At 44.7% G+C, this 68325-nt stretch overlaps 1 protein-coding gene across 1 annotated transcript; it reads left to right on the forward strand.

Moving 5' to 3' along the window:
- Window positions 1–45814: 45814 nt before the first annotated feature.
- Window positions 45815–52762, forward strand: LOC122921656 (acyl-coenzyme A thioesterase 1-like). Its single transcript, XM_044271810.1, has 3 exons — window positions 45815–46414; window positions 50492–50694; window positions 51449–52762. The coding sequence occupies exons 1-3, from the start codon at window positions 45904–45906 to the stop codon at window positions 52046–52048; spliced, it is 1314 nt and encodes a 437-aa protein (XP_044127745.1). The 5' UTR covers window positions 45815–45903; the 3' UTR covers window positions 52049–52762.
- The last annotated feature ends 15563 nt before the right edge of the window (window positions 52763–68325 follow it).

Below are 68325 nucleotides of genomic sequence, written 5' to 3' on the forward strand. Positions count from 1 at the left end.
AGTAGTCATTGCTATTAAGGACTCCCTCTCTTTTCATCTGATCCAGAGCATAAATGATAGTGAAGGAAGATATGTTATAGTGGTATGCAACTTTAATAATACCCTATATACACTAGTCTCCTTATATGCACCGAACACAAACCAACTTGCATTTATCAAGGAAGTAATAACGACTGCCTTATCCATTAAACAAGGTTCCCAGGTCATATGTGGGGATTTCAATTTACCGCCATCATCAATAATAGATGAATCAAACCACACCACTTCTCAACCCTCCTCCCAATTGGCACAATACCTATTGTCAGAAGATCTATATGATGCCTGGAGAGTTTTACACGCATCAGAGCGTGATTATACCTTTTATTCTCACCCTCACAAACTATACTCGAGAATTGACTTGATATTAGTGGACAAATGGACCTTACAAAAAGTCACATCCTCTAATATAGGATCCATAACATGGTCTGATCATGCACCGGTATCTTGTCAAATCTCAGAACGTTTCAATCAACCCATGTATACTCCTTGGAGGACCAACAATTATCAGCAGTCTCTTCCTTCTACTCAATCCCAAATCAAAGAAGCACTCGTGGAATATTTTAAGCATAATTCCATCCCAGACGTCCAACCCACTACAATCTGGTGCGCCCATAAGGCTTTTGTAAGAGGTCCCCTCGTACGTATCTCCTCCTATCTAAAAAAGCAAAACCGTATACGTACAGAACAGCTATGCGCAGCAATAACCAACTTAGAATCGAAAGACAAAACAAACCCTTCACAAACTGTTATAAATCAACTCGGAGACCTAAGATACGAACTTTACCAACTCCACCAAAATAGGTTTGAACAGAATTTAAGAAGATCAAAAGCGAGATTTTATGCGCAAGGCAACAGAGCAAGCGAGATATTGGCCAACAAAGTTAAATCCTCAATAAATAGAAAAAAATTACAATATATTTATAACTCCAATAAGGAAAAGATAATTAACCCCCAAGAAATAGCTAATGCCTTTGCCAATAATTATTTTAATCTATACAACCTTAAAGACAATAAATCAGTACCACAACCAAATCCAGACCTGATCAATACATTCCTATCTGGTATCTCGCTGCCCACTCTTTCCCCAGAATAGTTAGAACAAATCAACAAACCAATTGAAGTCACAAATTGTGCACATTATCAAATCAAACAAAAATAATAAATCCCCAGGCCCTGATGGATTAACAAATGAATATTTCAAAACATTTGGAAATATTTTATCTCCTTCCGTCTTATCGACGTTTTCCCATGAAATGCTCCAAGCTACCATAGTAGCTATACCCAAGCCAGGCAAACCTCTTGATCTTCCAGAAAATTTTCATCCGATCTCTCTTTTGAACGCTGACCTAAAAATATACTCAAAGCTACTAGCTAATAGACTATCTTTATATGTCCCCCATCTTATTCACCATGATCAAGTAGGTTTTGTTAAATCAAGACAAACCCTAGATAGCACTAGACGCATAATCAACCTCATTTATTTTTCCAGGGCAAGACGAGTGCCTTCTATGCTTCTGTCCCTAAACGCGGAGAAGGCATTCAATCAAGTACATTGGGGGTATTTGAAGGCAGTACTAGCCAAATTTGGACTACGGGGACAAATTACCCAAGCGATAAGTGCATTATACTCCAAACCTTCAGCTAATGTCCTTATAAACAGAATGCTATCCAACCAACTACAAATCAATAATGGAACAAGACAGGGGTGCCCCCTGTCACCTATTATCTTTGCATTGGTGATTGAACCCCTGGCAGAAAGCATAAGGGCCCACACACTAATTTCAGGTATAAAAATTGGGGAAACAAACCACAAAATCGGTTTATTTGCCGAAAATATTATCCTGGCACTAACCAACCCAACAATATCCCTACCCACCGTTATGCAAATATTAAAGTCATTCAGCTCTATCTCATACTATAGCTAAAACCCAAGTCCTTAACCTAGGTCTAAAAGATTCAGATCTCATCTTGTTGAAATCTAAGTACCCCTTTAAGTAGAATTCTGAACACATCACTTACCTTGGAATTAAGTTAACCCCATCGCTCTCTAATCTGCTAACAGTAAACCATAACAACTTAAAGGAAAAAAATAAAAAAACAAACTAAATAGGATGAGAAATTGTGAAATATCATGGACGGGAAGAATATCAGCCATTAAAATATTAATTTTACCACAAATTCTATACCTGTTTCGAAACCTCCCAATCTCTATACCCATAATTTTTTTTTAAAGAAATTCAAAAAATGCTTATTAAGTATACTTGGCAAGATAGAAAATCAAGAATCCAAGCAGATGTAATGTGCCTACCCATTCCCAAAGGGGGATTAGGATTCCCCTCCATAATTAAATACTACAGGGCGTGCATTTTAGAACAAATGAGATATGCATGGTTAAACCGGACCGACAAACATTGGATTACAATCAAAAACTATATAATGGGTGTAGATAACCCCCAAATATTCTTCATCTCAATAAAATGAAATAAAATTAGTCACTAGGTTTCAACGGTACTTGCGCTGCTGGTCTCCCGAAATGAAGTGGGTTCTTCACAAATGCAAAGTGTTAATGTAGTGGGACCGCGCTGCTCCTTGTTCACACAAGGCGTTTTTCCAGGAATGCAGGTAATCACTTTCTCTGGCTCAAGACAGACACCCTTTAGTTGGATAGTGGTGTGCTTCAACCCAGATTGAAGCTCAGCAAATCTTTGCTGGATCGTTAAAGGCTTTTCTGCAAGATGTCATAAATCACACAATAGCTGAGTACCTCCGGCACAGTAAAAACTTTGTTTTATTATACTCACAGAAGTAAAAAGGTTATTCAGCATATCAATATGATAGTATTCTTTCCGCACAGCCCGACCCGGGTTTCACATAAAGCTTCGTCAGGGGCGAGAATCTACCATGCCTAGGGTAGGCGGCTATTTAACCCCCTTCCCCCCACATGGCACACCTGATGATTGCATTACTAATCTAATTGCTCCAGGGATTTCTCCAAAGTGCTCATTTCCCAAATAAAATACATAAAGAATAAATAAATAGGATGCAAATAAAATATACTCCATCAAACGTTAAACTTTCACTCAAAAAAACAAAAAGCAAAGAAAAAAACAAAAACAATTTTTTTTAAAATATTTTTTTTTTTTTTTTCCTCTTCTCCTCCCCTTCCCTTCCTTCCTTCCTCCTTTCCCTTCTTTTCTTCTCTTTCCTTCCCTTTCTCTTCCCTTCCTTCTTTCCTTTCCTTCTTCCCTTTTTCTTTTTCTTCCTTTTTTCTAGATCAACCAATGACTGACTACAAAAGTGCTCCATTCATGAATTCACTGGTCCAAGTGAGTGCCCTCCCCTTCTGGACAATTCCTTATTCCACTACTCCGGCGCAATGCAATGTCAATACCATAAATATACCTAAACCAGGCACGGCTTGAGATCAAGTTCTATATTCATCCCTTTAGGTTGAAGTGTGCCTAATCTGTATATCCATTCGATCTCTCTTCTATTTATTCGCATAACTGGGTCACCACCCCTCCAATGGGGTTTCACTAATTCTACTCCCATGAACTTCAAACCTCTAGGGTTCTTCTCATGGTGCTCCTTAAAATGCATAGAGACACTATGGGTGGTTAGACCTTTTTTGATATTACGGATGTGTTCCTGTATTCTAACTTCCAGTTTTCTGAGGGTTCTTCCCACGTACTGGAGGCCACAAGGGCACTCCAGTACGTATATCACCCCTTCATTTTTACAGGACAGGCCCCCTTTCACTTTAAACTCTTGTCCATTTACTGTGGATTTTACTACCCCCACATGCTGCATTCTCTCTCTCAGGGTTCTATTCTTGCAGGCTATACAAAAACCGCACCATGTGAATTTCTGCGTGTCTTTCTTTTTGGGGACAGTCCAAATCACGCTATGTACTAAGCGTGTATTCAGATACTGTACAAAAGTAGAAGACTATAGGAAACAGAGTAAAGTGATTAAAGGAAGGTTTGTGGAAAAAGGATATGAGGAGGAGGAGTTGGAAGAGTGCCGTAAAAATTCGGAGGTCTACACAACAGAGAATGACTGTGGAAAAAGCTATAAGAAGGAAAGGGATTTCCGCTTCATGTTCATGACGCAATATAATGTCAATACAGGGTTTTTGAAAAATACAATTAAAAGAAACTGGGCAATATTGAAGAATGACCCCATTTTGGGGAAAGAGATACCAAGGAGGCCAGAAATAATATATAAGAAGGCCCCTAATCTGAATACACGCTTAGTACATAGCGTGATTTCGACTGTCCCCAAAAAGAAAGACACGCAGAAATTCACATGGTGCGGCTTTTGTATAGCCTGCAAGAATAGAACCCTGAGAGAGAGAATGCAGCATGTGGGGGTAGTAAAGTCCACAGTAAATGGACAAGAGTTTAAAGTGAAAGGGGGCCTGTCCTGTAAGAATGAAGGGGTGATATACGTACTGGAGTGCCCTTGTGGCCTCCAGTACGTGGGAAGAACCCTCAGAAAACTGGAAGTTAGAATACAGGAACACATCCGTAATATCAAAAAAGGTCTAACCACCCATAGTGTCTCTATGCATTTTAAGGAGCACCATGAGAAGAACCCTAGAGGTTTGAAGTTCATGGGAGTAGAATTAGTGAAACCCCATTGGCGGGGTGGTGACCCAGTTATGCGAATAAATAGAAGAGAGATCGAATGGATATACAGATTAGGCACACTTCAACCTAAAGGGATGAATATAGAACTTGATCTCAAGCTGTGCCTGGTTTAGGTATATTTATGGTATTGACATTGCATTGCGCCGGAGTAGTGGAATAAGGAATTGTCCAGAAGGGGAGGGCACTCACTTGGACCAGTGAATTCATGAATGGAGCACTTTTGTAGTCAGTCATTGGTTGATCTAGAAAAAAGGAAGAAAAAGGAAAGAAGGAAGAGAAAGGGAAGGAAAGAAAAGAAAGGGAAAGGAGGAAGGAAGGAAGGGAAGGGGAGGAGAAGAGGGAAAAAAAAAAAAAAAAAAAAAAAAAAAAATTTAAAATGTTTTTTTTTGTTTTTTTTTCTTTGCTTTTTGTTTTTTTGAGTGAAAGTTTAACGTTTGATGGAGTATATTTTATTTGCATCCTATTTATTTATTCTTTATGTATTTTATTTGGGAAATTAGCACTTTGGAGAAATCCCTGGAGCAATTAGATTAGTAATGCAATCATCAGGTGTGCCATGTGGGGGGAAGGGGGTTAAATAGCCGCCTACCCTAGGCATGGTAGATTCTCGCCCCTGACGAAGCTTTATGTGAAACCCGGGTCGGGCTGTGCGGAAAGAATACTATCATATTGATATGCTGAATAACCTTTTTACTTCTGTGAGTATAATAAAACAGAAAGTTTTTACTGTGCCGGAGGTACTCTCACTATTGTGTGATTTATGACATCTTGCAGAAAAGCCTTTAACGATCCAGCAAAGATTTGCTGAGCTTCAATCTGGGTTGAAGCACACCACTATCCAACTAAAGGGTGTCTGTCTTGAGCCAGAGAAAGTGATTACCTGCATTCCTGGAAAAACGCCTTGTGTGAACAAGGAGCAGCGCGGTCCCACTACATTAACACATTCTTCATCTCAAACTCGCTAATGAAATCCTCCCGCTCTCCAGAGATGCCACCCACAATCCAAGCTGCACTTGAAGTTTGGAATCTATTGACGACCAAATTGAACCTTGTTAACATTTCACAGACATTCCCCTAGAGGTCGTGGAGAAATGTATCCCAAATCTAAAGATCCATAATTGGATTTACTCAGGAATCACGAACCTGAGCCAACTTTACACCAATAATATTTTAAGCTCTTTCACAGACTTAAAGGGGTTGTCCGGGACCAAATGTTTTTAAAAAAAACACGTTTACTCACAATGTACAGCTAAGTAAAGACCTCCATACATTTTCAGCTACTTTTGCCACTTCTATGTGGCTCCAACGGTCCCCCACTTATTGTTTATATATCTGTTTATCTTTACCTGACTTCCGGCTGCACTGCCCTGTGGGTCCTGGGGCAGCGCAGCATCAGGTAGTTACAGCTGTCTCTCTGCTCCGCTGTAACTCCGCCCCCTCATCAATATTCACCTCAATTCATTATGCAGCTCGCCGCACTGGAGGGGCGGAGCTGAGCTGGTTAAGGGGCGGGGCTTAGCGGGATGTCGGCCAGCCGCTGTAACTCCGCCCCCTCATCAATATTCGCCTCAATTCATTCTGAAGCTCACCACTGGAGGGGCGGGGCTGAGTGGGTTGTCAAGGAGCTGAGCTGGTGGTTAAGGGGCGGGGCTTAGCGGGATTAAGATTCAAAATTCCCCATAGGGACTTCTACAAATACTTACAAGTCAGACATTTTTTATCTGGGGCGAATTTCACCACGACCTCTGACACCTCTGATATAATGAAAATGTTACGAAACCCATTAACTATTCTCAAAGCCTATCTCTCGGTTATCATCTTATGACGGAGAGATCGGACTCACCACTGACCCCCCTATTGAGGAAATGGGAATCTACATTAAACTTGAATATTTCTTTAGAACAATGGGACACTGCTTTCTCGATTATAAGTGCCTCTTCTAAATGTGTAAATCACCTTGAAAATTCTAGGAAAATACTTTATAGATGGTACTTTACACCCTATAAACTATCTAAGATGTACCCCCTATCATCCCAAGTCTGTTGGAGATGTTCTGCTGAAAAGGCTGATATGGAACATATTTGGTGGGAATGCAGTAAGATTAAGCAGATTTGGAGCTCGGTCAATGCTATTCTTACACAAATATGTAATATCCCAATTTCACTATCCATGGCTCAAGCCCTACTCTCCGTTGATCTAGATTTATTTCCCCCAACTATCAGGACAGTTATCACCCATGTGATTGTGGCTACAGGAGTAAAAATTGCCTACTACTGGAAAAACCCAAACCCTCCTCCACTGATGGAAATTGTAAACGCTGTCAATAACAACTGTTTATATGAAATGATTTATTATTATTATTTATTATTATAGAGAAATCAATGTCTCTATATCTAACAAACGAGCCAATTTTAAAACTATATGGCACTACTGGCTTCATTCCAAATTTAACAAAGTCCTAATAGATAAGTAAAGTACAGATGTATTTATCACTCCTTGTCACACACCTCCTCTTCCCTTCTTTTCGTCCCCCTTTCCTTACTTTCCCAATGTTACCTTTATAGTAATGTTCATAAATTTTGCCCTGGTATCCCTATGTTGGGGATGACGAGGACAAACATCTCATGTAGTATTGTTAAATATTGTTTATTTACACTGTATAATGAGACATGCAACTTATAGAATGTATGTAACATTCCTTTTTGAAAACAATAAAACATGTAAAAAAAAAAAAAAAAAAAAAAACAGGAATGTGAACTTTCTATTTTAAGATGATCTCAGAGCAAATAGACATTCCACACTAAAGTTATGGCGCAAAACTTCCAAGAATTCCCTCAATGTAAGGTCCTGCATGGATTTCCAGTGCCTGTTAATAACTAATCTAGCAGGAGCAAGTATATGGGAAAATAGAATCTTGTACGGAGACCATATGTGTCCTATATTCAGGATCAGGCTGTAGGACTGAATGTAAAAGTGGGAGGCAAACTGAAAAACTCTCTTCCAAATTATTCTATGTTGGGGGCATGACCACCACATGTAAAAAAAAATACAGCCTTTTCCCCTGCAATTCCTCCAACATCCATCTGAATAGGTAGGATCCAATCTTTGTATAATAGCAGTGGTCAAGTACTACAGTAGGGTCAATTTTTTTAAATTTATTTTTTAGCATTTTTCCAAATTTCCACACCCTTGGCGGATCATTTAGGCTAAATGATGGCTTCTTGCCACTTAGAAACAGGAAGGTTTGAAACCAGTCCTCCCATTTTTCAATGTTAATGGACTTCTGAAATGGCGACAAAAAAGCTGTGGTATCGAAAAACAAGGAAATGCTCCTGATTTCCCCCATCTGGGAGGAGAAGAACAAAGCACAATCTGTTGCAAGGCAGCAAACTATGTATGTGCCTGACCCTCAGATATTAGAAAAAGTAAAATTCTTGATTAGGGAGTAAAAATCGAGCATGCAGGTAGTCAAAGAAAGCTAGAAATCCGTCACGAAGCATCTCTAATTTACACAGTTCCACTCTGGCACCAGTCACCTGACCGGTTAAAAAAAATAATTTGCAGTCAGCAGATTGTGGTGTCTAATCACAATCTACTGCTGGCAAACAATGATTAAGTATAGGGAAGAGAGATGGCATATCCTCCCTGTACTGCGGAGGAGATCGGTGCATGTAATTGCAACGGTCTCCTCCGCTAGTGAAGAGGCGATTGCCAGGAAGGAAGGTTTCCTTCCCGACAATGACCTGTTAAATCGGGCTGTCTAATAAAGAGTTAAGGTACCACCGTCGGCCATTCATGATAGTTATACAGAGAGCTCATAGAGGAAGTAAGATGAATTCCCAAGTACTTCACAGGAGTAACCTCCATTAAGAAAGGGTATTGGGCTGAAAGTCTGACCTTAAGTTCAGTAGGCATTCCCACACTCAAAATACAAGATTTACCTTCATTTACTTTGTAATAGAAAACCTGCCCAAATTTTGTAAAGGAAGTCATTGCCGCAGGAAAGGAGGAGTTGGGGACTGTAAGAGCAAGAATGACGTTGGTGTACAAGGCTTGTTACCCCCAAATATTAAGGGATCCTGTCTGATGGACACCACCAGGGGTACAAACAATGCAAAGATAGTGGGTGAAAGCGGACACTCCTGACAGGTGCCATTACGAATCGGGAAGGGTCTCAACAGACAACCAGAGAAAAAGGCCCTGGCCAATGGTGGAGTACAAGGCCATGATAGCCGACTTGGCACACCCCAAATTTATGTTTCTTTTTAATTATCATTTCCTCTTCCTTTTGTTTTTAATTCACATTCTTATAGAGTTTGAGATCTTGATCATTTCCGGATGCAATAATTGAAGAATAGTGAAAAATAAAAATAGGATTGGAGAACTAAGGGAGGGTCCAGACCTGTACAAAATTTGAGGATAATATCACATGTAATACAAAAGGAGTGATCTATTTTATAAAATGTCCATGTTAAAAAATATATATAATGTAGGTTGAACTAAAAGGGCTCTTAAAACAAGAGTTGGAGAACACATAAAAAAAACATACAGGGACTTCCGGTTCCGGCGCCGCCATGTGAGGACGCAGTGCACGGAGCTCCTGCTTACCGCCGACCACCGCTTTCATTTTGCAGCGCAGGGCACTGATCTTCGGCCCTAGGAGACGTCCGACTGGCACCGCTTGCGTGGACCGAGGAACTGATGGACAGATATCTTCTCCGGAGCGGGCAGAAGTTTACAGGTGCGCAGATGGCAGCCTCACAGAGCGCGGCAAAAATGGCGGACTCTCAGCCACTGATTTTTCGGGAGGAGGGCTCCCAGAGTTCTCAGGGTGAGGGGTCCCCCCTGGGTGGCTCGGTCCCTTTAGACTATAAACAGCTAGCCATTGAAGTGGCAATGCGGATCATGCCGGATATCCAGAAAACGCTGGAAACGACAATAATGGCCTCTTTTAACTCCTTGAGGGAGGAGGTCAATCAAACCAGCGTGCAAGTGGGGGCCCTGGAGAAAGAGCTGCGTTCTTTACAGCAGCAAGCAGGGGACGCTGAATCCATGTTAAAAGCCCAACAGCAGTCCCTGGATTATTTGAGATTTAAAGTGGATGACCTGGAAAATAGGTCCCGCCGCAACAATCTGAGGTTGGTGGGGCTGCCTGAGTCCGTAACGCAACCAGACCTTTTGGATATATGTGAAAAGGACTTGCCGGAGGCCCTGGGCTTAAAGTTTTTCTGTCGGGTGGAGCGGGCCCACAGGATTGGCCCGGATAGGGGCGCTACTAAGCTCTCTAATAAGGAATCTCCACGAGGGGGGGATGGACGGCCTCGTCAAGTAATTTTTAAATTGCTGGACTTCAATGACAAGGTGGCCCTACTTCGCAGTTTTCGCAGGAGAAGGCACCAGATAACTATCAGAGGTCACAGAATCTTATTATTTGAGGACTTTTCGGCTGAGGTGGCGAAGAAGCGCAAGGCCTTCAGCCCAGTCTGTACTGCACTTTACCAAAGGGACATCAGGTTTCAACTTCTTTTCCCTGCGGTTCTAAAGATCCACAGAGCGCGCGGCGAAACTATTACCTTTAGATCCCCTTCTGAAGCAGAGGAGGCCTTGGATGCAATTGTGGATTCCGAGCTGCGAGATGTCCCCTTATCTCCTCAGCGGCCTAATCTGAAGGACTCATTGGGACCAGCTGTTCGCCGAGGGAATGACCGCTCGCAATCTGACCTGGATAGGCCCTCCAGAAGGGGGCGCTGATACTCCTCAAGTTGCTTTTTGTTCGGGACTTATTCCTGAGGGGTGGTATCTGTTAATGCTGCTCATTTTTCCTAGCTCATGGATATGTGTTTTCTGCTCCATGCGTCATGTTGGGGCTTTCTTTTGGTCAGTCGTACAGTTTGCCATTGTTTAGGCTAGGTATGCAGGGGCTCTGCCATGGTGGAAAAAAGGAAAGTCTATAACTAGATTAAGTGACGACTGATACCATCTAGTTGTAACCTGCTTAGCAGGATATTATTTGCTGCCACACACCTAGGCAGGGTTATTGTTGTATTTCTATTGGTTTTGCTTTTTGTTTTTCCTCTCTCCCTCCCTCCTCTCTCCTTCCCTCTTCCCTTCTCCCTTGGCTTTCTCTGTCCGGGGATCCGGGCACACCAGAGCTGAAATGAAAATCATCTCCTGGAATGTCAAGGGGTTACGCTCCCCACAGAAACGGTCCAAAATTTTGCGCCACCTGAAGCGTCTTCGGCCTGACGTGGTTCTCCTGCAAGAGACGCACCTGGAGGACAAAGATTTTTTTCGTATGAAAAAGTTCTGGGTAGGTTCGGTATATGGATCCTCGGCCAGAGAACGCAAAGCTGGAGTACTCACATTATTGCATAGAAATTTCTCAGGGAAAATGCTTTCAGAATCTCATGATAGTGAGGGCAGGTGGCATAGGCTTTTAGTTGAGATTGGAGGGATATCTTATAGTATTCATAATGTTTATGCCCCAAATGACAATAACGCCCCCTTTTACGCTCTTCTGGAAAACAGATTGCTGGTAGATGGAACTCACAATAAAATTGTGGGTGGTGATTTTAATTCAGTCGCATCTGTTGTGGAAGACCGGAAGAGGGATGGGGGGCCGGGTGGAGTGCAAAGGCTCTCTGACAAGGTTATACCTCCCCTTCTAACCTCTACAGGGTTGTATGATACTTGGCGCTCTCTGCATCCTGATGACAGGGAATACACACATTTTTCGCATGCCCACAATGCATGGTCTCGTATTGACTACCTCTTCCTTCCCTTGCATATGTCATCTAGGGTGGTATCTGCCGAAATTCATGACCTGCTTATTTCTGATCACTCACCTGTCTCCATTTCTATGCAGGATTCTTACCCTAGAGGAACTGATTTTCTGTGGCGCTTTCCTTCTTTTCTGGCCAAAGATGACAACTTTAAAGATACGCTACAAGGTTGGTGGTGGGAGTTTCAGGGTGACAATCCTCGGGGTGCATCAGATGTTTCGAACCATTGGGAGACTGCTAAAGCGGTCCTGAGAGGTCGAATTCTCAGTTATGTTAGTAATTTGCGCAAGGTGGTGGCAAAACAATATCAAGAGGCTAGCGCGGCCCTTAGGCAGGCGTATACTCAATTCCTCAGGGTGGCTACCGCTCAGCACAAGGAGGCTTGGATAGCAGCTAGGAACACCTTCGAGGTATGGGTGGACAAAAGGGAGGAAATGTATAGGTCAGAATTCCAGACGGATCTGTTCAGATTTGGCAATAAGTCAGGCAAAATGCTGGCTAACCTAGCTCGGGGTAGGAGAGCTCCTACGGTCATAACAGCTCTGAGGGGGGAGGGGGGAGTGGTCCAAACCAATCCTAAATTGATAAATGATTTGCTGGGGTCATACTATGAGCGTCTCTACAAGGACACTCCAGAGGACCCGGAGAAGGGTGCGCGCTTTCTATCTGGGGTCAAACTGCCGTCCCTGACTGAGGAACACTTGGGTTCTCTAAATGCGGAAATAACTGATGAGGAAGTACTCCGCATAATACGCTCCTTGCATAATGGAAAGGCGCCAGGCCCTGATGGATTCTCAGGGGAATTCTATAAAGTGCTTCAAGACAATCTTGCCCCCACGTTAACGGAATATTTCAATCACTTACTACACACAGGTAGCTTTCCTGCCCATGTAAATGTTGCCCACATCAAATTGATACTTAAACCTAACAAGGACCCACTAGATCCAGGCTCGTACCGCCCAATCTCACTTATTAACCAGGATTTAAAGATCTTGACGAAAATTTTGGCCGACAGGCTGAGCTTACTAATGCCTGCCCTGATAGGTCCCTCCCAGGTAGGTTTCATTAAAGGGAGGTCGGGGGTGGCCAATATCAGGAAGGTATTGGCGACTTTGGATTGGGTGCGGCGCCGCCCTCAGCCAGCCTCGGCCCCTATTTTGTTGGCTTTGGATGCGGAAAAAGCCTTTGACTCCTTGCGGTGGGACTGGCTGGGGGTGGTGCTCGATAAATTCAGGATTTTCGGGGATATTCGCACTTTTCTGAAGGGTCTTTATTCCAGCCCAGCGGCGCGCATCCATACGGGTGGTTTCCTGTCTCAGATCTTTCCTCTTCAGAGAGGGACTAGACAGGGTTGTCCGCTTTCCCCCCTCCTCTTTGACCTAGCCATAGAACCACTGGCTAGATTTTTAGAGGACTCTGACTTATACTCTGGTATCACGATTGGTAAGAAGGAGGTCAAATTAGCCCTGTATGCTGACGATCTTCTGATTTTCATGGACGCTCCTCAGCGACACCTAGGCCCCTTAATGGAGTTCCTGAGTTTTTTTGGGTCTTTCTCGGGCTATAAAATAAACTCGACCAAAAGCGAGATTCTGGAGTTACATGCCACTAACCCTCCGCAGATTTGGCAGGACGTGGGTTTCTCTCTCTCTGTGGTTAAAAAGTATGTCACTTACTTAGGGATCAAAATAGGGAAGCTCCCAGGGTCACTATACTCGCTAAATTACCCTCCCCTTATTGCGAAAATACTATCAGAACTACAGAAGTGGCATTCCCTGCCCTTATCTCTGCTAGGAAGATGTCAGCTTATTAAAATGATGAGTTTCTCTAAGTTGCTCTACCCCCTCCAAACGCTTCCGATCCTACTGAAACACTCTGACGTCACTGCCCTAAACAAAGCGTTTACCACGTTTTTGTGGTCGGGCAGGCGCCCTCGTATCTCTCTCTCGAAGCTTATGCTATGGAAACCAGAAGGAGGGGTGAAATTCCCAAATGTACGGGGTTACAATTTAGCATGTCTTATGCGCCACATTTCCGACTGGGTACATGATACCGATCTTTTCTCCAATAGGGAATTAGAACAAAACTTAGTAGCTCCTTGGAACTTGGTTTCGTGTCTTCACTCTAACATGGCCGCGTTGCCTGGGGATATTAAATCCTCGCTTTTATTGAGAGATACGATGGCAGCCTGGAAGGCGATTAGGAAGGCAATGGGTTTGCCTCATGCAATCTCAAAATGGTTACCGTTGTGGGGTCATCCAGAGTCTCCGCCAGGTACTAGTTTGAGACCCCCGGAGCTGTGGGTATCTAGAGGTTTGACCAAGGTGGAGCATCTGATGCACCCGGGGGAAAAGCGCTGGCTGACTCCAAAGGAATTGAAGGAGAGATTCACCCTACCGGACTCCCATTTTCTGCAAATAATGCAGATTTTGGGTTTTTGCTCATGTAGACTGCGTGATCTATCAAAGGAGGCGGCCTCAAATTCCTTTGACGAGATTCTTAGTTTCTCCCCCCAAACAGTTTCTCTCTCTAGGTTGTATAGGGCCCTCTCGGGCAATTTCACGAAAGCCAAAGCGTCTACACTTTTTAGGAAATGGGAGCTTGTCACCTTGGATGATGAGATTGGGGTGAAAATCCTGGAAGGTTGGAGTAAGGTACGTCAGTGTGTGATCAGTGAGACCTGGCGTGAAACTTTTTTTAGAATGATGCATCGAGCGATCTATGGTTTTAACTTCCCAGTCACGCCTCAGTTTCCGGACCGCATCACGCATTGTCCAAATTGCAAATTGGCGGCCACGGATTTCTGGCATGGCATGTGGACCTGTCCTGAGGTTGTAAAGTTTTGGGCTGTGGTGATTGCGTATGTCAAGACTACCTGGTCGGTGGAATTGCCTGCAGAATCCCAGACCCTGATTTTCCATTATATACGTCCAGAGACACCGACTAAGATACCGATTATAGTACACTCTGTCTTATTGGTAGCTAAAAGAGTACTGCTCCAGAGATGGCTCACGGATGCCATGCCAGACATTCCAGCGGTGGTTTCTGAACTGAGGACTCTATTGGGGTTTGAGAGGATTGAAGCATCTAGACACAAGGAAGGTTCGGCTTCCAAATTCTTCAATAAATGGCGTGCTTTTATTGAGGTGCATCTTAGTCCGACAGAGACTAGGGAATTGGTCAAACCATTTCAGTGTACATCGTGGTATCTTAAAGCATCTCTGGGTAATACCTTGGGACCCCTGGCAGTATAGTTTTGCCTCCCCCCCCCCCCCCCCCCTGTCTATCCCCTCCCATTTCTTTCCCTTTTTTCTTCTTTTCTCTATTACTTTTGTTTTCACCTACTTGTTTAGTTAAAACTAAAAATGCAGTCAGATTTGTAAGTGCTGTACTCATGTTCCATGTGATACTGTGTTTGGCTCCCTGGCTTTCCCTGAAGGTCGTGGGGGGAAAGCATGTACAATGTATGTTGTCTGGATACATGACTTTTGTGTTATATTTCTTGTGATTCTGCTTTCAAATAAACAGAATTTAAAAAAAAAAAAAAAAACATACAGAAAAAATTTGATGGCCATCCCTTATCACGTCATTATATAGAACATCATGGAGGCAAATTTTTAGGCTCGATATTTGGAGGTATTGAGAAAGTAAAAAAGGACATGAGAGGTGGGGACTACATTAAACAGATGTTGCGATGTGAAAGTAAATGGATATATAGGCTGACCAGCCTGGTACCTAGGGGTCTAAATCAGGAAATCGAACTCTTTGCGTTTTACTAATTATCTTCCCTTTTAAATAAGATATAGCTGTAAGGAAGCTGTTTGTATAATATCTACAGTAAAAATGATATATACTTCCATGAATGATAGTATTGATAGCCAGCAATATAGTGGGAAACGGGCGTAAGATCAATTCCCTTTTTGTGTATGAGTTGTCATGGGAACGGAATGCCTACTTAATATGGAGAACTAACATACTTGCTTATCCCTGACGAAGAAACACGTTTGTTTCGAATCGCGTTGGAAGGCTCCTGAGTGACTCACAGGTGTGACGTCACTCAGGAGCGTTCTCTGACTAACTCCTTCCGGCTTCCCCGCAAGCACGCCAGCTACCGGCCGGAGCGGTGAGCGCATGTAAGGGGAAGCAAGAAGACGGGGCCACATTACTACACCGCTTCAAAGGAATAAGGATTTCGCCTGCATCATGCCATCAATAACAGCGGGAACACCGGGACGGCTGGAAACATGGATGTATAGGTGAGAACACTTCGCACACATTCATGTTGGTTGCAGATACATACTCTTGGCTTATTTAACATACTACTGATATAAAGAAGTGTCTTTTTCTCAGCGCGGGGATCCACTTAAGCCCTAATTACCTGAATAGGCAGCTTGTTGTAAGTCCGGGCAGGGTACTCACTTAGATAACCAGCAGCGACTCCCTGGATTAAAACCAGGGCAGTAAAGACACGTAGGGGACAGGAACTAGCGGCAGCGCAGGGTTACTTCTATCAATTCTATATGGGTACAACATTAAAGACTAAATACATAAGATTGTATATTGACCTTATATCTCTCTCCCTTCCCGGTTTGTAATGTTATATTTTTTATCACCGGTGTGTCCTATATTCCGACAAAGCTAAATTATCTCCTTTTTATCAATACCTAGCAGTACCAAGTGAGTGGAGAGAAGGCACCCGGAGGGCAATCCCAGCGTCCTCAGCCATGGTCCCCATATAGACTCGAACTTTTTAATGGCTCCTCTTTTATAGCATACTCCTCTCTCTAGCCTGATTTATCACATTCATACACGCAATGAACTCCTTTTTTTTTTGAATCAAATCGTTTTTATTGAAACAATAGCCGTAGGACATCATAAAAACAATACAGTCTTTCCTCATCATATCCACCATGTGGAATCGATATACAACAGTTTCCATATAAATACCAACATATGTTGATACCAGGCATCTGTATACAGCATGTACATTTGTAGAATCCGGTAATGAGACAAAAATTTGTACCTGTCCTAACTAGCCCCAAGACCCCTCCCAAGTTCCCAACCCCCCCCCCCCCACCCTTCCCTAACCCCTCCCCACCCAACTAACTGGTCATGAGCCATCCAAGGTCTATATAACCACATGAGTATGAGATAGCCATTCACTCCACGATTTATCAAATTTCTGATAACACCCTCTCTTCACATACACCCCTTTTTCCAATATCAACATGTCGTGCACCTTGCGTTCAAACTCTTCTAATGTGGGCGGACTTCCCTGGATCCACCTCATGGCCACCAACTTCCGAGCCACATACAACAACCTCCCCACAGCCACCTTAACCGATTCAGTCCCTCCAATCTCAGACACATACCCCAACACACACACCTTAGGGTCCTTTTGAATTTGCAAAGACATTTTACTGTTAATCATATTCCTGACAGCATCCCAATAAACACCAATAACTGGGCAAGACCACAGCATATGCAACAAATCCGCCCCATCTTCCATACACTTAGGACACTTATCATCACTTCTTACTCCAACCTTTTTTAGGAACACCGGCGTTTTGTATACTCTATGTATGATAAATAGTTGGGACAACTTGCCCTGTTCACTCAAGGACACCCTGGGGACTCCTTCCAGTATATCCTCCCATTTATCCTTAGACATACCTCCCAAGTCAGCCTCCCATTTCTTCATTCTTAAGAGCGGGAACTCCTCTAAGAACCTATCAAGTAAAAGAGCGTACACCTGTGATATCAGCCCTCTTTTCCCCCCTCCTGTCGAGAGAACAAGCTTATGAACCGTCTCCATTTGTGCTATCACACACCCTTTCCGCAGCGTGACCTCAAGGGCATGCCTCAATTGAAGATATTTATAGAACCATCCCCTAGGGATATTAAATTTTTGCTGCAGGTTCTGAAACGACTTGCATAACTTGCCCTCCATCAATTGGCCAATTCTCATCACTCCATGAGTTTCCCAATTCCGAAGTCCTGTCATGGCAAAAAATTCAGGCAATAGGTGATTATTTCTAATAGGGGAAAGCTCACTGATTCCACCTACACCTCTCAGTTGCTTCACCCTTGCCCAAACTTTTTTCATAAGTTCAACCAGAGGGACTTTTCCCCTCCCACCATGCATACCTGACCCTTCCAGAATACCCATGAGGTCACGACTGCCCAACCAACGCTGCAATATCTGCCCTGTCATGTCCGGCACTTGGAAGCTAATCCAACCCTTGAAATGCTGACACTGGGAAGCTAAAAAGTAAATCCATGCATTAGGAACAGCCAGGCCGCCTTCAGACTTAGGGTACTGCAATGTCTCCAGTTTAATCCTGGCCTGACCATACTTCCATATGAGATCCCTAAATATAGAGTGAACTTTCTTAAATCTGTCCAGGGTTATCCACACGGGAGCATTGTTCAGTACATATAGCAACTGGGGCATCATAACCATTTTCAATAGATTCACTCTACCCACCACCGAAAGAAAAAGCCTACACCATGACCTCACCTTCAACCTAAAGTTAGCCAGCAACGGAAACAGATTAAGATCCTCAAAATCCGACAGTCTAGGAGTTATATACAGTCCCAAGTATTTAAATTTATCCACCCAGGGAACCAAACTATCTACACGCCTACCTGCCAGGGCCTGCCCATCAATCGGCATCAAAGAGGATTTTTGCCAATTTATCCGAAGCCCAGAAAAGCCTCCAAATTTGTCAATCAATGCCATGGCCGCATCCAGGGATGTACCCGTGTCACCCATAAAGAGCAGAGTATCATCCGCGTACATGGCCACTTTATTATGCAACTCACCGTACCTGAACCCCTCTATATTTGTTGATAAGCGGATATAGGCTGCAAGCGGCTCTATTGCAAGAGCAAACAACAAGGGCGACAATGGGCATCCCTGTCTGGTGCCCCTGGCGAGTGCGAAACAGTCTGACAACCCTCCATTTGCTCTGATTCTCGCCTTGGGACTAGAGTATAGGACCTTTACCCACTGAACGAACCGCGGACCAAATCCCATGTTGCTCAAAACCCCCCACAGGTAGCTCCACTCCACACTATCGAACGCCTTGGCGGCGTTGAGAGCAAGCAAGGCCCTGTCTCCACAATTATCCGCCGGAATATTTAGGCTAGCATATAACCTACGAAGATTAATAGCCGTCGACTTCCCAGGCATAAAACCCGTCTGATCCGGGTGCACGATAGTCAGAATCACCCTGGACAGCCTGTTCGCCAACACCTTCGCCAGGAGCTTAACATCAGCTGTGAGAAGCGAAATTGGTCTGTAAGAATCCGGTATCTTTGGATCCTTCCCAGGTTTAGGTAAAACCACAATTATAGCTTCCTGCATCGAATGTGGTAGCGAACCTGCCTCCAACGAGTGCTCAAACACCTTAAGTAATTCAGGAAGTAATATCCCTTGCAACTTTTTATATACCTCTACAGGGAGGCCATCAACACCAGGCGCCTTACCATTCGCCATACCCCCAAGCGCAGCTTCCAATTCCTCAAGAGCTATCGGCTCCTCCAGCCTTTCTCTATCCTCCTCTGACAGCACCGGTAACTGTGCCCCCACCAGGAAATCAGTCAGAGCCTCCTCAGAACTAGAGCCAGTGGAAGCGTACAGAGATATATAAAAACTTTTCAGAATATCTAATATTCCTTTTGTGTCCTGCCTACCATTCCCCATGTCATCCCTTAGCTCCTGAATACAAGAGGAGGCACGCTGGGCTTGCGAAACCACCGACAACAGATGCCCCACCCTTTCACCCTCTTCAAAGGATCTTTGACGATAAAAACTCCTCTTTCTCTCTGCGGCCTGTACTAAATGACACCTCAACTGCTCCTGAGCTACCGCCAGCGCTTCACTATTAACCAGGGTGGGGAGTCTACCAAACTCTCTCTCAGCCTCAGCCACTAGAACGTGCGCCTTGACATCCGCCTCCCTAGACCTGGATTTATGCTTGCTAATTTCTTTCATCAGGACTCCCCTCAGGAATGCTTTCATGGCGTCCCAGACCCCCGGTATCGAAGCTGTCCCAGTATTAATAGCAAAAAATTCCCTAATTTCCAGAGAGATCCCCGACAAATCCTCCAACACATTCAGCCAATGTGAGTTACATTTCCACAGCCTAGGTCCCTGTCTGAGCACCCCCAGGCACAAGTCAATCTGCACCAGAGAGTGGTCAGACAACGACCGAGGATGATACACCACATCCCTCACCAGCGGCAGCATTACGTCATTAACAAGGGCCAAATCAATACGCGATAGCGAATGATGCGTGGCTGATCTGCACGAGAATGCACGCTTATCAGGGTTACGCAATCTCCATACATCATGTACACCTATTTCACACATAATATTCCTGAGGGCCCCGCTCCCCGGTGAACCCCCTGCTCCTTCCACCCTACACCTATCTAGGGAGTCATTCAGCGTGCAATTAAAGTCCCCAACCAGAAGCCACGGCAACCCAGGGAAGTCCGCCACAAATTCCATAATCTCTCTCATCAATGGGGAAGCAAATGGTGGGGGCACATACACAGACACCAGCACCAACCGAATCCCATCCACCTTACACACCACACACACGTACCTACCATCAGCATCCACACAGTCCTGCATATGCTCAAATCTAATACTATTGTGCACAATCATGCTCACACCCCTAGAGTGAGAGGAATGGGTTGAATGCAACGCATAGGACACCCAATTTTTACTCATCCATTGTAAATTGTCTCCAATCAGATGCGTTTCCTGAAGACAGCATATCGCTGGCTGAAACCGTCCTAAGTACTGAAAAACACTGTCTCTTTCTTGCGTCTGCCATTCCTCTCACATTCCAACTTAAAACTCTAATCCCCTGTGACATGGTAGAACTTCAAACCATACATGAATCTCACAGCCCGCTCATACTCCCTCCGCTCAAAGATCATGACCTTAACCCTTCCCCCCAACTGCCACCCAACCCTCCCTCCCATATTCAGATCACAATAACTGGGGATCTCTATCCCTTTGATAACAACCTCCCACTGTAAAACAGGGCAATCCGAGAGCACCTTGACCCTCAACATTTCGAGATCATAACAGATTAGAACACCATTCCTCCGGTAGAGAAACCTCTCCCCATCTGAGAAACACATTTTCTCACCTCCCAGCCACCTACTCCCTCACAGGATCTACCTAATGGTAGCATTGCATAATACACTCCTTAACTGGTGAAACATTAAACACAACCCCAGAGTGCAAATACATATATCAAGTAAATATAAGAACCGCTTCTTAGCCTCCATCAAGTGTCCAGAGCCCCACTCCGCAATTGTCGCTCGTGGACGTCCAGCCACTGCGCGGCCTCTTCCGGATCTTCAAAAAATCTGGTGGATCCCAGGGCCACCACACGCAATTTAGCAGGAAACAACATAGCATACTGGACCTGTAATCCTCTCAGCCTCTTTTTTATGTCCATAAACCTGCTTCTCCTCCGCTGGACCTCATTGAAATAATCCGGGAATATGGACACTTTAACCCCATTCAGGACCATCTCCTCATTGTCCCTTGATTGCCACAGGATAGTGTCCCGGTCCTTAAAATGCAGAATCTTTGCCAGTATAGGACGGGGAGGCCTTCCTGGCGGGAGCGGCCGCATGGGGACTCTGTGCGCCCGCTCCACCGCATACAGGGAAGACAAACCTTTTTCCTGAAATAGTTGACGCAGCCAGCTTTCCACAAATTCAGTGGCATTATCCCCCTCCGTCTTTTCTGGCACTCCCACAATCCGCAGGTTATTTCTTCTGGACCTGTTCTCCAGGTCATCTGTCTTAGCATACAATGCAGCTATATCTTTAGCAGTAGTTTTCGCCGCTAGTTGCAAAGGGTGGATATCATCCTCAATGGTGGACACCCTCTTCTCCAGCTCAGAGGTGCGCTCAGAGATCTTATGCAGGTCGTGCCTAATTATAGACACATCCGACCTCAGGCTACCAACTTGCACTGTAAGCACCTTCAGGGTGCTGTTACAGCTGGCCACAGCAGCCATGATATCTTTTAAGGTGGGTTCCTCCTCAGCCACAACTTTAGGGCCTACCGCACTTTTAGCAGGGCGTGCAGGGGTCAATGGCGGCCAGTTCACCGCATCCAGAGCCTCCCCATCGATGGATCCATCCTCCTGCTCAGAGGAAGTGTGCGCTTCCGGCTCCTTCTCCTCGGCCCCCTCGCCCATACCACAGTCCGTACGAGCGAACCTGCTCAGTTTCGCAGTCGCACTCTGGCTCAATTTCGGCTGTAAGGCCGGCCCCTCTTCTTCCTCAGCGCCATGTTGGCTCACCTCCGGCGCGTCGAATCGCGGCCCCTTGCTGGACTTCCTCGGCATGTCTCTGCACACAGGATCGTCACCGCACCCTCCGGTCACCTCTCACCCACCAGGTAAGGATCTAGCAGCTATTCAGTGACTGCTACCACTCTGATTGTCAGGATTTCGGCAGGAGCGATGAGCGGTGCGACTTACTCCATGCGCTCTTAGGCCACGCCCCGAAATGAACTCCTTTTTAGTTGGTACATTGGTGCTTATCCAGTATTTGGCTATTAGTTTCCTAGCCTGATATAGTAATCTACTTATACCAATACGAAGACCCTCTGTGGAATCATCTTGTAATAGGCCCAATATACAGGTCAATGGTTCAGCTGGAAGTCTAATTTGATATACTTCAAAAATAATATCCAGTATTGCTCGCCAAAAAGGGCCTAAGACAGTACATTCCCAAAACATATGGATTATGTGTGCTTCAGGGAGATCACATTTAGGGCAATCAGATGTATCGCGTATACCCAACCTATGGAGGAACATGGGTGTTCTGTATACCCTATGTATCAGATACAACTGTGAGAGTCTATGCGTCTCGCACAATAACAAGGGGCCCCTGGATAGCGCCTCCGACCATTGTGAATCAGTTAAGGGACCTATATATTGAGATCACTTTTCCCTGACTGCCAGTGGAAAGCGCTCCTGATAGAATGAGAGCAGTAGCTTATAGAAGACAGAGATCACTCCCTTAGTCCCCCCCCCCCCTTTTCTAATCTGCTTCGCTATCATAGAAGCCTGTATGGTAAGATCAGTTACTTTCCCTAGCACTGCCAAGGCGTAGCTGTATATACTGGTAGAATTAAGTATTAGTGAGGTTAAACTTGTTCAAAGCTTTTGAGTGTCCCATTAACATATAATTGTGACATCCAGTATATACCCCTGCCCTCCCAAGTACCAAAACCACCTAATCTTCCAAGCTCTGGTAGATTATGATTGCTCCAAAGAGCAGTGAGGGCACTGCATCCCGAAATTTTAGTACTATCTCTCTAAGTTTCTGCCAAACTTAGGTTCACGCTCGGGACATTATCTGGGGGACGTATAACTGAGCCAAGTTCCAGTATGTATCCTGGTGGCCTCCCTCCCATCAAATAAGACACCAGCGTGCCCACCGGGCCAAAGCTGCACACTATACCTCATGTTTTACATTGTTGAGCCTGTGCCACCAGGAAGTATAGCCATGGGTTGGGGATCGCCAATCCCCCATTGTCCTTATCTCTTTGTAGGGTTTCTAATCAGATTCTTGGAGACTTCTTGTTCCATATCAGGGATCTGAACAGACCTGTATTTTATAAAAGTGTTGCATTGGTATCCACACTGGGCTATTATGCAGTATGTAGAGAAATTGTGGCAGTAATAGCATCTGGACTAGGTTGGCTCTCCCTATAACTGAGAGTGGTAGCTTACACCTAGTCACTTTTTTGGTACTGTTATCCAGCAGTGGGATCAAGTTCAAATTAACATAATCTTGTGTTCTATATGACACCTGTATTCCTAAGTATTTTAAAGTTGTAGCCATTTGTAGGGGAGCTATCTTGTTCCGAAGTGGCATCGACACAGGGTCCAGGGGGAGCATTACTGATTTGTCCCAATTTATGGTTGGACTCGACTAGGTGCTAAAATTCTCAATTAGCTTAATTACATAGGGCAGAGAGTGTTCTACTTTGTCCAAAAATAGCAGAATGCCATCAGTATAGAGTGCAATTTTCTCCTCTGTGCTTCCATATTTTAGACCTGTCACTTTAGGGTCAATATGTATTTTTGGGGCCAGGGTTCTATAGCCAATGCAAAAAGCATCAGTGAAAGGGGACAGTCCTGAGGCGTGCCCCTTTCTAGGGCAAATGCTTCTGACAACAGCCCATTTGTACATATACGGGCCCTCAGTCGGTCATACAACAGTTTTACCCATGACATGAATTTGGGGCCAAAACCCATAGCTTCCATTACCCCCTATAAGAACTTCCACTCAACGCTGTCAAAACCTTTCGCAGCGTCAACTGAAAGAATGGCACGACCTCCTGTACCACCTCCAGACATTTGCAGATTAAGAGGGGAGCATACCCCACTGCCCGGTGTCTCCCCTCTGTGGCTCATCAAGAACTGTTCAGGCGTCTGTGGGAGTCACTTTTACAAACTGTTCTAGTCGCGCTGCTACCTCGGCTGCTCTCACCCCCGCGCCATCTTGCTTTGTGCGCACCGCAGGCCCGCTCTCCATCCTTTCCCTCTCCAGTCGAGTCATGACTGTAATGCCTGGCCTGCCCAACCTCTGAGTATTAGCACTGCTTTGGAGACTTTTGTGCCTCTATATTGAATGGATGCAGGAATATTAACAAGAGTCCTGTCCGGGAGAGCGAGCTTCAGCATCCTCTCATATGTCTAGCCAGGCCACACCCCGGTTGAAAACATTTATAGTATATTCCTGAATCTATCTGGCCCTGGGAATTTATGAAGCTTTAAGTCTATGTACACCTTTTGGGGGCAATTTCTTTTTTATTAATGCATTGTAATCATTATGAGCTAAAAAAAAAAATTTCAATAGTTTTTTATAAAAAATATGGAGTCCTTTTCTCTGTACAGAGCCGAGACGCTCTACTAGCAGAATCTGAATTTTCTCTCTGCTCCATCAGACAGGGAGCTTATGGGCTCCTTATCTCTGCTCTCTGACCTTATAAACACTGTCACACCCTGACCTGTGAGAGGCCTGAGAAGATCTGACAGACTTGCTACACGTGAGTCTATCTGACAGATTGTTTTGTTTCTCTTTGTTGTGGTTTCGGGCAGGATGCCACCTCTCCACGGGTTCTGCTCATTAGCTATTTAGTGGTGCTATTTATACCCGCCTCTCACTATAGTCCTTGCGGTTTATATTTGCTTCTGGAGTTCTCAGCTGGTGTTTGGATCTCTTGCTCCCCGTCCGTCTTAAGCTAAGTCCTTTCCCTTCCATTTTGTTGTGTGTTTTGGCTAGGCCTCGGAAAGATGCTCATTCTTGCACCAAGCGCTAGGAACCGGTTGTCTTATATCCAGCTCCCTAGCTGAGGGTTTGATTACAGTTTCAGCTAGGCTTAGGTTCCAGCACATGAGCACTTCCTCCTTTAGGATTTGCTCATGTTGTCAGCAGTCAGGGAAACACTCAGGGATTGTCAGGTAGTGACCTTTCCCTGTTCCCTAGCTTTGGGGCCTAGCCTGCTGTTGTTGCTTTAGTTGTATTTGGTTTGCTTCCCTTCCCTCACCTTCCATGACAAACACTCGTCAAAGCTCAATGCTTATCTTTTTTTTTTTTTTAAATCAAATATTTTTATTTGTTTTTCCAATAAAATATTAGGACAGCAGTAAACACTCCCAACAAAAGAACCCCCCCCCCTTCCAATTTCCCTCCCTCCCTTCCCATCTCCCTCCCTCCCTTCCCATAGTCTTGTGACCATCAGAGTCCACAGTCCGTGAAAACATCAACGAGTCCGGCAGTAGATCCTATGAACAATCATACAGACAGTGCGCACCGTATCCCGAGGCACATCACTCATACCTGTCTCACCAAACGCACATTCAGGTAGTACATGACATCCAGCTACTTTGCAGTCATACCTCCCTAGTGCGACAGCTATAATGACACTAGATTAACACATTGTGACTAGCCTAGAGGTTTTATATATATATATATATATATATATATATATAGAAAAAAGGAAAGCAGCACACAAGGATATGTGTGGGTGCAAAAAATCCTCCAACGAGACCTGTGACCAAGATCCCAAATGTAGATAAATGATAGAAAAGAAGGCAGCACTCCAGTAGATGGTGAAAAGTGGACGATTTATTCACTCATCAGCTCAGCGACGTTTCGGCTCTCACTATGGAGCCTTTTTCCAGCTGAGTAACATGTGCCAAATTACATCTATATATAGTGCAAATAATTGATTTAATACAAATTGGTATAAAACATAATAAAGTGCAAATGCATAAATATTACAACCATATCGTCAAATTGATCAATGTGACAAGGTAATTCGGAATCACAGCGTTATCGATACAGTAATAAACATTTCATACGGTGAAAAAACAGTACAAAATCACAAAAGACATCATGATTATTAATTACAAGTGATCAGTGAACATGTGTTAGATATAAAAATTAAAACCTTTTGAATGTATCACACCAGGCACGGTGAACATGGTTGGAGCTTGTTGGCGTCCGGAAAGGAACAAGGCGCATGCGCCGTTCCAACCACTATCGCGAGATTCACAGTGAAAGTATGAGAGGTAAAAACCACATCAAAGATGGCCACTTTAGAACATAACTTCAGGGCGCATGCGTGTACCAAAACACCGCCCATATGATTTTGACAGATACTATCGTAGTATATGAGCGCCGCAGCAAATAGCAGAAAGAGCTGGTCCAAACATCAGGGGCCGGCGGGTCGACGTCGGTCACCGATGGGATATCTGTATTTGCATGATGATACGGTTACCACACCGTCATCATCAAGCAATCCAGAATCACAGCATATCCGCTCCAGAATCCTCATAGCAGTGTGGCGGAATCTGTATACATAAACCACCACCATCTGCCAGAGGAACATGGAAAAAACTGCATCAGGGCTCAAAATGTATCAATATGATCAATGTAATATTTAGATAATAGGGCAGCAACTGTCAGCGCAGTGCAGCCCAAGTCCCAAAAGGGGCTGGGGCTGCACCACATATCTGACAGCAACCGCTCCAGAATATCGATTGTAGATACCATAAAGTAAAAAGAAATGAACAAGTAGAGAAAGGTCGCCAACAAGAATCCTACAGTCATCGCCAGGTGTGAACATTCGTATGTTGTATTTCAGAATCATATCCTACAAAAAAAAAGGGGAACAAGAAGAAAATATTTTTAGTTAATGTATAGCACATATAATTCTCCCCATACGTTATCCGACAAATGGAGAAAACAGCACGAAACATGATTAGACAATCCTAAACTCTACATTTAGGCCATGTGGCTTGAGGGTACCAAGTGTGTAGATCCAATAGAGCTCACGTTTTTTATATATATATATCCCTGTAATGCTGCATCCCAAAAAAACAGATCGTTTCAATTTTTTTTATGGAGCCTCTCTTGTGATAAACATACTTCCCCATTTGAACTAGATTATGTACTCTAGCCACCAGTTCATGTATCGTCGGTGGTGCTCTGTTTATCCAGTGGAATGTAATACCTTTCCTAGCTTTATGGAGGATCCGCATAATTGCCAGCTTTTTTTTTCCATGCCAGGCAAAATCTCAAAGTACCCTAGTACACATGATAATGGTGTAACATCTAAGCTAACATCAAAAACAGTGTTTATTAGTTCTATGACCTCTGTCCAGTACCGTCTCAGTCTCGGACAGTTCCACATGAGATTAATTAGGTCCACATTGGACATGTCGCATCGTGGACAGAGGTCATTATCCCTATATCCCATTTTTTTTAAGGACTACTGGCGTTCTGTAGACCCTATGCAATAGGTATATTCGGGAAATCCTATGCGTTTCACTTACAGCTAACAGCGTGCAATCTCCCAACACTCCTTCCCACTGTTCCTCATTTAGGGCTGATATATCAGTTTTCCACTTGGCATACAGTTGTAAAGGAGTTTTCTTGAGTTGCATATCAATAAGTACAGTATAGTGAAGTGATATTACCCCATTAGTAGTAACACTTGCTGCCGTAGAATCTACAATACAATGTTTTGGTGCTGAGGCAATCTTTTCAGATTTTTCCTGTGCCTTTATAGCGTGTCTAAGTTGCAAATATAAATAAAATAATTTTTTAGGGATACTGAATTCTTGTTGTAGCTGCGTGAATTCTTTCAATGTACCCTCCGAGTATAACTGAGCCATCCTATCAAGGTTGTAAGAGTTCCACACCTGTAGTTCTGTAATTTTGTCTAACTCCTTGTACATGAAATTGTGCCATATCGTGGTATACATTGTGTAACCAGAGATTTTTGTTATGCTTCTAGCCTTCCACCACACCTTATGAATGGTACACAGGACACCATATTGACTCCCTCTTGGTGTGAAAGGTGCCATCTTCCAGCGCAGACAACAAGCAGGGCCGCCCCAGAAGATAGCCCACTATCCTTCCTGCCGTATTTATCTTCTCTACATCCCCCCCATCCCCTAATATGTTGTAGCTGACTCGCTAAATAATATAGCCACGGATCCGGTAAAGCCAGGCCCCCATTTGTTTTAGGTCTTTGCAAAGTAGTAAGTTTAATACGGGGGATACCCTTCTTCCAAATCAAGTCCCTAAACAGGGCATTTACTTTATTAAAAAAATGAAGCGGGATCCAGCAAGGTGTATTATGGAAAAGGTACAGTAATTGGGGCATCAGTATAATTTTTATGACGTTAGTCCTCCCGACCATAGATAACGGTAATTTGACCCATGTATTCAAGTTATTTTTGAATCTATGTAGCAGTGGAAATAAGTTTAAGCTTTCATATTCCCTTGTATCAGGAGATATTTGAACTCCTAAATACTTAAAGGAAGTTACTACTTTAAGACCTATGGCGTCTTCCGAGGCCGGTGCACCTCCATTAGTCAATGGCATAACTACAGACTTCGTCCAGTTAATGCGAGGACCAGAAAGGGAACCATATTCATTGATGATCCACATGGCCCCCTTAAGGGAGTTCATCCAGTCATCCAAGAATAACAGCAGATCATCTGCAGAGAGCGCAACTTTTTCAGTCAGCTCACCATATTGAAAGCCTCGCACCGAGGTTGCTCTTCTCAAAGCTTCCGCCAAGGGCTCTACCGCCACCGGAAACAGAAGGGGCGACAGGGGACACCCTTGTCGCGTCCCTCTATGTAGCTTAAAGGCGTTAGACAAAATACCATTAATGTAAACCCCTATTATCACACAGTGTATTATACAGCGTACAGTGGAGGCAGATATATCTCCCTTCTCTATCTATCTTGTACGAGACACAAGTAAAAGCTATGGATTTATGCACTAAAATGCTTGCGCCTCTCGCATATGTAGAGTTCGTAGCATGGTAACATTGCCGGCCCATTGTGGACTGAGCAGCTTTGTTTAATCCTCCAGTAAATGCATTTCTTGGATCACCGGATGGTATTGTTTGACACTGTCTAGAACAGCCCGTCTTTTGTTACTATCCTTTACTCCTCTAGTGTTCCAGCTGAGAAAGTGAACTATTCCTGCCATGGCAATATTTTAATCATCAGGACATTGAGACGGTGTCATGGCTGTAAGTGAGCAACTAGAGCCTACACGGTGAAAAGCAACTGACCGGACCCAAACTAGGGAGGATAAAGGGTGACCCCTGTCAGACCCTAAAAGCTCTCCCTAAGCTGCTCAGCCTATGCGAACACCCCAATGGTGGATGATCGCATATCCTCGTACCTCGACTATATATCACCTGAACACCCTACAATAGTGAGGGGACACGACCACCTGCTCCCTACACTAGACACGGAGAGAGTCAGGGTCACCTGGGATCCAGCAAACAGAAAATCACAAATTAATGTACACTTAACTGAAGGAGCTGCCGCTGCAGTGAAAACAGATCCAAAGTCAGCAGACAATGTCCGAAGTACTTGCATCAGCAGAACACAGATCCAGTGAAAAGATATCACGCAGGTGAAGATACTCAAGCGAGAGATACAGCTCAAATGAAAAGTATAATCAGCACCTCTACAAAGGAGGAGGGGTGATTTAAAGGCAACAAAATCAAACACAGGAGGGACAGCTGGGAGGAAGGAAACAGAAAGTAAAGACCTCATCACAGGGGCGGAGAAACAGGGCAGAGGGAACTCCTCCAAGCTCTAGTAGTGACATCATCACAGGGGTGGAGAAACAGAGCTGTGAGAACGTCTCAAAGCTCTGGTAGTGACAGACGGATGAGGCCCAGGGCTTCTACTGCTAAAGGGCACAACATATTCCCCATGTCATGTACCGGGACTCTGACTACTGAATATCGAGGAAACATGGTCACAGTTTACACACACTAACTATCAAAAAGGGAAAGGAAAAAGAGACTCTCCCCTTTCTTTAACCTACCTAAATGAAAAGAACCAAGATGACGCTATAGTCTCAAAAGCGGGGCCCCACCAAATACACCCGGGTTACCAGGCCTGTGGGATCACAATAGCACCCGCTGTCAAGGCCAAGCACCAGTGGTTAACTTATCTACCCCAAACGCAGGGCACTTTTAGCAATTATTATAACTGTATGAAAAACAGGTAACTATTTTTATCGCAATTAGAGAATAAACGATGTATGCGACATACGCCCTCACCTCCTGCACCTCAAGAACGAAAAGTATTAAACCTTATGCAAGACGATCCTTCCATTAATATGTTGGAAGAGCCACTCTATTTTACACATTTTAAACCACTTATAAGCTCACCAGCCATACTGTCACACAAGTCAACTGACACACCACTTGCTCTCAATGTCAATTGTGTGGATTATCACCGTGTCTTCCGGCCATCAGTTTCCATCTGCCTCCAACTGTCGCTCATGACTGTCCAGCCACTTCCTCGCCTCCTCTGGGTTGTCGTGGAAAGACGTAGTCCCTAAGGCCACTATCCTCAACTTGGCAGGGTATATCATGGAGTATGCTACATTCAAGGACCGTAGACGTTTCTTTATATCTAGAAATGTTGCTCTCCTTTTTTTGTACTTCCTGAGCGAAGTCCGGGTATAGTGACAACCTTATGTCAATCAATAGTGAGATCCGACAACTCCCTGGCTTTTCTCAAAATGATGTCCCGATCTCTATAGTGCAATAGTTCAGCAGTAAGGGTCTCTGAGGCGCCCACTGTGGATGCGGTCGGGTGGGGACTCTGTGAGCCCTCTCCACAGCAAAAAACTGCGTCAACACCTCCACGCCAAATTTGTTTTTGAGCCATGTTTCAAAAAATTCCGTCGGATGTCTTCAGCCCTCTCAGGTATGTCAACCATTCTAATGTTATTTCGGCAGACCAGGTTTTCCAGGTCATCCTGTTTGGCGGCAATGATATCCACCCACCAGGCGTACTCTCTCATATCTCTTTTTAGGGGGTGTAAGGTATCTTCAACCGCAACCATTCTATCTTCTAAGGCCGTGGTGCGCTCTGCCAGTTTCCTCAGATCATGGCGTACAATAGTGACCTCTTCTTTGATTGCTCCTACTTGTACAGTAAGATTAGTAAGCAACTTGCCACAGTTATTTATGGCCAGCAGGACGTCTTTCAGAGTAGGCTCGTCGAATCAGACTCTATATCCCCCATATTATGATCTGCTCCATCATCAGGGCACAGTGAGGAGAATCTGTTGGACTGGGCTGCCGATCCCCCAAACGGCTCCTATTTCAGGATCAGAGTCTAAGAGCCTCTCCCCCTTATCCGTCACTTGCCTTTTTGGGAGCCTTTGCCCCCCCGCCGCTGACTAGGTCCTGGCGAATTTCTCCAGCCTTGCAGCCCCAGCACGCTGCGTCTCTGCTGCCAGGCACTGGCGGCCTGGAGTTGCCGCGCCGGCGCCATCTTGGATTTCCCTCTCCGCCACTTTACCATCTTTTTTTTAAGTTTCATGGCCGCAGGGAATCCGCTTTGGTGGTGTCCAGGGGCCAAGCAGTTGGTTATGGAATCGGCCGAAGGTAGTTGTTGCTGGTGTACTGTGGGCTTCAGGATGTTTTCCCCGTATGGTGCAGAGGAGCTCGGCCGGCGCGCTGCCACTCACATACTCTGCTTAGCTCCGCCCACACTCAATGCCGATCTTATTGATAAGAATGTGGCTTAAAAAAGTGTTTATGACCTCTTAGTAATTTAGAGATGTGTTATTAGATGACCAGCACAAAGTGAAAGTAGGATGCACACAGCTAGAAAAACTGTTAATCCTTTGTGACAGAATGGCTCAATATTTTAATAAAGACCAATTGAAAATTTTTCGGAGGATCCTCCACTAGTTCTAAATGTAAGACAGGTGTAGAAAATGGTAAATCGGACAGGCCGCCCGGGCCCGTCTCCAATTTTAGAGCTGACGTGAGCGAGGAGAAGTCGCTGAGTGCATCGGAATCTGTGCCTGAAATACGCCTAATGTAGGGGTATTTCAAATGAATAAATTACCTCCTAAATTTACTTTTTAAGCCCGCTTCTAAGGATATCTAAGCCTGAAGGGTTTGGGCTTGAGTACAATATTTAAGAGCTGTGGCAAGGAGAAAGAATTGGGAAACCTATCGATATCCGTCTAGTGGGTGGAATCGTCTGTCGAGTTACACAAAGAACAGTAATACATTTGAAATTGTTCCACTATGTGTTGTGGATGTGTGACTTCAGATTCACTAGGGCCTAGGAGATGAGCAATCTCCTGCTTGATCCGGCCATATACATTAGTCTTTTGTCCGAGAATAGCTGGTTTGGCTGACACTCCAATGTTGTGGGGGGCTCCTGACTCTCCCTGACAGATGATTCCTGGAGACATGATTATGAGGCAAAATGAATACTTTGGTGAAGCGTCTGGCAGTAGTTTTCTCTGATCTCCCCATAGAGTACACAACAGCTGTTGACCAAAGGACTGCTCAGCAGACAGCTGTTGAATGTGTATGACCTCCTTTAGCTGTAATGCCCTACCTAAGAGGGAGCCTGTTTTACTGTATATAGTAGATAGTAGTTCTGTTAGCCCATATAGTCATATATTTGTGTTGTTGGCTAGTATTGAACATCGGGAATGTCTGTCAGTAGCTGGAAGGCGATAGATTCAGATGGGGCTGGCTTGTTTTTAGATACTTTTTTGACTATACAGGAAAGAAGGGTGTCCAAACTGCAACCCAAAACCCACTTATTTATCGCAAAGTGCCAACACGGCAATTTAACCGGAATACTAAACAATATCGGCCAAGTTAAGCTTTGGGGGCCATTCATTCCCCCCCAGTAGTAATAATGCCCTAGTATTAATAAGGCCCCCATTAGTGACCCCCTGTAAAATGAATGCCCCCTAGTATTCTTTTCCTTCCATTAGTGGCTCCCAGTATTAATAATGCCAACAGTATTTTTAATGCCTCCTTCCCCATTCTTCTCGTGCAATAAAAATAAAACTCACCTCACCCATTTAATCATGCTGCGATGAATGCTCACTGGATGCTCAGGACAGGACCTGCGCTCCAGCGTGATGATGTTTTGCAGGTCCTGTTGCTTCCAGTCTATGCTGCGAAATGTCATCGCGCTGGAGCGCAAGACCTGTCCTGCACATCCAGCGAGCGAGTAAGTGTTCCATGTGGTGCCATAAAATGGATGAGGTGAGTTTATTTATTTATTTATTTATTTATTTTAACAGACTTTTTATAACAAGCAGAAGAGGGAGAGCAAAATCTGTACTAATGGTGGAAGCGCTCATTCGTAATAGTGCACAGGTGGCAACCCTACATATACGGCCCACAGAGAAGGCTCGGAGCGCCCCCTTTGGCACGCGTGACATAGGTTGCACATAGGTGCACTATACTGTATGAATGAGAATACATTCCATAATATAAATGGGTTAGGCACAGACAATGCATTGAGCTCAAAATAGTAAGTGCTGAATAAAGAGCATGGGCGTGTGAGAGATGATGTAGGATGGATTCTTTCATATGCCACAAAGTCTGAAGACAGGGAGAAAGCGTCTTTCAAGACTATGACAATGGGAGTATAATCCGACCAGGAGATGATACCAGTGGAGGCCTCAATGACATTAAACAATGTCTGAGTCGGCAAAAGAAAAAGGTCAGTTCTAGAATATGAGGAGTGCCTAGGGGAGAAATCTGTATTATAACTTTCAGAAAAGAACACCAGACATCGTAGAGATCATTCTCCAACAGAGGAGGCTGAATAGAGGGACAAGGGCGAGAGGAGAAAGTAGTATCAAGAGAAGGTCTACTGAAATGAATGTAGATCACCTAGAATCCTATGGTGACCTGTTTGCCGTTCACTAGAATAACCAGGAATCTGGGTTTTGTCATCTAATTATAGCTAGGCAAAAAAGGCCTGAGGATCGTTTCAAGTGTACCCGTCAAGTGTACGCACGAGGCCTAAGGGCACCTTCAGACATGTGTTGCACATTTATTTCTGTAGATCCTACATTGAAAATCTTGGTGCAATATATATTGATAGGGTTTTCAAAGCCCTGTCCACATGTAGCCAACATAATCTGCTTGGCATTCAGGGCATGATGGGGTGTTGCATGCCCATCCTGTTGCAGAAATGTCAGATTTTTGACCACCAGTTTCAATCTTTGAAATATAAATCTGCAACAAAATGCAATAAGACATGGAAAAACTTTTAGATGTGAATGTACCCTTGTGGTAAGGACAAGTACCTTCTATCATTTTGCCAAAAACCACGCCGTCATGCACGTTTATCCCAGATTGCCACACTCTGAAATGATTTAATTTTTTTTGGTTAGCTGCAAAACTGCATGGACATTAATGAGGCTTTCCAATCTTTAACCCTTTCCCGACCACTGATTAAAATAGTGTCTATGGAAGAAGGGGGTTTTTGTTTCTAGGAAGTGTTTTTCTTGTAATAGCAGGATATCCACTCAAGCTTTTTTGAAGTGGTGTAGTATTCGACTTCTTTTTATAGCGGAGTTAAGGCCTCTCACATTGTATGATACCAATTTAATGTTGGCCATTATAAGTCTTGGAGATGGTTCGTCCAGACTTATCCGGACGTGATGGTGGTGATTGTCTATGTGGTGTGTCACCCATTGATGCCCTCGGTGTGAGGTGAATAGTAGGAGGGGTTGTACTGAACTGAAACATACAAAACAGCAATATGCAGAGTTGAATCTCTGCCAGTAAAACTGAAACGAGAACATTTAGGCTATCTATTCATCCAGCCAGCATCAGGGCCAAGTCTGGAGGTCTTATTACTTTATAGGGGAGAGGGATGGTGGCACAGAGGCCAGGCCTTTGCCTGTTAATATCGAACTTAAAGACAGACCTAAGTCGCCGCAATAGAAACCGCCGTGGCAGTCTTTTGGAGCGGGCCAGCAGGTGGCAAATACCCTCTGTTCTGGACGCATTGTGTCGGCCTTGGTCTGTCGACAATTACTTAAACTGCTACATTTCTACTCACAATAAGAGGAGAAAAATCAAGAAAAAATCCCAATAAAATGGGTGTGAACATTAATCCTGTCTTCTGCTAAATAAATCAGGTTGGGTCCACATCAATCCTCCTAGGGGTCTACCGTAAGTGAGAGCCCAAAGGGGAAGAGACGTCTATAGGGTATGTCTTTATGTTGGAGTACTTCCGTCAAGGGCTTGAGGATGCTTCTTTTAGAGAGCAATTCTTGCCAGGTTTTGGTAGGTAGAGATGTTTGAGCCCTCCACTGGTGGTGGTGGGGGGATTATTTCTGGCTATGCTCAGGACATCGTCTCTGACCCTAGAGTGAAACAACCTGCAAATAACATCTCTGGGGGTTCTATAATGCCTGGTTTAGCTTTGAGGGATCTGTGCGCCCTTTTGATGGTGATTTATAATAGGTATGAGTCTCCCAGTATTGAGATAAAAATCTGCTTGATAGCATCTGGTAGTACTTCAGCTTGGATGGATTCTGGGACCCCCGTTAGATGTAGATTATTACATCGTCTTCCATCCAGTTTACCATTTTGTTCATATGTGTTTGGCAGGATGTAAAGACTGTGGATGCCACTTCGGTATAGGAGATTAATTGAGATTGGCAAAACTCAAGCACCTTTGAGAGAGCCTTACTGAGGAAAGACCGTGAGATGGGAAGGCCTCTGTCTTCTTGAGTGTCTTCAGCATCGCTCTCCATTTCTCGTATTTTAGGCAAGAGTTCTCTCTGTGCTTCTACCTGGAGAGTTTTTACGAGACTGTGTAGGTTTAGTTGAGTTTGATAATTTGCCCTTCTGTATAAAGGAGTCTAAGGAGCCTGATTGGCACTGCAGGGCATTGCTGCTGGATTTTTGGGAACCGATTTTCACCATTACTTTCAGGATGATACTGATCCCTTAGAGTGAATATTTGAATGCAGCTATATGGTTTTCTGGACCCCTCCACCTGCTGGCCCCCATATGCTGGGGTGAAGTTTTAGTAGAACATATTGTATGCCTTATACTGGGCTAAAAATGTAGATATATGGTGTTGGAGAGCTCACCAGGAAGCTGTCATCTCCGCTCGTCTGCAGGCCACCCACCCCCCCTCTAATTCCACCTAAGGCCGATAACATCTTTATCTTTGTTATTGGCACTTGTCGCACATTACAACTTGTTTTACGCCTTGCATAATGTCCCGTTTCTGGCTGCACAGATGTGAGCGCCACAATCCCCAGGAAAAAAAAAAGGATACAAGTATCAACATGCAGGCTGGTTTTAAAGTCAGTATAAAACTGAGTCTGCTTATATAGCACCTACCAGTAGTCATTTGGCTCCAGGAGAAGTATACAGTTTCAATAAAAAGTATGTGAACCCTTTGGAATGATATGGATTTCTGCACAAATTGGTCATAAAATGTGATCTGATCTTCATCTAAGTCACAACAATAGACAATCACAGTCTGCTTAAACTAATAACACACAAAGAATTAAATGTTACTATGTTTTTATTAAACACCCTATGTAAACATTCACAGTGCAGGTGGAAAAAGTATGTGAACCCTTGGATTTAATAAGTGGTTGAATCTCCTTTGGCAGCAATAACTTCAACCAAACGTTTCCTGTAGTTGCAGATCAGACGGGCACAACGGTCAGGAGTAATTCTTGACCATTCCTCTTTACAGAACTGTTTCAGTTCAGCAATATTCTTGGGATGTTTGGTGTGAATCGCTTTCTGGAGGTCATGCCACAGCATCTCAATAGGGTTGAGGTCAGGACTCTGACTGGGCCACTCCAGAAGGTGTATTTTCTTCTGTTTAAGCCATTCTGTTGTTGATTTACTTCTATGCTTTGGCTCGTTGTCCTGTTGCAACACCCATCTTCTGTTGAGCTTCAGCTGGTAAACAGATGGCCTTAAGTTCTCCTGCAAAATGTCTTAATAAACTTCGGAATTCATTTTTCCTTCGATGATAGCAATCCGTCCAGGCCCTGACGCAGCAAAGCAGCCCCAAACCATGATGCCCCCACCACCGTACTTCACAGTTGGAATGAGGTTTTGATGTTGATGTGCTGTGCCTCTTTTTCTCCATACATAGTGTTGTGTGTTTCTTCCAAACAACCCAACTTTGGTTTCATCTGTCCACAGAATATTTTGCCAGTACTGCTGTGGAACATCCAGGTGCTCTTGTGCAAACTGTAAACGTGCAGCAATGTTTTTTTTGGACAGCAGTGGCTTCCTCTGTGGTATCCTCCCATGAAATCCATTCTTGTTTAGTGTTTTACGTATCGTAGATTCGCTAACAGGGATGTTAGCATATGCCAGAGACTTTTGTAAGTCTTTAGCTGACAGTCTAGGATTCTTCTTCACCTCATTGAGCAGTCTGCGCTGTGCTCTTGCAGTCATCTTTACAGGACAGCCACTCCTAGGGAGAGTAGCAGCAGTGCTGAACTTTCTCCATTTATAGACAATTTGTCTTACCGTGGACTGATGAACAGTAAGGCTTTCGGAGATATTTTTTTAACCCTTTCCAGCTTTATGCAAGTCAACAATTCTTAATCGTAGGTCTTCTGAGAGCTCTTTTGTGTGAGGCATCATTCACATCAGGCAATGCTTCTTGTGAAAAGCAAACCCAGAACTGGTGTGTGTGTTTTTTTTTTTTTTTATAGGGCAGGGCAGCTGTAACCAACACCTCCAATCTCATCTCATTGATTGGACTCCAGTTGGCTGACACCTCACTCTAATTAGCTCTTGGAGATGTCATTAGTCTAGGGGGTCACATACTTTTTACACCTGCACTGTGAATGTTCACATTTTGTGTTCAATAAAAACATGGTAACATTTAATTTATTTGTGTGTTATTAGTTTAAGCAGACTGTGATTGTCTATTGTTGTGACTTAGATGAAGATCAGATCACATTTTATGACAAATTTGTGCAGAAATCCATATAATTCCAAAGGGTTCACATACTTTTTCTTGCAACTGTATAGTGGGCTCAGCATGCATGTTGGTACTTGCATCCCTGGATCCGATGAAAGCGGTAATGGCACCGGACGGGGTTAAAAGCAGAGTGTGCTTGGCATGCATGCTGTACCTGCACTCCCTGGATTTTGTGTGGCTGTCATGGCCCATAACAGGTAGGAACTAGTGTTAGGGACCACTCATGGAGGCGACCTTGACGTGGTGAGTGGCTTTGGCCAAAATGTACACCAATGCCTCATTCAACATCCAGCATAGAGGCAGGGGAGAGTGCTGGTTGCAGAGTGCGATTGCATTTGTGTTTTTGCGTTTGTATCTGTATTTCGCCATAGCAATGTGCACCTGCATAGGGTTGTGCTGACTGAACCCCCCACATTTTTTTCCATGTAGTATACGTTGTTTTTCTGATGTTCGAGGGTATTCAGAGTATTCCCAGATGTATACACTGAACGCACACACAGCACATGTCATATGCATCGCTGTCCAAATCAGGTTTGGGTCATGAACCTGGACTGGTACAAGCAAGCCGACTCTCAAAAGTGGGACAAAAATAATAAAAAATTATTATTTTTTTTCATCTAAAAAATAAGTTTGGCCCGGATAAGAGGCGGGTGCGTTGCGGGAACACGCGCGATTTTTCAGCGCGAGTGCAAAACATTGTAATGCGTTTTGCACTCGCGTGAGAAAAATCTCACATGTTTGGTACCCAAACCTGAACTTCTTCACAGAAGTTCGGGCTTGCTTGGGATTGATGTTCTGAAGATTGTATTATTTTGCCTTATAACATGGTTATAAGGGAAAATAATAGCATTCTGAATACAGAATGCATAGTACAATAGTGCTGGAGGGGTTAAAAAATAAATAAATTAACTCACCTTCTCCTGGTCTCTTCTTTAATGATGAGCTGTGGGCTAAATGACCTGTGGTGATGTCAGATCACATGCTCCAATCACATGGTCTATCACCGTGGTGATGGAGCATGTGATCTGACGTCACCACAGGTCCTTTAGCCCACAGCTAAAGAAGAGACCGACCGGGAACTACGAGATCAAGAGGAGAAGGTGAGTTAACTTTTTTTTTTAACCCCTCCAGCACTATTATACTAAGCATTCTGTATTTAGAATGCTATTATTTTCCCTTATAACCATGTTATAAGGGAAAATAATACAGTGAATAGACTGTCACCTAGAAACCATACGTGAAAATCGCACCGCATCCGCACTTGCTTGCGGATGCTTGCGATTTTCACGCAACCCCATTCATTTCTATGGGGCCTGCGTTACGTGAAAAACGCTGAATATAGAACATGCTACGATTTTCACGCAACGCATAAGTGATGCGTGAAAATCACCGCTCATGTGAAAAGCCCCATAGAAATGAATGGGTCCGGATTCAGTGTGGGTGCAATGCGTTCAACTCAAGCATCGCACCCGCGCGGAATAGTCGCCCGTGTGAAAGGGGCCTTAGGCCTCTTTCACACGAACGTGACGGGTTGGCTCCCGATGCGATTCAGTGAAACTCGCACCATTTTGCAAGCAAGTTCAGTCAGTTTTTTCCGTGCAGGTGCAATGCGTTTTGATGCATTTTTCACACGCGTAATAAAAAACTAAAGGTTTACAAACCCCTCTCACCTAGCAACCATAATTGAAAAACGCATTGCATCCGCACTTGCTTCCGGATGCAATGCGTTTTTCACTGAAGTACCATTCACTTCTATGGGGTGTGTGAAAAACACAGAATATAAAACATGCTGCGTTTTTCACGCAACGCAGAACTGATACGTGAAAATATGCGCTCATGTACACAGACCCATTGAAATGAATAGGTCAGGATTCAGTGCGGGTGCTATGTGTTCACGTCAGGGCTGTTTCACACAAGCAAGTCCAGTGTGGGAATCGCCTCCGTGAGCGTGACCCTCCGTTCTGGACACTGCTCGTCTTGCAGGAGCACGTGGCTTTATCATGATTTATAATGCTGTGTGTCTCTGCTTGACATAAAGCAGTCACTACGGTTCTGTAGCAGGAACATGATAATGCCATGTGCTCCTGCAAGTCCAGAATGGAGGATCACGCTCACACACACAGCATGATTCCCGCAATGGACTCGCTCGTGTGAAACAGCCCTTATACAAGACCATAGCCCGAAAAAAATAGATAAATATGGCTGTCAAAAAACTTTTTTTTTTGTCAAAAATACTTTTGTGTAAAACTGGAAAAATAGACATATTTGGTATCGCCGCGTCCATAACAACCTGCTGTATAAAAAATATCATGATCTACCCCAAGTGACCACCATAAAAAAAACTATGCCAGAACAGCTATTTTTTTAGTTACCTCATCTCCCCAAAAAAACGATTAAAAGTGATTAAAAAGTCGTATGTATGCCAAAGAAAATATTACCTCATCCTACAAAAAATGAGCCCTCACACAAGATCATTGCCAGAAATTTCTTTAAAATGTGGCTCTCCGAAAATGGTGACACAAAAACAAGATTTTTTTTTCAGAAATGCTTTGTGTAAAAGTGGTATAATGTAAAAAGAAACCTATATAAAAAAAATTATATAAAATTGGTATCCCTGTAATCGTACGGACTAGCAGAATAAAGATAACATGCCATTTTTCCCACACGGTGTTGGCCCCAACAACAAAACAAAACAAAAAAAAACAATAACTGAATTGCTGCCTCTTTATACTGCTTCCCAAAAAGCAATCAAAAAGTCTTATGTAGCCCGAAATAGAACTAATGATAATGGCAACTTATCCCACAAAAAATAAGCGGGATAAGCCTAGGGCAGCGCTATCGGACCACCCGCCAAGCATACTCATGTGAAGCCCGGTATGTCACCTGTAGTAAAGAAAAAGTCCTTGCCCTGCGTGATGCTCCACTCATACATGCTAAATTAGTGAAGATGAGGTTGTGTCTGAACCTGAACAACCCCTTTAAGTGCAGCACGGCCTTCCATTGAAAACAATGGCAGCTGCTGGCAGTTTTTTTTTTATGTGGATTCCGCACTAAGGCTACTTTCACACTTGCGTTCAGAGCGGATCCGTCTGGTATCTGCACAGACGGATCCACTCCTATAATGTAAACAATGGTATCCGTTCAGAATGGATCCGTCTGCATTATATTTGAGAAAAAATTCTAAGTCTAATTGTTAGTCAGACGGATCCGTCCTGACTTTACATTGACAGTCCATATTGTGTCAACTTCAAACGGATCCGTCCCTATTGACTTACATTGTAAGTCTGGACGGATCCGTTTGGCTCCGCACGGCCAGACGGACACGAAAATGCTGCAAGCAGCGTTCGGATGTCCGCCTGCTGAGCGGAACGGAGGACAAACGCTGCCAGACTGAGGCATTCTGAGCGGATCCGCATCCACTCAGAATGCATTAGGGCTGGACGGATGCGTTCAGGGCCGCTTGTGAGAGCCTTCAAACGGAACTTACAAGCGGAGCCCGAAGGGTTTTACAGCACTATGGTATCTGTGATACTCAGAGTTGCCACACGGCCGTTGCTTTAAATAATATATATATATATATATATATATATATATATATATATATATATATCCAGTATTTTCTGTCAAGGTCCCTGATCAATGGCCCTCGGGGGTTATACTGTATATTGTACGACATGGGGCAGGGGTTATATTGTATAGTGTACGGCATGGGGCGGGGGTTATACCGTATATTGTACGGCATGAGGCGGCGGTTATACCGTATATTGTACGGCATGGGGCAGGGATTATACCGTATATTGTACGGCATGGGGCAGGGGTTATACCGTATATTGTACGGCATGGGGCGGGGGTTATACCGTATATTGTACGGCATGGGGCAGGGGTTATACCGTATATTGTACGGCATGGGGCGGGGGTTATACCGTATATTGTACGGCATGGGGCAGGGGTTATACCGTATATTGTACGGCATGGGTTATACCGTATATTGTACGGCATGGGTTATACCGTATATTGTACGGCATGGGGCAGGGGTTATACCGTATATTGTACGGCATGGGGCAGGGGTTATACCGTATATTGTACGGCATGGGTTATACCGTATATTGTACGGCATGGGGCAGGGGTTATACCGTATATTGTACGGCATGGGGCAGGGGTTATACCGTATATTGTACGGCATGGGGCAGGGGTTATACCGTATATTGTACGGCATGGGGCAGGGGTTATACTGTATATTGTACGGCATGGGGCAGGAGTTATACCATATATTGTACGGCATGGGGCAGGAGTTATAATGTATATTGTACGGCATGGGGCAGGGGTTATACTGTATATTGTACGCGGTTATACTGTATATTGTACGGCATGGGGCAGGGGTTATACTGTATATTGTGCGGCATGGGGCAGGGGTTATACCGTATATTGTACGGCATGGGGCGGGGGTTATACCGTATATTGTACGGCATGGATTATACCGTATATTGTACGGCATGGGGCGGGGGTTATACCGTATATTGTACGGCATGGGGCAGGGGTTATACCGTATATAGTACGGCATGGGTTATACCGTATATTGTACGGCATGGGTTATACCGTATATTGTACGGCATGGGTTATACCGTATATTGTACGGCATGGGGCAGGGGTTATACCGTATATTGTACGGCATGCGGCAGGGGTTATACTGTATATTGTACGGGGTTATACTGTATATTGTACGGCATGGAGCAGGGGTTATACTGTATAGTGTACGGCATGGGACAGGGGTTATACTGTATATTGTACGGCATGGGGCAGGGGTTATACCGTATATTGTACGGCATGGGGCAGGGGTTATACCGTATATTGTACGGCATGGGGCAGGGGTTATACCGTATATTGTACGGCATGGGGCAGGGGTTATACTGTATAGTGTACGGCATGGGACAGGGGTTATACTGTATATTGTACGGGGTTATACTGTATAGTGTACGGCATGGGGCGGGGGTTATACCGTATATTGTACGGCATGGGGCGGGGGTTATACCGTATATTGTACGGCATGGGGCAGGGGTTATACCGTATATTGTACGGCATGGGGCAGGGGTTATACCGTATATTGTACGGCATGGGGCAGGGGTTATACCGTATATTGTACGGCATGGGTTATACTGTATATTGTACGGCATGGGGCAGGGGTTATACTGTATATTGTACGGCATGGGGCAGGGGTTATACTGTATATTGTACAGCATGGGGCAGGGGTTATACTGTATATTGTACGGGGTTATACTGTATATTGTACGGCATGGAGCAGGGGTTATACTGTATATTGTACGGCATGGAGCAGGGGTTATACTGTATAGTGTAGGCATGGGACAGGGGTTATACTGTATATTGTACGGGGTTATACTGTATAGTGTACGGCATGGGGCGGGGGTTATACCGTATATTGTACAGCATGGGGCGGGGGTTATACCGTATATTGTACAGCATGGGGCGGGGGTTATACCGTATATTGTACGGCATGGGGCGGGGGTTATACAGTATATTGTACGGCATGGGGCGGGGGTTATACCGTATATTGTACGGCATGGGGCAGGGGTTATACTGTATATTGTACGGCATGGGGCGGGGGGTTATACTGTATATTGTACGGCATGGGGCAGGGGTTATACTGTATATTGTACGGGGTTATACTGTATATTGTACGGCATGGAGCAGGGGTTATACTGTATATTGTACGGCATGGAGCAGGGGTTATACTGTATAGTGTACGGCATGGGACAGGGGTTATACTGTATATTGTACGGGGTTATACTGTATAGTGTACGGCATGGGGCGGGGGTTATACCGTATATTGTACGGCATGGGGCGGGGGGTTATACTGTATATTGTACGGCATGGGGCGGGGGTTATACCGTATATTGTACGGCATGGGGCGGGGGTTATACTGTATATTGTACGGCATGGGTTATACCGTATATTGTACGGCATGGGTTATACCGTATATTGTACGGCATGGGGCAGGGGTTATACCGTATATTGTACGGCATGGGGCAGGGGTTATACCGTATATTGTGGGGCAGGGGGTTATACCGTATATTGTACGGCATGGGGCAGGGGTTATACCGTATATTGTACGGCATGGGGCAGGGGGTTATACCGTATATTGTACGGCATGGGGCAGGGGTTATACCGTATATTGTACGGCATGGGGCAGGGGTTATACCGTATATTGTACGGCATGGGGCGGGGGTTATACCGTATATTGTACGGCATGGGGCAGGGGTTATACCGTATATAGTACGGCATGGGTTATACCGTATATTGTACGGCATGGGTTATACCGTATATTGTACGGCATGGGTTATACCGTATATTGTACGGCATGGGGCAGGGGTTATACCGTATATTGTACGGCATGCGGCAGGGGTTATACTGTATATTGTACGGGGTTATACTGTATATTGTACGGCATGGAGCAGGGGTTATACTGTATAGTGTACGGCATGGGACAGGGGTTATACTGTATATTGTACGGCATGGGGCAGGGGTTATACCGTATATTGTACGGCATGGGGCAGGGGTTATACCGTATATTGTACGGCATGGGGCAGGGGTTATACCGTATATTGTACGGCATGGGGCAGGGGTTATACTGTATAGTGTACGGCATGGGACAGGGGTTATACTGTATATTGTACGGGGTTATACTGTATAGTGTACGGCATGGGGCGGGGGTTATACCGTATATTGTACGGCATGGGGCGGGGGTTATACCGTATATTGTACGGCATGGGGCGGGGGTTATACCGTATATTGTACGGCATGGGGCAGGGGGTTATACCGTATATTGTACGGCATGGGTTATACTGTATATTGTACGGCATGGGGCAGGGGTTATACTGTATATTGTACGGCATGGGGCAGGGGTTATACTGTATATTGTACGGCATGGGGCAGGGGTTATACTGTATATTGTACGGGGTTATACTGTATATTGTACGGCATGGGGCAGGGGTTATACTGTATATTGTACGGGGTTATACTGTATATTGTACGGCATGGAGCAGGGTTATACTGTATAGTGTACGGCATGGGACAGGGGTTATACTGTATATTGTACGGGGTTATACTGTATAGTGTACGGCATGGGGCGGGGGTTATACCGTATATTGTACAGCATGGGGCGGGGGTTATACCGTATATTGTACGGCATGGGGCAGGGGTTATACTGTATATTGTACGGCATGGGGCGGGGGTTATACCGTATATTGTACGCATGGGGCGGGGGTTATACCGTATATTGTACGGCATGGGGCGGGGGTTATACCGTATATTGTACGGCATGGGGCGGGGGTTATACTGTATATTGTACGGCATGGGTTATACCGTATATTGTACGGCATGGGTTATACCGTATATTGTACGGCATGGGTTATACCGTATATTGTACGGCATGGGGCAGGGGTTATACCGTATATTGTACGGCATGGGGCAGGGGTTATACCGTATATTGTACGGCATGGGGCAGGGGTTATACCGTATATTGTACGGCATGGGGCAGGGGGTTATATATTGGAGGCAGACCCATTCACTTCACTGGTGTGTTGTCCGCCTCTGTATGTCCGTTCTGTGACATCCGCAAAAAAAAATACATGTCCTATTCTTGTCTGTTTTACGGACAAGGATATGACTGTTCTATTATGGGCTGGACGTTCTGTAAAATGCGGAATGCACGCGGCCGCTATCCGTTTGTGGACTGCCAAAAGGGCTACGGTTTCGTTGCCAAATGAGATCAGTTTTTTATTTTATTTTTTTAAAGGATCCGGTTTCGTTTTTTTTTAAGAGGTTCGGATCACTGAGCCGTTTTCAGGCCGGGATTTTTCACTGATGCCACCATGTACTGCCCTCTGAGGTTATGTGGAAGGAGACATTAAAGGTTATGGCTCTTAGAAAGTGGGAGTGAAACCCAAAATGTCAGATTTAGTCGGGGGCGTGCCCCTTTAAGACTCCTCAGGTGGCGCCCGGTGCTTCCCGCCGCCGCTCATGGCCTTTGCTCCGGCGCCATGCTCTCCCTGCTCCGCAGCACTTTGCCCCTGGTGCCCGCTGCCAGCCGCGCCATGTCCGCCGTGTCCCTGCTCGTCTCCCCGGGCCGCTGCCTCTTTGACGCCCCCCTGCGGCTCCGGGTCCGCGGTCTGAGCCCCGGGCAGGACGTCAGCCTCCGCACCGCTCTGACGGACGAGGCCGGCCACTTGTTCACCTCCGTGGGCCTGTACCGAGCGGACAGCAGCGGGGAGCTGGACCTCAGCCGGGGCCCGGCCCTGGAGGGCGGCAGCTACACCGGAGTGGAGCCGGAGGGGCCCCTGTGGTCTCTGGAGTCCGAGACTCCCCTCAGGAGGCTGCTGAAGAAGGACGTGCAGAGCCCGCTCCAGCTCCGCTTCTCCCTGCACCAGGCCCACGACCCGCCCGGGGCTCTCCTAGCTGCAGCCGCCCAGGAGAGGGGCTTCATGGGGGAAGGGGTGACCCGGGTGCCGGTGCGGGAGGGACGGGTGCGGGGCAGCCTCTTCCTGCCGCCCGGTGAGTGAGGAGGACATAAAGGGGCGCTCCAACCTCAGGTGTCTGACAACCAGTATGGCTGCGGCTGGGGACCTGTGAATACATAGGGACATGGCGGACATCAGACTGAATCCGATTTGGTGGAGAAATATCTAATGTCGGGCAGATTAAAGGGTTGGACAGATTTCACAACGCCTTTGATAGGTAATTTGGATGGATGGGGGTCTGAGTGCTGAGACCCCCACCGATCGCCAGGACGAGGAGAGAGAGGCGCTCGCATGTGGCGCTCTCCATAGACTTCTATTGAGCCGGTCTCCTGTACCGAGAGGAGAGAGCGCCATATGTAGAGCGCTTCTCTCTCCTCGTTACAGCGATCGGTGGGGGTCTCAGCGCTCAGACCCCCACCCATCCAAATTTTTGATAAGTCTCTATGACCTGTCAAATGTTTCATTAAAAAAATTCAGTGACCCTTTTAAAGGGTTTTTCCAGGATTTACATACTGAGAGCATATCCTCAGGATAGGTCATCCATATTAGATCGGCGGGGGTCCGATTCTGTCAGATCGTTTTCGGTTATAGAGCTGCGGACATGCACGGCTAGATCGCCGCTAGCATGTCCGCAATATACCTGTCCTATAGGTCTGTGTGGTTTTATTTAGTTTAAAAAATGATTTTATAGATATGTAAATGAGCCTGGTAAGGTGCCCAAGGGGCTGTATGAAAATTCCTGGAGCCCAGCCACGCCCCTGTGAAGGAGCCCAGCACCACCTGCGTCCTCCGAATCTCCTCCTTTCGTCACAGATTGCCGCAATCTTTCACACGCGCAGTGCCGGTATAGTGTTCCTTCCCTGTTCTAGCATCAGCCTCAGGGAAAGAACTGCGCATCCCCAGATTACGGCGATCTAACTGTGAAGAAAGGAGGAGATTCGGAGGACGCAGGTGGTGCTGGGCTCCTTCACAGGGACGTGGCTGGGCACCAGGAATTTTCATACAGCCCCTTGGGCACCTTACCAGGCTCATTTACATATCTCTAAAATCATTTTTTAAACTAAATAAAAGCCCACAGACCTATAGGACAGGTATATTACGGACATGCTAGCGGCGATCTAGCCGTGCATGTCCGCAGCTCTATAACCGAAAACGAGGTGACAGAATCCCTTTAAAGAGGACCTTTCACTACTCTACAAACGAAAAACTAACTATACCTGTGGGCAGAGCGGCGCCCAGGGGTCCCCCTGCACTTACTAGTAAGTCTGGGCGCCGCTCCGTTCGCCCGTATAAGGCTCCGGTGCCTGCACTCCCTCTGCTTTTTCTTGTAGAGGCGTGTCCCTTGCGGCATCTGCTGGTCCAATCGCAGCCGCACAGCTCATAGCCAGGCTATGAGCTGTGCGCTGCGATTGGCCAGCAGTGCAGCAGGGACACGCCTCCTACAAGAAAACAGTCAGAGGAGCGCAGACACCGGAGCCTAGACCGGGCGAACGGGAGCGCGCCCAGGGAACTGTGCTATGTAAGTGCAGGGGACCCCTGGGCGCGCGCTCCGGCCCACAGTATAGTTAGTTTTTCGTTTGTAGAGTAGTGAAAGGTCCTCTTTAAGGTTTAGAGCCTCTTCCTAGGCCAGTTGACCTTGGCCTAGATCAGGGATGCTCAACCTGTGACCCTCCAGCGGTTGCAAAACTACAACTCCCAGAATGCTCTAATAGCTGTAGGCATGCTGGGAGTTGTAGTTTTGCAGCATCTGGAGGGCTGTAGGTTGGGCATCCCTGGCCTAGCTACAGCTCATCAATCCCATAGAAGTGAACGGGCCTGAGTTGCAATACCAAGCACAGCCACTATCAAATGCACAGCGCTGTGCCTCAGACAGCTGATCGTCCAGTGTGCTGAGAGTCGGACCCCCCCCCCCCCCCCCTCCAAAGATCTGATATAGATGGTAAGTTGTCAATATGTAAATCCAGGACAACCCCTTTAAGGCCCCTTGCAGATGAGCGTGAGCGAATTAGGTCCGGATGCGTTCAGGAAAACTTGCGCAATTTCACAAGCAAGTACATTCAGCTTTGTTTGCGATCGCGTTCAGTTTTTTCCATGCAGGTGCAATGCGTTTTGATGCGTTTTTCACGTGCGTGATAAAAAACTGAATGTTTGCAAACAACATCTTTTAGCAACCATCCATGAAAATCGCATTCGCAATTGCTTGCATGATGATTGTGATTTTTTTTTTTCACGCAGACCCATTTACTTCTATGTGGCCAGCGTTGTGTGTTAAAATAGCAGAATATAGAACATGCTGCAATTTTCACGCAACGCACAAGTGATGCATGAAAACCAACGCACATGTACACAGACCCATTGAAATTAATGGGTCTGGATTCCGTGTGGGTGCAATGCGTTCGCATCACACATTGCACCCGCGCAGAATACTCGCTAGTGTGAAAGGGGCCTAAGGCTTCTTTCAGACATGGGTCTGATGGCAGAGTTGTCTTTTCTCCGTACGGTGAATGTGGAGGAGTTGCACATGGGTGGCGTCTGCGCATGGTCAGTCTGTGGGGGAAAATGGGCAGAGTTTAGGACGTTCCGATTCATTTTTGTTGAAGGTCAATGTAGAAAGTAGTCCATGTGCATATACCTGTTGAAATGAGCGGGTCAGCTCTCAGTCCTGGTGCTTTCTGTTGTAGGGTCAGCTCTCAGTCCTGGTGCTTTCTGTTGTAGGGTCAGCTCTCAGTCCTGGTGCTTTCTGTTGTAGGGTCAGCTCTCAGTCCTGGTGCTTTCTGTTGTAGGGTCAGCTCTCAGTCCTGGTGCTTTCTGTTGTAGGGTCAGCTCTCAGTCCTGGTGCTTTCTGTTGTAGGGTCAGCTCTCAGTCCTGGTGCTTTCTGTTGTAGGGTCAGCTCCCAGTCCAGGTGCTTTCAGTTGTAGGGTCAGCTCCCAGTCCAGGTGCTCTCCGTTGTAGGGTCAGCTCTCAGTCCAGGTGCTCTCCGTTGTAGGGTCAGCTCTCAGTCCAGGTGCTCTCCGTTGTAGGGTCAGCTCTCAGTCCAGGTGCTCTCCGTTGTAGGGTCAGCTCTCAGTCCAGGTGCTTTCAGTTTTAGGGTCAGCTCTCTGTCCAGGTGCTCTCCGTTGTAGGGTCAGCTCTCAGTCCAGGTGCTTTCAGTTGTAGGGTCAGCTCTCAGTCCAGGTGCTTTCAGTTGTAGGGTCAGCTCTCAGTCCAGATGCTCTCCGTTGTAGGGTCAGCTCTCAGTCCAGGTGCTCTCCGTTGTAGGGTCAGCTCTCAATCCGGGTGCTCTCCGTTGTATGGTCTGCTCTCGGTCCAGGTGCTCTCCGTTGTAGGGTCAGCTCTCCGTCCAGGTGCTCTCAGTTGTAAGCTCAGCTCCATTACATTTCTCTTCAACCCGGACTCAGGAAACCTGTTCTAGTGACTGGTGGGCGTCTCATCATTTATTATTTATCCTATTGATAGCCCATTAAAGGGGTTATCCAACCACTATAATGCCCCCCAAAATGTCCAGGCCCAACATACAGGTTATACTTATCCCGCTCCCCAGCACCCGCGTCTCTCCTGATGCCCGCACGGGCGCCGCGCAGATCAAAACATTGGGTGGGGGGTGCAATAGCAGGCCGCAATAGGATGAGCGTCCCAAGCATCGCGGTGACGCTAGGGAGGCTGGTCCCCGTTGTGGCCTGCTATTGGCTGACCCCAACCCTGGATGTTTTGATCTGCGCGGCGCCCCCATCAGGCTCCCCGTCCCCCAGCCCTGTTGCCAGATGTTTTGATCCGCAACGGGGAGATGCAGCAGCGGCCGTGAGGGCATCAGAAGCGACGCGGGGACCAGGTAAGTATAACCTGTATCCGGTGCCCGGGCATTTTGGGGGGCATTATAGGGGTTGGATAATCCCTTTAAATTACATAGCTGTAGGCAGTGAATTTGCCACCATCCAGGTAAAAGGGCATTCAATGCTCATAATACGTGTGGGCAGATGTGTGGTCCCCCCCTTGTGGGGGGGACCACACGTCTAGCAGACTGTGGGTGCTGTTTTACAGGTCAATAGGACTCTGGAATGTGTCAGGTAATATTATTAAATGGTCAGTCTGGTGTTTTTTGGTCTCTTCTAGGACCCGGCCCGTTTCCTGCCATCATTGATCTTTATGGAACTGGTGGAGGTCTGATGGAGCACAGAGCCAGCCTGTTGGCCAACCATGGCTTCTTGACTATGGCACTGGCGTATTTTGATTATGATGACCTTCCAAACAGCCTAGGAGGGCTTCACCTGGATTACTTTAGGGAAGCACTGGAATTTCTAAAATCCCACCCAAAGGTATTTTACTGTATGTTTGGTACATTTTTTCATTTATTTTAATTTTTTTGCTTCAGCATTCATGTCCTCAGCTTTTGCAACCCCAAAATCACAAAAATATCCAACACTGTGGGATTTTTTTTGCAGTTCTGTATCACAGCAACTTCATGTTTCATGTCTGCACTGCTACACAGTGATCATGGTCGAGCGGTCAGTCGCTGTGTAGCCCCACACTATTTGCTGTGGTTTTGTGATGCTGTAATTAGCTGTGTGATTTTCGCAGGTGAAGCCTTTTAAAGGGGTTCTCCAGGGAAGATTTTAAATGTCTGCCAGCAACCTGTCCTAGAATGTGAGCAGAACTGGTTGCCGTCACTTGCACAGCTGCCTCACTACACACTGCTCTGACACTTGTATATACTAAACATTGTTGAGCGTTCCTGTTGGGCTGCTCAGCCATTACGGCATATCATAGGCAGGATCACATTATTACCATATCTTGTAGAGCAGCTCCGGCCTTGAGGCTGCCGGCAGTCAGTCTATACCCTCGTGTAAATCTTATTATTATTATTTATATTTATACAATTTTATTATTTCAGTGTCTGACAAAATATGTAATTTGGCTTCTACACTTTTCTATATTCAGATTTTAAAAAGTTGTTAACCTAGAGCCCTGTTGCAGTTTACCGCCATTGGGTTCTAATCGTAAAATTATCCCCGACACACACGTCAGTATAGACCGGAAATACTGACCAATCTGCTTTTAATGTTGTTCCAGGTTAACAAAGAAAGAATTGGAGCTATTGGTCTTTCAAAAGGTGCAGATTTGGTTCTCATCATGGCCACTTATCTTCCTGGGATCAGAGCAGCTGTTAGCATCTCTGGCTGCAGTGCCAACTCTTTTGCCCCTTTGCCGTGTGGTAAGTTTACCATTCCATGCCTTGGGTTCAGTGCCGAGAAGGTTAAATTCACAGAAGCTGGCGAGTTTGACTTTTCAGAATCCATGGATGATCCGCTGGACCCAGCAAATTGCGAGGCTCTTATTCCAGTAGAAAGGTCCTCGGCAGCTTTTCTAATTTTGAGTGGATCAGACGACAAAAACTGGCCTAGCGCCACATATGCTGAACAGCTGGTTGGCCGACTGAGAGAGCATCAGAAGGATGTGGAGACTAAGTGCTATCCTGGAGCCGGACACCTACTGGAGCCCCCTTATTTTCCATTGTGCAAGGCTTCCCATCACAAACAGTTGGGTATGCCGATGTTGTGGGGAGGACAAACTAAAGCACATGCCAAAGCTGAGGAACACGCCTGGAAAAAAATCCAAACTTTTTTCTCAAAGCACCTTAAAGGGACAAACCCTGTGCAGAGCCACCTCTGAGTCACATCTAAATTTACCTCATTAATAGTTATAAGCTATTTGCATTAGCTCTGAAGAAACCGCCCAGAGGGATCGATTACTTTGTACCATGACTGTACTTAATGGCTGACATGTGACTATGCAGGTGATCGAAGTGCAATATACAATTCACGCATAGTTACGGGATAGCCATAGTGTGACAAAATTCTTAGAAAGTCAAATTTATTCAGTTGCAGACCAGATTAACTTGATTTTGCTATTAATGGTTTATTCCCATCTCATATCCACGCTATGAATGTCTGTTAGATGTTAGTCCCACCCCTGGGATCCACACACATCTCGAGAATGGGCCCCCCCTGACCCTGTCTGTCATGGATGCGTTAGTGTAGCTCCCATAATAAGTAGATGAAGGTTATGAAAACTGCGTAAAACGGCAAGATACTTATCAGAAGTTTCAGAAACAACATACGGTAACTTGTTGTGCTACATTGTTTTGTAACTTCAATACCCTTATGTGGGTGTTTATTGAAACAGCGTAGCATTTTCCACAGTCCCAACTCCTAACCACTTTTGACCGCAACAACTACTAGTTCATCTCCATAAATTAGAGCATCATGAAAAAGTTAATTTATTTCAGTAATTCAATTCAAAAAGTGAAACTCCTATATTATATTCATGAGATTATTTATTTTAATGTTGAAGTCTGCCGTGCTGGCAGAAGTCCGCTCCGGCCATATTCACTATAATGGGGGCGGGCTGGAGGTCCGGCCGCAGCACAGCAAGCATGTCGAGAGGTGGCCAGAATAAAACTGCAGCACACTGCGGTTTTTGTTTGGCTTCCACTCTGCATGTTTGCCATGCTGCGGCCGGACCTCCAGCCCCCCCCCCCATTATAGTGAATAGGGCCATCACGGCCGGAACAGCCTGCCGGAAAAGTCTACCACATGGTTGTCGTAGTCTTGCAGGTTAATGAAAACCCAAAACTCAGTGCCGGAGATTTATCAAACTGGTGTAAAGTAGCCAATCAGATTCCACCAAAGGAGCTGTGAAAAATGAAAGGTGGGATCTGATTGGTTGCTATGGGCAACTAAGCCAGTTCTAGTTTACACCAGTATTATAAATCTCCCCCAGTATCTTAGAATATTGCTGATGGTGTCACAGTCTAATCAGCTAATCAACAAAAAAAAAAAAAAACTCCTGCAAAGGTCTCCTAAGCCTTTAAATGGTCCCTGAGTCTGGTTCTGTAGGCTACATAATTATGGGGAAGACTGCTGATTTGACAGTTGTCCAGAAGACAGTCATTGACACCCTCCTCAAGGAGGGAAAGCCGCAAGAGCTCATTGATAAAGAAGCTGGCTGTTCACATAGTGCTATATCCAAACATATTAATGGAAAGTTGAGTGGAAGAAAGAAGTGTGGTAGAAAAAGGTGCACAAACACCAGGGATAACCAAAGACTTAAAAGGGATTGTCAAGAAATTGTGGAAGATTCACAAGGAGTAGACTGTGGCTGGAGTCAGTGATTCAAGAGCCACCAGACACCGACATATCCAGGACATGGACTACAAGTGTCGCATCTGTAAAGAATAAATCAAGGCAACTGGACTTACTGTAGATTTCTTGAAAACGTTTCACTCGTTCTTCCAACGAGCTTTCTCAATTCTGAGTGACTGTACAAGAATTCTCTACAAGTGTCGCATTCCTTGTGTCAAGCCACTCATGACCCAGAGACAACATTAGAACTGTACAAGAATTCTCTACAAGTGTCGCATTCCTTGTGTCAAGCCACTCATGACCCAGAGACATTAGAAGCGTCGTACCTGGGCTAAGGAGAAAAAGGACTGGACTGTTGCTCAGTGGTGCTGTTTTCAGATTAAAGTAAATTTTGCATTTCATTCGTAAATCAAGGTCGCAGAGTCTGGAGGAAGAGTAGAGAGGCCCACAGTCCAAGTTGCTTGAGGTCCAGTATGAAGTTTCCACAGTCAGTGATGGTTTGGCGAGCCATGTCATCTGCTGGTGTTGGACCACTCTTATATCAAGTCCAAAGCCAGTGTAGCCGCCCACCTGGAAATTTTACAGCACTTCATGCTTTCCTCTGCTGACAAGCTTTATGGAGATGCTGATTTCATTTTCCAGCATGACTTGGCACCTGCCCACACTGACAAAAGCACTAATACCTAGTGTAATAGCCATGGTATCGCTGTATTTGATTGGCCTGCAACTCGCCTGAACTTAACGCCATAGAGAATGTATGGGGTATTGTCAAGAGGAAGATGAGACACCAGACCCAACAATGAAGACGAGCTGAAGGCCTCTATCAAAGCAACCTGGGCTTCCGGACACCTCAGCACTGTCATAGGCTGATCGCCTCCATGCCACTCCGCATTGATGTAGTAATTCATGCAGAAGGAGCCCCAACCAAGAACTGAGTGCATGTACTGACATATCTGTATTGAAAATAATTTTTTTAATCGGTCTTATATAATCTAATTTTCTGAGATAGTGACTTTTGGGTTTTCTTTAGCTGTAAGCCGTAATAAGAAATAAACTCTTTAAAAAGATCACTCTGTGTAATAAATATGATAACTCACTTTTTGAATTGAATTACTGAAATTAACTTTGCGATAATATTGTAATTTATTTAGATGCTCCTGACTGGGTGTGTGGAGCCCAGTTCTAGAAATAGATGTGGGCCCCTCTTCTGACTTTTATGCCAGAACCTGTGGTATACCATAAATATCTGATGAGAATGACTATAAAAAAAAACTGCTCATATAGCTCAAGTCTGAACAGTACGCTTCGTATGGAAAAAAAAAACGCGTGCATGTAATTAAGGGGTCATGCACACAAACATATATATATTTTTTTCCATGTCCATTCCGTCTTTGTGCAGCCGGTATGCAGAACCATATACTTCAATGGGGCCACAAAGAAACATATGACTCCCAAGTTCATTTAGTTTCCATATGTCTACACGGCTGTTCCGCAAAAAAATAGAACATGTCCTAGTATTGTCTACATTATGGACAAGGATAAGAGAGTTCCGCAGAATGCACACGACCTGTATCTGTGTTTTGCAGATCCGCAATTTGCGGACCGGGAAACATCAAACGGTTGTGTGCATGAGCCCGAATTGGAAGGCCACCCCATGAACTGCTTCTTGAAATGATTCCTTATTAAAGGGGTTGTCCGGGTTCAGAGCTGAACCCGGACATACCCTTATTTTCACCCCGGCAGCCCCCCTGAGCCTAGCATCGGAGCATCTCATGCTCCGATGCGCTCCAGTGCCCTGCGCTAGATCGCGCAGGGCACGTGCTCTTGTGTTTTCAATAACACACTGCCGGGCGGTAACTTCCGCCCGGCAGTGTGTTCGGTGACGTCACCGGCTCTGAGGGGCGGGCTTTAGCTCTGCCCTAGCCGTTTTACTGGCTAGGGCAGAGCCAAATCCCGCCCATCAGTGGCGGTGACGTCACCGGGGTTCCTGTCAGCCCCATAGAGAGCCCCGGTACGTCACCGGAACTCAGAAAAATGCCTTTGCCCTGTGCGATTTAGCGCAGAGCAAAGGAGAGCATCGGAGCATGAACTGCTCCGATGCTCATGTCAGGGGGGCTGCCTGGGTGAAAATGGAGGTCTGTCCAGGTTCAGCTCTGAACCTGGACAACCCCTTTAACTCATGCTAAGTGGTACAATCGCAAATCGGGCCCTTTAAACTTGATAGGATACCACGTATCTGATATTTTGATAGTCAAAAAGCAAAAAAACTAACAAAAAAAAACTAGCACACTGTAATCAGAGCCTAAAATGACTATTACTATCTGGTTGTATGAAATGTTGTACAAAGTGTATACTATAATGTGCCTCTAAATTTAACCAAAATGATGGCATCCCATAATTTATGTAATAAATGTATTGTACTTAAGTGTCAACTGATTTTTATATCCGGACATCTGATGAAGAAATAGTTACGCATTGCGGACTACATGTAATTTTTCGGCAGAAAAACTGTGGTTAATACGAGTAACAGCAAATTGAACATTTTGTATTTTGTACAAAATCTCTAGCATGTCAGTTTGTGCAATTCTGGTCTTCCCCATAGATTTCAATAGGATTGTTAAAATAAAAAGAAAATGTGCACGAAAGTCACAATATAAAATGCACAAAAACACGATAAATAGTGCACATTTATGTGCATTTTTAATGCAGGCTTTATGCAGATTTTCTGCTTACAAATCTGCGTTGTGTGCAGGTAGTCTGAAGACTTTCCACTGTATTGTGAAGGTTTATAAAATTTTCGTAAGAAATAGGTCATGATTAGAGATGAGCGAATCTACTTCGGATGAAACATCCGAAGTCTGTTTGCATAATACTTCGTCCTAATACTGTACGGAGCAGGAGCTCCATACAGTATTAGAATGTATTGGCTCCTATGAGCTGAAGTTATTACTTCGCAAAGTCTTGTGAGACTTCACATAATAACTTCATAAATCATCCGAAGTCTATTCGCTCATCCCTAGACATGATGTACAGAATATATCAGAATTCCTAGTGATTTGAACAGTTTTTAGTTGCATTTTTGCCTCTTCCAAAAGCATGTGACATACATGTATGTCACATACTGTACGTCCAGTTAGTGTATGGAGCACGCTCAGGAGCTGAGCCTGTTCCATACATGGCAGGTGCCAGCTAAGTTACAAAGCTGATACCCTCCTGCCATGTCCAGCACTGATTCTGGATGGTTAACTGCTTAGTTGCTGCAGTCAATAGTAACCATGGTTTCTGAGTGGGTAAGACAGAAAGGGAGGTCTCAATCTTTCCCCTTCCGTGATGAAATTGTGGGGTACCGAGTGGTTGCCATAGAAACTGGGACACCCTGGCTTGCCATATTAATGTACCCATTACACCCTGCCGGAAGCAGGGTATAAAAGGCAGGCCCCATAGGTGCAACACAAAGCTATACAGAAGCAATATAATAAAATATAAAACACTTAAAGGGCTTCTGTCACCCCCCAAAAGTCATTATTTTTTTTGGGCTATTTAAAATCCTTATACTGCGATTTTTCAATATACAGTGCTCTTACCCTTTTCTGTTGGCTAGTTTCCTTAAAAACTGCACTTTTACAATATGTAAATTACCTCCCTACCAGCAAGTAGGGCGTCTACTTGCTGGTAGCCACCGCATCCTCCTTTCAAAAAAACGCCCCCTCCTCCTGTTGATTGACAGGGCCAGCGAGTGCTCTCCTCCTCCGGCTGTCCCTGTCTGCAATTCAAATCCCGCGCCTGCACCTCATTCGGCGCAGGCGCTCTGAGAGAAGGAAGCGAGCGTCCTTCTCTCAGAGCGCCTGCGCTGAATGAGGTGCAGGCGCGGGATTTGAATTGCAGACAGGACTAGTCGGAGGAGGAGAGCGCTCGCTGGCCCTGTCAATCAGCAGGAGGAGGGGGCGTTTTTTTGAAAGGAGGATGCGGCGGCTACCAGCAAGTAGACGCCCTACTTGCTGGTAGGGAGGTAATTTACATATTGTAAAAGTGCAGTTTTTAAGGAAACTAGCCAACAGAAAAGGGTAAGAGCACTGTATATTGAAAAATCGCAGTATAAGGATTTTAATTAGCCTAAAAAAAATATGACTTTTGGGGGGTGACAGAAGCCCTTTAAAAAAAAATTAAAAAAGACATAATTGGTATCTAAAAATGTCTGAAATATTACAATATCCTGTTTTTTATACTGTACGGTGAGATCTGTAAAAAAAAAAAAAAGAAAAGCACAATGCAAGAATTTAAAAAAGTCTTTGATAGTTGGCCCCTATCCTTTGGTAACTGGAATACACATTTTAAAGGGTTTCTCTGAGGTTCTAATACTAATGACCTATCCTCATAAAAAAGCCCAGCGCCGTACACGCATCCCGAAATCTGGTGGACTGATTTGGGGTTTAGCCACTGAGAGGTGGGGTTGTCCCTTTTTGAGGCGGATTCTTTGCCTGTGCATGAGCCCTAAGATGGACCAGGAGTATGCGGATATTTAACACGGATGGGACCAGCGGATGTGACTATCTGACGTGAAGATATCGGTGAGATATTGACAGGATGCTTTATGTGAAATATACATCTATTCCAATTATTGGGGGCGGGTGTATGTTGATAAGTTCTATCAGAGGGCTTTTTCTGTGGACTGTGATGATGTTTAATTACCCTGTGACTGGCATTATCAGTCTCCGGTGAAACTCGTATACAGAGCAGTGGAGCAAACTCCTAGATGACAGCAGTGCATGCCCTATGTGCCATCGTGATGACAACAATTTTTCACTGCCAGCTATGTACGTTTGGAATTTCACGTGTAGCATGACCTGGTAATTTAGTGAGATGATTTAGTTTGTTTACTAATGGAAAGAGTTTGCAGTACAAGGAAGAGACTGCCGAAAGTAAACTGATCTGACTGGTTCCTGCCGTGTAATTTACCCGCTCTCTATGCATCCTATTTCCAGCTTAACATTTAGCAATCAGTCAGTATTTGGGCATCAATGTAAAATGTTTTTCATGTTTCTACAGGAAATATTGCTTCTGTACAGAATGCAATGGCTGAGAACTTTTACAGACAGTGTAGTAAGTGTCAGAATTTGTATGTTTAGGTAAGTAAGATCGACTTACAGTTTAGGCTGTAGAATAGACTGAATATAATGGACTGTTTCACTGTTGACAAGAATAACCAATAAAATATGGCATAATAACTACTATAAATAAAATATGAATCAAAGGAATGGTCATCGGAACATGACCTATTGTTTAAATCCATTTTTTAACAGTTTAACATTTTTAAAGAATTTTTGATGTTACTTTTAATTTTACTTGTCAATATCTGTAGTAAAAAAAAACACTATAGGATCCTTCAGTTTTTGCACTGGCCACTAAGCCTAATATTAGGTGCCACTTCTTGGTCTGTACAGATCACTTTACTGCAGTTACCTGCTTATCTATCATTCTAATCCTGCCTGTAATGATATCACCTCTGTGTATAGATAAGGAAGGAACCACCATTCACCATTGGTGATGTTACAGCTTACCTACTCCTCTCCTTGTACAATGACCTCATGCCTAGAAAACTCTCCCATAGAAGTCAATGAGGTCCCCTTCTGACGAGTGTTTCATCAGAATGCTTCATCCGAAGTCGCTTCAGTCAAAACTTTGGAATAATATTGTACAGAGATTCGTCTCCGTACAGTATTAGAATGTATGGGCTCCGATGAGCCGAAGTTAGTTATTCACGAAGTCGCACTCGACTTTGTTAAATAACTTCGGTAGTTGATTTTTAAAGGGGAAAACCACTTTAAAAGTTCAAACTGAACTCTGCTTCGGCTCCGAGGTAAAAATCAACTACCAAAGTTATTCAAAGAAGTCACGCGCTACCTTGCAAATAACTTTCTTCGGCTCATCGGAGCCCATACATTCTAATACTAATCTCCGCACAGTATTGAGCTACTTTCACACTGGCGTTTCTGGGTCCGCTTGTGAGATCTGTTTCAGGGCTCTCACAAGCAGCCCAAAAAGGATCAGTTCAGCCCCAATGCATTCTGAATGGATAAGAATGGAGGCGGACGCAGCGTTTTGGTGTCCGCCTGACGATGCAGAGCCAAACTGATTCGTCCTGACTTACAATGTAAGTCAAAGGGGACGGATCCGTTTTTACACACGCAATATGGTGCAATTGAAAACGGATCCGCCTCCCATTGATATTCAGTGCAAGTCAAAACGGATCAGTTTGCATTATCATGGTAATGCAAACGGATCGGTTCTGAACGGATACAAGCGTTTGCATTATAGGTGCGGATCCGTCTGCAGATACCAGACGGATCCGCACCAAACGCAGGTGTGAAAGTAGCCTTATTCTGAAGTTTTGAACGAAGCGACTTCGGATAAAGCATCACTTCGCTCAACGCTACTCCTAACCATTGTGGTTGCCGTAAAGCAGTTTTCTTAATGCTGTTAAGAACAGCTCGGGCAAGATGGCCGCCCCCATAATCATGTTTAGGAAATAGAATAAAAAAAAATCTGTAATCAGAAAATAAAAACAGATGAGAAGAAGACACGTGTCACTGTCATCTGGTTTTAACTGTCAGATAACATTTTTGGTGACACATTTCCTTTAATCAACCTGTGTCTCAGCATGATCAGCCCTATTAAACCAGGCATATTGATTATGCTAATTGAATAATACCTTAGTTATCTTTATAGGTTGCATTGTTGTGGAGATTTTTATCTTTATTCATATCAGGCAGTTGGAGCACCAAGGCGTGGACTGTAGTGCTTCGAGCACCCCCCCCCCTCCCCATTGAGAGAGCTAATAGCCCTGTCTTCTTGTGCCTGCGCTGTAACTCACTAATAATCATTGGCGGTCCAGCGTTAATGTTATATGGAGTCATTGGTGTCAGTGTGTTATTGAAATCATACATTCCACTGGGATTGTGGCTTAGGGCTCATGCACACGAACATATTTTCTTTCTGTCCGTTTTATTTTTTTTTGCGCACCTTATGCGGAACCATTTATTTCAATAGGTCCGCAAAAAAAAAAAGTTACTCCGTGTGCATTTCGTCTACGTATGTCCATTCCGCAGAATAGAACATGTCCTATTATTGTCCTCATTACAGACAAGGATGGGACTGTTCTGTTAGGGAATGCACACGGACGTCTTCCATATTTTTTTGCGAACCGCAAAATGCATACGGTTGTGTGCATGAGCCCTTATATGTAGGCATTCATTAGTGGCTGTGGAGCCTATGGAGAGGGGAGCGCCACTGTGCAGGGAGGAGAGAATACTTACCTTTCCATTCTGATGGCAGCTGTGCTCCTCCACTGTGTGTGAAGTTGTCAGCACCTCCACTTCTAGGTGGACCGTAGTCGCCGGCGGCTTCACACACAGTGGACGAGCGATTATATTATATTTACAGAATATGCCATAAATGTCTTGATGGATGTGGGTCCCACCTCTGGGGCTTGTGCATCTAGGTGAAAAATAAATGGAGAGGTGGCTGTGTCCCTCTCCATTTATTTCTACAAAATCCTCAGAAGGTAAGGGGGTCTAAAGATGATATCCTGTGGTTAGGCTAACCTGTCTAAGATGGGAATATCCATACCTAGAACTCTAATGGCTTGCCATTAACCCCTTAAGGACCCACGTCGTACATGTACGGCGCTGGTGGACGTGACTTAAGCACCAGCGCCGTGCATGTACGGTGGGCTGATCGGGCGGCTGCAGGAGCTGCGCCCGCCCAATCAGTGGCACGGACCCAATAGTCACTGACCGCCGGGTCCCTGCTGCATACGCTGGCATTGGTGAAAACACAGATGCCGGCGTATTAACCCCTTGGATGCCGCGGTCAAAGCTGCCCGTGGCATGCGAGGGTTCGCGGAGGGCCCTCTGCTTTCTCTTCAGGTCCCCGCGCTGCAGTGGCGGGGACCCGATGGCAGAGAAGGCAGCCCGATGCCTTCCATAGACATCAGGGCTTGTCTTCTACGGAAGACTGTGAGATCCAGCCCCTTAGGCTGGGTCCTACAGGCAGGCTGTCAGCATACAAGCTGACATGCAATGGATTACAATACAGGTTGTATTGTAATGCATTGCAGAGGGAATCACACCCCAGAAGTTGAAGTCCTAGAGTGGGACAAAAAAAAAAGTAAAAAAGTGTTTTTCAAGAAAAAAAAAAAAAAGCCCCTTTCCCAAAATAAAACACATAAAATTGTAAAAAAATTGAAAAATAAAATAAAACCAGACATATTTGGTATTGCCGTGTCCGTAACGACCAGCTCTATAAAAAATATCACATGATCCACCCTCTCACCTGAGCGCCGTAGAAAAAATAAAATAAAAACTGCAAAAAATAATTTGGGGGTCACCTTACCAAGCTATCAAAAAGGTGTATGCCCCCCAAAATAGTACCAATCAAAAAGACAATTGCCCAAAAAATAAATAAAAACTATGGCTTTCAGAATATGGAGACACTAAAAAAATCATTTTTTTTTCAAAATAGCTTTATTATATAAAACTGAAACAAACAACCAAAAAAGTAGTCATATTTGGTATTGTCGCATCCGTAACAACCTGCTCTATAAAAATAGCACATGATCTAACATGTCAGATGAACATTGTAAAAAACCAAAAAATAAAAAGTGCCAAAAAAGCTATTTTTTGTCACCTTGCCTCACAAAAAGTGTAATATAGAGCAACCAAAAATCAAATGTACCCTAAAATAGTACCAACAAAACTGCCAGCTTGTCCCGTAGTTTCAAAAAATGGGGTCACTTTTTTGGAATTTCTACTCTAGGGGTGCATCCAAATTATCCCAGTGAAATCTGCCCTCCAAAAACCACATGACGTTCCTTTCCTTCTGCGCCCTGCTGTGTGCCCGTACAGCAGTTTACGGCAACTTATGGGGTGTTTCTGTAAAGTACAGAATCAGGGTAATAAATATTGAGTTTTGTTTGGCTGTTAACCCTTGCTTTGTTAGCGGAAAAAAATGCATTAAAATGGAAAATCTGCCAAAAAAGTGAAATTTTGAAATTTCATCTCCATTTTCCTTTAATTCTTGTGGAACATCTAAAGGGTTAACAATGTTTGTAAAATAGTTTTTGAATACCTTGGGGGTAGGGCTGCAGTAAACGATTATTTTAGTAATCGAGTAATCTATCGATTTTTTTTTTTTTTTTTTTTTTTTTAAATTGTTTATTTTATTGATTTTTTATCAATGAAAAAATAGTACAGGGACAGTGTCTCATTGCACATTCGTAAGAGGCAATACAGGTACAACATTATGCTGCATAACGTCAATATAAAAAATGCACATTAGTATACAAAACATACATTTTGCATCTGAAGCCAGTAAACGCATTAAGAGCTGAAACAACAAAAGGACAAAGGACAATTACAACGACACGACACATGGGGGAAATTATAGGAAGGGGGAAGAACAACAAGCTAACCGATAACCAAAGGTCTATTAGTGTAAGTGATCAAAAGCGTCATCCCATGTTTGCCAGATCTTTGTAAATCTATCGACTGAGTTAGTAATACATGCAGTTAAGTATTCCATTTTCCTAACTTCCCTTACACTATTTATGAGGTCCATTCGGGTAGGCGCGTCTGCCCTCAACCAAAACCCCGCAATTAGGCGTCTGGCCGCCATTAACACCTGAAGGACCAAGAGGAGGAATTGTTTTTTTAATGACATTTTTGGCATATTCAAAAAGGAAAAAAAAGGTGTAAAAGGAAAACGAATTGCGAGGAGTTGAAAAAAGACAGACTCCACCATTCTCCAAAAGGGCACAATCACGGGACATTCCCAGAAAATGTGGAGGTGGGTCCCCTCACCTATCATACACCTCCAACATCTATCAGAGATATCTTGGCTAAAGTGTTTTAATAGCTGTGGGGTATGATACCAAAACATAAGCACTTTATATGTGTTTTCCCTATATGTGACACATGAGGACGACTTCGCTGCCCGTTCCCATATCTGTTTCCATTCTGCATATGCTATAGGATGGCCTAGAAGTACTTCCCATTTAGTCATGTAGGAGTGAGTGACAGAGGAGGATGAGAGGATAAGATAAATGTCTGAAATGAGACCCTTCGTTGTAACAGTCAATTTACATAGTTTCTCAAATGGCGTAGGGGTTGACACCTTCGTTGAGTGAAAGAGGTCCGAAAAAAAATGGCAAATCTGCATATATTGATACCTATAAGACTCTGGTAATTGATGCAAGGATCGTACCTCATCAAATGAGAAAAAGCCCAGAGTCCTATAGTTTACAACATCCGCAAATCTGAACAGTTTCCTGGGAAACCATGTTTTAAGAAAAGCTGTGTGCATACCCAACTTAAATAGTGGGTTATACAGAAAGGAGACCATAGAAGATTTTTCCGAAGCAAGTGAGAACAGTCTGTTACATCTCAACCATATGTTACATGTAAAAGACATAGGGCCCAATAGCTCAGGTCTAAGTGAAGGTTGCAGGGAGTACCAAATAAGTGAATTCGGATGTACAGGGGCTATCCATAACTTCTCTATTTCCATCCATCTGGAGTACGCATACATATTGGACCAGGCTGGCAGTCTTCTAAGGTGTGTAGCCCAGTAATATTTTTTAATATTTGGAACTGCTAATCCACCTTGAGTTTTGGGTGACATTAAAATTGAGCAAGCTATGCGATGCCTCTTTCCATTCCAGATGAACCTGAATATACATGACTGAAAATCACGCAACTCCTTCTCAGGGACAGGAATTGGGAGAGTCTCAAACAAATACAGCAATTTAGGCAGGATATTCATCTTAACCGATGCTATACGGCCCAATAAGGAAATGGGAAAAGGCATCCATTTAATCAGTAAGGCCTTGAGTTCTCGGAACATAGATGGAAAATTTTGAGCATACAACGAGGAATAAGTAGGGGTTAAGTTAACCCCCAAATACCTCAAGGACGTTTCCGTCCATTGAAAATTAAAACTGGATTTTAAGGTGGTCAAAATATCAGGGGCTAGGTTAAGAGGGAGAGCCTCCGTTTTTGTGGTATTAATTTTATAACCGGACAATCTACCATAAGTCTCTAGTAATTTAAAGAGGTTGGGAAGCGAAATATGTAAGTCAGTTAATGTTAGCAAGATATCATCAGCGAATAGTGAAAGTTTAAATTCAACTGCATTCACCTTAATCCCATGAATATCAGGATGAGAACGTATGGCCACCGCCAAGGGTTCTATGCATAGAACGAAGAGCAGAGGGGATAGTGGACATCCCTGTCGCGTACCATTTTTTATAGGAAAAGGCAAAGAATCAGCATGCTTCATTTTCACTATCGCTGTAGGTTGGGCATATAAAACATGGAGGGCTGTAAGGAAGGGGCCTTTCAGACCGAAAGCCTCCATGGCAGAGAACATAAAAGGCCACCCTAAGCGATCAAACGCTTTCTCTGCGTCAAGACTTAGCAACAACGCCGAGTCTCTGCGCTTATTCGTGATGTCAATTAAATCAATGGTGCGCCTTGTATTATCTCCGCCCTGCCGGTCTCGAACAAAGCCCACTTGATCTTTATGGATCAGTTGGGGTAGCCAGTCTGAAAGTCGGTTAGCCAAAGTTTTCGTGAAAATTTTCAAATCCGAATTAAGAAGTGCAATGGGCCTATAATTTCCACATTCTAGGGGATCTTTACCCGGTTTAGGTATTAAAGTTATATAGGAGTGTGACATTGAAGCGGGTATTGGTGACCCTTGTAGGAAAGAGTTGAACAACAGCGTCATATGTGGCAGAAGAATATCGGAAAATGTTGCGTAATAGAGGTATGGTAGACCATCTGGCCCAGGGGCTTTATTATTGGGCAACTGTTTCAGTACTTCCTGCAATTCCTCTACAGTAATGGGAGCGTTTAATGAGGCAAGAGCTGCTCCCGACAACTGAGGAAGACTACACTTAGAAAGAAAGTAATCCAGGAGGAGTCTACTGCGCTCTGGGTCAGATGGGAGTTGTTGAGGGATAGAGTAAAGTGCCTTATAATAATCCTGAAATAAGTTGAAAATGACCTCTGGGTCATACACTATTGCCCCATCTCCTCGCCTCATTGCATTCGGAGTGTTTGTAGTGCCAGAGTCCCGAAGCTGTCGAGCCAGGAGGGTATGCGGTTTGTTCCCCCACATATAAAATCTTTGTCGCGAATATAGTAATTTTTTCTCAGTTTTATAAAACATTAATTCCTTCAATCTAGCACGCAGGATTATAATGCGCCTAAGCAGAGGCCGCGAGCATCGGGACTCTAGCATCTTTTCTAAATCCTTCAGCAGCTGTGAGGTGATATTGAGTTGTTGCATATTACGATCTTTTTTCAGTCGAGACCCCATAGCTATACATGCACCTCTAAAGACTGCCTTGTGGGCTTCCCATATCACAGATATAGGGGGTCCTGAGGACTGATTCAAGGTGAAGTATTCTGTAAGGCCCTCACGTAACTCCTGCCTAAGCGGCAGCTGGTGCAAAAAGGATTCATTAAGCCGCCAATGGCATACTCTAGGGTAGTAACCTGAAGTTTTAATGTTAATTGACACTGGAGCATGATCCGACCAGGAAATAGGTCCTATATCGGCATCTGCAAGCATCCTTAAAATTGGGATATTACCAAAAAAGTAATCTATACGGGAATGTGTATTATGTGGATGTGAGAAGAAAGAAAACGTTTTTGCAGTGGGATAGTTAATTCTCCAGAGGTCATATAATTCGAATTTTCTAATAAGACGCCTAAAAAGACGTGAGTTTCGACACTGATCTTTAGTAGGCGGTCTATTCTGAAGGGTTAATCTATCTAGACGCTCGGAAAAAGAGAGATTAAAGTCTCCTCCTACTAGCAGTGCAGCTGGGAGCAACTTCGATAATTTCAAGAACACCTTATTAAGAAAAGGGATTTGAGCAGTATTCGGAGCGTATAAATTGCACAGTACGTGTGGGCTACCATTAAGTGTGGCTTTTAGTATAATATACCTGCCAGCCGGGTCAATAATAGCATCCTCCACCTGTAAGGGGCAATCAGCAGACAGGAAAATGGCAACACCTGCTCTCTTTCTCCCAGAGGAAGCAGAATATATACGAGGGAATAAATATTGCGCAAACTTGAAAGAACCCTGGTGATCAAAGTGGGTCTCCTGAAGAAAAACTATGTCAGCTTTTTGAGACTTGTACTCAGTAAGTGCCAGGCGTCTCTTCACATTAGAGTTAAGACCTTTTACATTAAGCGAGACATATTTAATCATTTTCAAAGCATGGAATAAATGTACTTGCTATGTGGCTGCAGTGGATCCTTCTCAAGGACACTGTCATGGATGAAAACACCTTAAGGCATTCAGTCGCTTGTGGTTTGGGTTCTGGAGACCTGAGTATGAAAAACAATAAAAAGAGACACAAAAGGGAAGGGGGGGGGGGGGGGACACAAGACCATACAAACATAAAAGATACACCGTTTAGTATCAGAACATTGGGTGCTGTCAGCCAGATACAGATCAGTGAGCAGCAACTAGTGGTATTAATATCAGCAAACTGCTGCCCCTCCAACCCAATTAACAGAAGCTGGGGGGGGGAGGGCGAAACTACTGGTCTGCTTATGGGAAGCATGACTGGACCGGCACAGGATGGGCCGGGTTTCAAAGCTTATTAGAACTTGAAATAACCAGAGAATTGAACAATAAACCAATTCTACTAACATAGGACCTTAAACAGAGAACCATAAGGCCGTCGCCTCCTGGCGAAGAGAAACAGTAGGAGATACAAATTAAGCTAATGAAGTCCATGCGGCAATCATGGGGGTTCATCTGGTGGCTCACGTGAAGGGGTCCCTCCAGCAGGGGAAGATCTTCTTCTCTTTTGTCTGGCAGGTTGCCAAATTGGACCCAGGGCAGGCTGTGGATCCGGTAGTTCCCAGTCCGTGATGGATGGAATCTCAATGCCCAAAGCAGCACAAAAATCAGGGAGGTCTGAATGCTGACGCAAGATGGAGGATCTGCCATTTTTCGTGACTATTAATGCAAACGGGAACCCCCATCTATAAGGCGTCTTCTTTTCCTTCAGCAGTTGCAATAAAGGCTGTAATACTCTTCTTTTTTGGAGTGTCCACCAAGATAAGTCTTGGTATAAATGAACAGAAGCCCCGTGAAAATCAATGGAACGTAATTCCCTGGCTTTGGACATAATGTTTTCCTTCACCTGGAAATCATGCACACAGCAAATGACGTCTCTGGGCTGCGTGGATGAGGACTTAGGCCGCAGCGCTCTGTGAGCTCGATCAAGCCTGATAAACTGGGGTGGCTGAGTGCCTAATAAAGCATTAAAAAGTTCAGATAATATTTCCTGCAGATTTTCTTCCGCATTAGCTTCAGGCAAACCCCGTACACGGATGTGATTTCTGCGTCCTCTGTTATCTAGGTCTTCCAGATGACGTGCATTATCCCTGATAACTTGGGATTGAGAAGCAATAACAGATTGTAAATGTGCCACACTTCTACGGGTGTCATCATGGTCTATTTCAATAGTGTCCATGCGGTCTGCTAAGTGCTTCAGATCCTGCCTTAAAGATGAAATTTCCGATTTACAGGCATTTCTGACTTCTGAGACCAGCATTTTAAAATCATCCTTAGTAGGCAAATGTTGTAATGTCTGCTGAAGTATTGCAGAGCCCTGGGAAGGTTGCAGAAGATCTTCCTCTCCCTCGTCCACATAATCATTTCCCTGCTCCCAAGTAGCAGCTTCTCCTCCCTCTCCCCTTCTATAATGCTGTTGGCTAG

Source organism: Bufo gargarizans, chromosome 11, assembly GCF_014858855.1.
Source record: "Bufo gargarizans isolate SCDJY-AF-19 chromosome 11, ASM1485885v1, whole genome shotgun sequence".
Classification (NCBI taxonomy): Eukaryota; Metazoa; Chordata; class Amphibia; order Anura; family Bufonidae; genus Bufo; species Bufo gargarizans.

Bases quoted from the DNA above. Each gene is read 5' to 3' on its own strand.
- LOC122921656 (XM_044271810.1), top strand. From the start codon at position 45,904: ATGCTCTCCCTGCTCCGCAGCACTTTGCCCCTGGTGCCCGCTGCCAGC. The intron at 46,415-50,491 runs GTGAGTGAGGAG...GGTCTCTTCTAG, and splicing joins CAGCCTCTTCCTGCCGCCCG to GACCCGGCCCGTTTCCTGCC. The intron at 50,695-51,448 runs GTATTTTACTGT...ATGTTGTTCCAG, and splicing joins TTCTAAAATCCCACCCAAAG to GTTAACAAAGAAAGAATTGG.